We start from the raw sequence: 66698 nt of genomic DNA, 5'->3' as shown, positions 1-66698 counted from the left end.
GTTGGCTGCTAGGAGGGTCTGTAGAGATCTGATACTCTGGGAAGGGTCCCCCAGGGGACTGCCTCCTAAGGGGGTCTTCTGGCCAGTCTCCTAGCTGCTGGATATACCTCAGCAAGCAGTAGCCTATGGCCACAAGTGATCAGCTCTCAGTGATGACCTTTCAGCTCAGTGAGTTCAGCTTCTCTTGTGAGGCTATCACAGGCCAACTCAGGGACAGAGAGACAGAAGCGTCACATGGTGATTCCACAGAGATTCCTTTGTTATCCAAGAGCTCTGTGAAGTGGGCCAGGGATGACAGCTCCCACCTCAAGAACTGGGGGAAAATCTGGGTTTTTTATGGGGGAAAGCAAGGGTGGTACCAAGGGGGAAAGACCAATGGGTTACAAAGGATTAACATGGGTACTAGGGCATGGTGGGATCACTGAAGTCCTTGGGGATAGCTCACCATGATAAGAAAAGATGTGCCAACCTAAGGAGCATCCTTCCAAGAGGGTTGAGAAAAGCTAATCACAGCCCATTAAGGGACATTCCATTGAAGTGACATGCCTGCAAGGCTGCAGGTGGAGCCCTGTCAGGCCCACTGGCCTCCACAACTCCTGATGTAGTGGTCTATGTAGTGGTCAGTTCAGACAGCATTATTCCACATGTGATGCAGGACTGTCTTTTTCCCATGTGCATGGCTTGACGTCTGTCTGTCTTCATGATCATCTGTTGTTTTCCTGCCAGGCACTGAGGGCACACAGTTGCCCATATGTGGGTGTCCAGTGCTATTCCAGATGACAGAGAGCCTGAGTGAGGCTTTAGAAGAGTCTGGGGGTCCCTGTTGAGTCCTGTGACCAAGCAAATGTGTCCCCCATATGGTGGACCATCAGTGAGGGTGTATGAGCCCTGAAGGTCTTTCTGCAATTCTCAGCCACGCTTTTTCTCTCTTTTCATGAATAATGTTATATTGTTGACAATCTTTGTCTTGTCACTCCTCACCTTAGTTGGATTATTTATGAATAAGCACAGAAATGTGAAGGTGCATTAGTGACTTCCTTTCATTGTGAAAATTGACCATATGCTTAATCTTTTAACTGCATTTCAATCCATGCTGGGATCTTCTCTCTTATCCTGTGGTTATTTAGTCTCCTTAAGAACCTTTGGCAAGAAAGTCTTGAAAGTCTTTCAGAAATCTCAGCAAACTATCTTTGCAATCCCTCTTATCCAGCTGCTCACTGATGCATTCAAAAGACTTCAATCTGAGTTTATAAGGTGAGACTTTTCTTGGCGAGAGCAATGTTGACAAAACTCTTGTTGACCTTTCCCTGGTAAATCACGTCTCCCCACATACGCACTAATTATAGTTGTACTAGTCTGTGCAGAATAGGTGTCACTTTTAATGGCCACTACTTGTCCAGCTTTCCCTTAGAAACAATTAAAAAATAATGTAACATTTGATACAATCCATTTCTTAGATTCCAAGAAAGTTTTAAGCAAGGATTTATACCACAGTTAGAATTTCACTGTATAGTAAGAGTTACAGAGTCCTTGAGTTGTGGGTGAACAGTGTCTGTTGAGAATTTGTCACTGTTTGTTTTGTGTCATTAACTTCTTTTTAAGTCAACATCTCCATTTGAAACAGATCAGAGATAAGGCCAATGATGAAGTGTTCCAGTAGAGGAACACAGACTCAGGAGGTTCTCTTGAATTTTCCACTATGGCTTTATCATCTCTCCATACTGGTTTTGCAGCCAGTTTGGTTGGTGGGTTTCGGCTTCTGGCACCTGGTACACTAAGATTATTGAACTAATCTTAGATTTTTTCAGATTCTCTTAAAAATTATTTATTATTGGGTTTTATGCATTTTATGACTCTTTCCTTTGGTGTCATTCATGAAATCTACCATAAGCCTCTGAGTTATAGGTTTGATTATTTTTTTTCCAAATGAAATGTCTTTTTGTGGTTAGCCTTTCTTGTGTGTAATTAATCCATGTTTCTGCTTTCTAGCTTTTGGGTTTGTGGTTTTTTTTGGTTTTTTTATGTAGTACAGTCATTCTGAAGTATACAATAAATAATTGTCCTCTACCCATGTCTTGATTCCAGTGATTTTCAGTAATTTTTGACCTCCATTGAATACAGAGTTGAAGTTTCAGGTAGATAATACTTCACTAGCTGTCTAAGACAGCTTTCTAGATTAATAACAGCTAAAAAAATGCTCATCATTGTGAGTATTTTGTGAAGGTTACACACAGCATTTATAAACATCGTCATTTGCCATTTTATCAGATTTTATTTACTATTGCAGGATTTTTTGCAAGCCTTAGAATCAACTATAGAGGGAATTTTTTCTAATGGCATTGTTTTATCTGTGAACTATTTTTCCCAATTTCCAGAGCACATATTGGACTTCAGAGGTCCTAGTACAGATCCTTTTTTTTTTTTTTAATCAATGGACGGACTACCCTATCTCTCACTCTTTTGTGAGATGTGAAGGAGGATACAGAAAGCCAGGTAAAAATTTCCTTTTTCTCTTATCACTTGAATTTTCCCACTGACTAGGATTTTTTCTTCCATTTATTTCTTATCTCAAAAGGACTTTTTAGCAATAAATGTTGATTGTCTGTAAATATTTTTAGGGTTATGGAAATGTGATTTTGGTTTTGACAAAGACCATCACAATGGAGTTGTTAGATTGGAGTGTTTAGGCTATTGCTGTTTAATAATAGCATAACAGTATATAGTTATTATGAAAATTGTCACTGATTTAGCAATATTGTCTATTCCACATTAATAACAATAATTGATTTGGCATCAGTAGGTTAGTTGAATGGCACGTCTGAGTGTGGCTTTTTTTCACCTTAATTTGTTTATACAAATATATTGTGTTGTGTCCAGTATGAGACCACTTTTGGAGTGTGCTGACACTCAGTATTAATAGAAATGCACTATTTCCTTCCCACAGTAAGGAATTTATTAATATGAGTAGGGATTAAACAAGGATATGCTGAATACATAGGATATGATTAGAAATTAATGGGAAAGCACATAGTGTGTTGGTGAGGATTAGCACAAGTACATCACATTGAATAAAAGAAACAAAGTAATTTAATATACATAGGCAGTGAATGTGTTTCCCTGTGTTAATAATAAAAGCTAGAGATGTGGAGTGACAGCTAGCTGGATTACTGATCCTGTTCACAAGAAGGGCTCCTTTTAGGACAACTGTTTGGTAAAAGAGGCAAACCCACTACCTGAAGTGATTAAAAAATGTACAGTTTAGTAGTTTGTTTGGAAAGGAAGATGGAATCTGTAGCATGCCCTGGAGGAAGATGGTAGGTTACCTTTATTTTGTGAATGTTTGAAGAGTAAATGATCCCTCAAGGAAAAAGTCCTGATCTTAGTTCTGAGCTAGAGATAAGCAGAACTCCTCCCCACCCATGTGGGAGATGTAGGCTTCATAAAGCTGCGTATTTTCCCATGGGAATTATTGAAACCTGTATTACATGTGGCTTTTGAATCTATGTTGGGCAAAGTCCTGGGAAGTGCAGTGATATATGAGAAGTGTTCATACTTTGGGAGAAGGATGGAATGAATAAATTCATAAATCTCTTCCATTTTCATGACCATCTGCAGAAAGAAAGAAAAAAAAAGTATCTGGGAGTTTCTTAAAGTGAAATAATCTCCAAAACACGGAAAAAAACCCCAACTGCAAAGCATCATGCATGTTTATGTTACACAAGGAGGCTTTTGTTTTTGTTTCATACCATGGAACAGGAGACCTAACAGCAAGAACAGGTCTGCAAGAGTTAACAGGCAGAAGACTGGTATATTTTGGCCTGCTTGCTGAGGTTGCCTTCTCCCTCTTACTGATAAATGAGATCTGGACTCCTGTGGCATACCACTTCTGAAATTTCTCTAATTCCTCTCTTCCTTACCTGTTTTTCCTCCTCTCTTCTCTTCCACGTCTGTCTTTCACCAAATCATCTGACTTAATTTCTTTTATCTCTGTAGGTGCTTTTCTTTCCCACACAGCATTTCATTACTTTGCAGGCCTCACCCTTACTTAGTGCTGTTTGGCCTATTGTCACTTTCAAAATATGTAAAATAACACCCCGCATTAATGATCCAGAAGTTTATAGTACATTTCCCAACATTCCCCCTATCTACTCAGCAAGATAGAAATTTGGCTACAATTCTTGAAATATACATATTTCAATATTTTCTGACTTCGACGAACTTCTGTGGTCTCCTGTGGTCTTCCATGACTACACAAATATGCTGCAACTGGACTGACTTACTTGCTATGCTAGTTTTGAAATCTGCTATTACTGCATCACAAAGGAAAGCAGAGACCAATATGAGAGAGCTTTTTAAAGGCAGAAGCAACCTGAATTTGTTCTTCATTATTGTGAGCATATGTTCTCTATAATTATAATATCACATAATGCTGTTCTTCCCTGTAGCATGTCAGAGTTAATCTTCCTAGGGAGGGAATATACTCTTGCAAAGTTACTTGCTGCTACAGCCTTTTTAAAATCCATAAAGAAATTACTTGGCCCTACATTCCGACACAAAGTGGTCCCTATTTCTTTCATCTGCCAGGAGATGGTGCTGCCAGTCTTCCATCTCTTCCTTGCCAGTTTTTAGGAAAGGTGGCACATGTTTATGTATAAATAATGAAGATGCTTCTGCTATCTGACTGGTGTACTTTTGTCCTAATAGGGATCTTAAGAGAAACAGAAATCACCTTTCCATATTTAAAACTTTCTACTATCTTACAACTGGACATAGATATTTATGATTTACGAGATGTCAATGGCAAAGCCCATTCAGGAACTTTCCAGAGTTTTTTAATATTCCATGGCAGGATGATGAATATAAACCACTCAACTTTGTGATTTCCTGGGTAGTTTCACATATGCCTTTCTCACTTTTACACCACATCTGTGGATACACTCTGGCAAGATGGTTCATACTTTCATAGGCATCCCAGCCCTGTTCAGAGAACAAGAGCTGTGACACTGCTTTAAATGTAAGCACAATGCAGTTTTAAAACTTATCCTAAATCACTTTTTGTAATTTAGACAGTTCTGTTAGCACCAATTTTAACAAGTTATGTGGCTTCAGTTTTCACTGAGCACACTTTACAAAATTTGGCCCGAACAGACCTTGCAATATGTAATGGAGAGACACGTTCTCTTCTGTTTGATCACATATATAAATATGTGTGAATGCCACAGAGTAATGTACTTCCTCTTAAGATTAAAAGATCCATTTTTTGGCTTTGTTTATTTGGTATCAGATTTTCTTTTCATCAGTGCAATTGTTTGGTAATACTCATGGCTACAGTTAAAAAAAAAAAAAAACCTGAAAAAAAATAACTGGACCTAATGTCAAATCCCCAGGCTTTGTTATGTTCTGGTTCTGAGATACATCCTGGTGATTTAACATATATCCTGGTAATTTCTCTTACCCACCCAACAGCTGTCACAGACACTGGTAGAAGCTAACATCTCTGGTATCAATTCCTGCTCTTTGGTGGATGTCAGATATTTTTATTGACTCTCTTTTCTCTCCTAGGAAGAAGCTTATTTGATGTGAAATTTAATAGAAGAAAAGAGAATCTAAGTATAAGGTAAAATGTGTTTCTTCTGGGCAGTATTTTTCATCAGACATTAGGCCCAGATATTATTCCAGGAGTACTGTTAATATAAAGGCAGCAAATGTAGACCTTGTGGAAAGTAATGAAATGTGGTCCAGTTTCCAGCTGTACTATTTTAGTGTATGAGATGCAGAGGGAATTGACTGCCAGTATACTTCAGCAGCCTAAGTAAAACCTGGCAGCTGGACAACTGGATACCTACCATAGCAAGAAAACAAAACAAAACCAAACACCCTAAAACATTTAACTAATTGAATTTGCATATGTTTGGGGTTGGAAAAGTCTGCTGGCATTCTACCTTATGCAGACTGCTTTGCTTCTACATTTGTGTGTGTGTTTCTACTATGTCATTAAATACATATGAAGAGTTCCAGTTTAGGCTTAGAATTGTATGAAAGAGACAAATGAAAACCTTTTGGGCAATCTGAAATCAGTATTCAGTGCCTTCACAAATGAGATTTATTCTCATGCATGGGAGTTGAGAGGTGGTATTCCTGGGTTTTTTTTCCTTGCAAGCTATGTTGACAATATGGGATTTAAGTGTAAGTGGAGACTTCAACATGCTATGGAAAATTCATGTATTGAGTCCTGTGCTGTCTGCACTACAGATGCATTACAAAGAATCAGAAAAAGAGTGGGCTAGAAAAAGGCTATGCTGGAATGGATTTGTGCCTTCTAGGGTTTTTTTGGCATTACCTCACATATGGAGAAATTAATGGAATACATGGAATGTAGAGTTAGATTTTGCTTTCTATTTCTAAGGAGAGTTGTAGTAGACCACACTTGTGAATGAGGCACCATCAAGAGTTGCTCAAAGAGAGATAAATGCCTGAGCCTACTAAATAAGACCTTGCATTTTCCTTGGGTTCCACAGTGAGAACTGGAGTCCTAAGCCTCCTGCAGAATCAGATGCTCTTGAAAAAATTGCTGTGCTGAGGTTTTGCAGTAATTCTCCTTCTGTAAAATGAGAAGTTGTGTGCCTGTCCTAATGCTCCTCTGGGCACTATCTTAACATCTCAACAGAGGGGAAAGACCAGGACAAGAGGATCTCATGTAGTGACCTGGTGACTTTGCGGCAGAAGGACAGGGCAGAGTTACCCTAAATTGCACCACTAACTGAACAAACAATTCACTCCAGAACTGGAGGAATGCAAGCAGTCTTTTTGCTTAGGTGCTGCAGTCCTTAGTATCTACAAGTTATCAACCTGTTCAGAGGTTTCATTCTCCTTGCTTATTTTTGACCCTGTCAACTCACTGATATCTGAGCAAGGTAAGTGTGAAGCATTGCTGCTCCAGGCTAGCAAGTACTTCACACTCTGAATAGGTGTATGTGCCTGCACTGAGCAGGAAATCTGGATCCAAGTCCTCACAGCTCTTTCTCAGACAAAATAGTTTTTCTGAGTATGTCAGTGAGACCAAGAGGATTTGTTTTTAAATACTTTCTTTACAAAGAAAAGTTCACCAAATGTCTTGGATCTATGAACACTGAGTCAAAATCTTTATGTGACCAGAATTCACACATACTACCTGCTTCTGAAAAAGAAAAGGAAATCTCTATGAGCAGCCTGCATCTGGGGCAGCAGTTCACCACTGCAAAATATGCCTGCATGTGTGTTGGACTTGTAGACAGCCTGCTGATGTCAGGCTTGGGATCACTACTGGCTCACTTAATCTAACAGTCTGGGTTCAGGTGACACAGACTGGCCATCCTCCTGATGGAGCTTTTGTGAAGGAGCTGCATTTGAACTGCTTAAGACCTGTGTGTGATTCAAGTCACCTGCCCATCAGCTGAGATTTCAACTTTTTTTTTAATATGTCTTCTTATTTATATGCCTTTGATGCCTCATTTTCATGGTGCCTCATTTCTCTCCACTGCAGGGATTTCAGTTCCGTGTGCTTGAAATGTGAGTCACAGAATCGCCACTCCCCAGCCCTGCCCGATTACACTGCTCTGGGTTGTGCTCACAGCCAGATCTGATATAGGACACACAGCAGGAAGACAGAGAGAAGGGCACTTCCAAGGGACACTTCTGCTGCAGGACGGTGCTGCTAGAAGGCAGCACACCTTCTACACCTGTGCAGGCTCTTCATCCTTCTCCTGGCCTACCTGCAGTGGTTTGGTTGGAAGTATATTCTGTGTCGAGGTAGTAACGAGCCTCCAGAGACCTCAGCAAATATGCTGTGTTATTCACTGAGCTGTAGCTTAGATCGTCCCAGTAACACAGCTCTGCCAACATAAGGCAGCTGGGAGCACTTTGGTAATTCCGTAATCACAAATGTCAGACTAGGTCAGGAGTTTCCAAACCGTTTGGACCACTGGAGTGTAGTCAACTCTGAAAACTTATTGTACCCTGTTATTAAAATTCTGCCTAAAACCATGTTTTCATGTGGTTCTGTAGAGTCCCTACCAGTGGCTCATGGGGCACAGTAAGGAAACCACTGGCCAAAATACTTCAATTGTAACTAACTTAAGGTACCATTAAAGAGACTCTGTCTAAGTCTGCTCACCTTTCTGTGTGTGAAGCAGTTTTCCGGTGGTAGAGCATAAACAGTGATATGTATTATATATGCAATTCAAGAGGCAAATATTCATAGTTATTAACACACCTGCTGACTTAAAGCACCAATTTAAAAGGACTGGGAAATAACCTGAAAACAAGCACAGTGCTAGACCCATGTTAAAGTAATTTATGCAGTGACACCAAGGTCGTGTTTCTCACACATGACTGCGAGGTGTTATTGGTGAAGCACTGGTAGGCAGAAGTTTCTAAGGCCCCTTAAAAATAAAAAAAGCACAAGCAGAAAGCACAAGCACTGAGTTTACTGCAAATCTAGGACAGAAACTCATGCTTGCTTATTACTCTTTTAATATTTTTATTCTCAAAAGAGTACTGATTTTTATGTAACCAGGGATGTTAATGTGGCTCTTTGTAAATTATTTTTGCACTTGGGGGAAAAGATAATAAAGGGAGTGTTTGAGAAAATGTCTGTCCTGAGAAAATGCCTGTTAGTTAAGATAGTAGGTAAACAGCACTGTAATTAAAGGACTCAAACACTTTTGAAGTTGCTAAGGAAATGTGTGACAAATATCATCAAGAATGTGGTTCAAAGGATACAGTTCATATCTCTAAGTCACACAGGGAAAGCAAAATTCTGAGCCTCTTGCACTATGCTGGTTGAGTACCTGGCTTCAGCTGAATCAAACTCACTCTGCTGTCAGGTGTCTGCACTGGGTAACTTTTCTTGCTTTATCTGGGATGCTGAGAAAAGATAACCCATGGCATCAGGGCAAAGAAGGAGCCTGAAACAGGTCATAAAAAGGGCCATGAAAGATGAGGAGGTTAATAAGGTGACCAAGAAAAAGTTTAAGAAGAAAAATCCCCCAACTTTGTAGTGCCATCAGAGCTTTTGCCCTTACTCTTGTCTCCTTGGTACCCTCTTCTCCTTTCCTTTTCCCTTTGAGCTTCACAAAAACTGTTCCCATTTAGCCAGTTAAATGATGCTGAATATGGTTTATCATTGTTTGTGTTTGTAGTTAAATCAAACTGAATTCTTAGATACACTCATATTTTTTTTTTTTGTTTTGTTTTTGAGGTTTTTTGTTGGTTGTTGGGTTTTTAAAATTTGTGTTCACAAATACAGGTAAACAAAAGGAGTGGAATGTGTAAATAGTTATGTAGAATCAAGGCCTACAGTGGGATTTCTGGATTGTCTGGAAGACTCCTCCAAGACAGCTGGCTGGGAAGATTGGGACACAGGCAAACACTTGCGGTGGGATCCCATGGGCGTCCACTCACATCTTCCATGTAAGGGGAGCAGTGTCTGCACAAGACCTCTGGGCTCTTGTAACAGTGGTCATCCATCTTAGGTACCCTTGTCAGGATTACAGACTGATCAGATGTCTGTACCAGCATCTTCCAGCTCTACTGGCCTTGCTGAAGGAGTCATTTCCCAGTAGGAATCAGTAAGACCACCAGACTGTCCACTGCAAATGAAACCATCCTTTTTCAAAAGTCAGTTCTTCTGTGTGTTTTGATGAAAATATTGTTGGAGCCAGTGTAAGCAAGGATGCATTGCTGCTGTTTTTGAGGCCATTATACTGAGATTAAAGAAAAATCACATTTCAGGGCCTTTTACAACCCTAAAGTGATTAGAACAAAATTAAACCCCTGTTGAATTTTAGTGTGCTGCTGTTGGACAGGTTTTCTCATTTACCACAGCTGATACAAATCCAGGTTTTTTTCCCTTGAGAGTACAGATTATTGGCTTTCTGAGTATCTAGGAAATAGTCTAAAGCGTAATTCACCAAGCCCCAATCTCCAGAATAAAATGATAGTTCCCCAAGAATAAAAACACCACCACTGACTGTACAAAATATATTTGCACTTAATGACTATGCAATAAGGGGTCTAAAATAAAATTTAAGAAAAGATAGTATAAAATAAAAGAAATTAAGGTCTTGAGAGAAAAAAATCCCAGCAACAGTTCTGTTTATGTAAGATGAAATAAGTATATTGGTTAGTTTTAACACAGAATAACTTTAATGTATTTGTTAGTGGATTAGTCAGAACAACCGACTGCATTAATGCTTTTAATGCTATGTAGAGTATTGGAATGATTTAGCATTAGGTGTGTTTGAAAGACACGGCCCTGAGGAAGCTGTAACTTTGAAGATGGACTTACACTGAGAAGACATATGAACCATGTAATTTCCATAGATCCCTTCCAGCCTTAATGGTTTTATGACTCTAAAGCATTATTGAAACGAAGCTGCTTTTATTAAAGTATTTCCCTTGTTAGTGGCTCACAGCATTGTGTAATGATAAGAGCAATGGAGACATGACGTTAAGCTATTAAAAGTTAATCAGTAAAATATGAAGCCATAAACAGATGTACTTTATAAATGTGTGTGTGCAATTTATGCAATGTAGAAAAAGTTTAAGTACTAGATGTTTTGTAAGATCTTTACATATATATTACTTGTCTTGCTCCTATTAATGCAAAGATACTGCATATATGGTAGTAAGTAAACCTGAGCAGTTATTTTTATTTTATATGAGTTTATTGCTTTTATATTGCTGTTTTACTGTGCAAGCTTCTAGTATTTCCTGTCATAACTTAAACCATGTTCAAATGAGCTATTTGAAAACTTTAATTAATGAGTAAATTGGCTGTTTTTACCTGTATACAAAAACACCCAGAAGAGTAACTTTAAGGATTTAGACTTTTATTTATGCTTTTTTTCAGACAACGTGACCAGTAATTACTGTTAAATGTGGTTTCTAAATGGTCTTCAACCAAGACACCATCATTATTGTATTTAGTACCAAATTTTAACAACATTTTTCTGTCCCCATCTGAGTTCAGAAATCCAAGTTATGCAAAAGTAGGAGTGGCTCACAGGACTGCAAACTTACAGCTAATGATGTGTACTGGCATGGAATCAGCATAGATCCTTAGTAACCAAAAGTTGTTAACATCTGATTATAACTAATTTCCAACATCAAATGAGTGAGTCCTCTGCAAGCAGACACGGTCAGATCTCATAAATAAATACATAGATATATATATACAAATACATGTAAATATTTTTAGCAAAATACTTACAAATAAAACATATACTTCAGTATATACACATTAACGTAACTGAATACTTGGTGTATTACTTACCATTTTCCCACCTTTTACTTCTCATGAATACAGCGGATCTTTTAGGTTATAATTTTAAAGAGAAGATTCCAAATCCACATCTCAGTTGAAAGTAATAGGAGTCTTGCTCTAGATTGTTTCATTTTAATGACTTAAACTTTTTTAGTGAGCTAATTTTCTGTGGTTAATTATAAGCTCATCTTGTTTCTTGCATTAATCCCATATTCTCCTGTTTGCTTGATTACGGGCATCACTACCAGGACATTTCATTCTGGAACAGTACAGAAACAACCTCCCACACAATAAAGCACAGGACGATTGTAAACAAGGTTTGCCTTTTGATGCTTAAATTTGTTTTTACCCTTAAGCCCAACTTGTGAAGGTAGAAAGAAATTGGATCAAGCAGAACACCTGAAATTGTAGTAAAACAGGTTTGCTGACCATGCCTGTGTTCTGCTAGGGTGTCATTTGGATTGATGCTTCTGCTAAGGATCCCAAGCTTCTTTCTTTGGTGAAGATCTTAATTTTTGTCTTTTATTTACAACTCTTCTTTTTGTGCAGTTTAAGACTCGGGAGCTTTCACTGCTGGAAGATATTACTCCTAGAGATCTTGATCATGCAGCCTAATGAGTGAGAATCCAGTGTCACTCAATTTGAGCCAACAATAAGCATTACAAGACCAGACCCTGAACACAGTGCTAAGTAGACAAATAAATCTGCCTTGAGTCTGACAAGTAGGGATGTTAAAGTACTTGTACCTGGGTTTTTGCTATGTTGCCACGTCATCCATCCTAATTTGCATTGCCATATGGAGGAGGAGTGCTCCTGGCCTCTCCTCCCATGTGTTTCTCTTCTTGAGGAACCATGCAGTGTGGGGATCAGCATGTGGGCAGGGGAGGGAGAAGGGAAAGGTGTCCATCCTTGCATGTGGTTTTGCATTCAGGCTGTCTGATGCCAGCCTAAGAGGGGGCACTAGAGACAAGCAGAGATGAGGCAGCAGAAGATTTCAAAGGCAATATGGATTTGTGTTGGACTAAATTAAGTCTGACCTTAGAGGGATCCTCCAGAGCATGTATCCAGTGGAGCAACTGGTTATCAGCAGAAGAGACATGGCCCAGGAGGACAGGCTGCCACTAGAGCTTTGTACCTCGGTACTTCTGATTTAATGAAAATCTTGAGACATCACTGGCAGGGAGTATGAATCAACACAGCCTTTGTATTGCTGTAATTTGTAAGACTCAGACTGATGCATTTTATCCCACGACACTGTTTAGAAGCAGTATGTAGAGTTTTTAAGCTAAGGATCCTTGAATTAACAAAGTAAGTAAACAAATTACTGGTAGCAAACAGGAGTTTTGGGAGTGGGTGGGTGCAAATGGATAGGAAACTTGAAGGACAAGGAAGAAAACCAAACTAAAATACATCAGACTTCATCTACCAGTTACTTTTGTCTCAGTTGAGTAGGTCTCTGAGGCAGTTGCCCTGAACAGCAGCAATCTCTCTATTCCAGCTGGAAAAGGAAAGCGTGGGAAAGCTTCACATGTCAAGGGAACAAACAAGCACGAACAGACAGGAAATATGCTGTTAATTTTAAGATTTTAAATTTTTGGTCATTCCTTCCACAAAGGTCCCTCAGTAGTCAGACACACCTCATTTCTAAATGTTAAACTTTCTTCATTGTCACAGTATTTTTCTTATTAACCAATTATATTTTTTATAATACACATGCATTTATTAATATTTTAAAGAGGTTGAAGATTTTTTTTCTCATCATTTTAGAAATTGGGATGGCTTTGCAAAGGAAAATACTTCAGAAGGAATGCAGTGCATGGAAAAACAATTGACATCCCTATATCTTGTCCATGTCTCCGGCTCCACAGGTGTCAGGGTGGAGAGAGTGCTTCCTTTGGCTACACATGTAGGAAAGAACTGATGACCAAAGGAGCACAGGACTTATCCAATATTGTACATCCAAGAAAGTCTCTAATAGACATCTGGAAGGCCCCATAAAATGTGTTGTCAATAAATCTAAGCTAAAAAACAGATTTTTAACATCCTCTAACCCCAAATACCCAAAGACTGAAAGCTACAACTACTAAAAAACATAAGGTACAAAAAGAGGTCAGGAGAGATTGGGCATTGCAGAGGCCCTTGGCTTCTGCAATAATAGAAAGAGAATATGACTTCACAGTTCGAGCAAGAAGCACTCTACTCCACTTTCTCTTAGTGAGGAGGAAATCAACCCTACCACAGTTCTTCCAAAGTGGATCTGAGAGGCAAACTTCTTGTGGATCTCAGTTGGCTAGATGGAGCATCCATCTAATAATTGCAAATCAGAGCTGCGAAGGATCTCAAGGGTAAACATCCTCTTTCAGACACTACAGTGGTTTTGTGTGAAAACAGCACAGTGTTTTTTTGCTCTGTGTATTCTGCTTCTTAAAATTCTTTCTCAGGTACACCCTCACTTCTCTGCCCAGATACAGGTGTTTCTAAGTGCATTCTTTTAATCCATTATCATTTTAATACTACAGTAAGGACTCTTCAGCCTTCGTGTTTGGTTTTGTTTGTATGTATGATGTGAATAATGTTAATGGAGAATGATTACAGATGGGATGCACCAAGTGAGAATAAGATCCCACATACAAACTCTGCAGCATGAGGTTATGTTAATAAAATGTATTTCAAAGACTTGATAATAATCTAAATGCTGATTCCAAGATTCTTCTTATTGCTGACAAGATCTGACACTACAAGATCTTGGGCTACCACCCACAGGGAGAACAGGTAGCCTATTCAGTCAGCAAAAAGCATCAAGTAATAGGAAAGGAAAGAAACCAAAAACAAACAAGAAAAAAATGTCTCCTTTGGATCACAACAGCCAGGTCATGGCTGATTTATAAACAGCTGCAGAAAAGCCATCTTACGGCCAGTCTAAGCAAGTGCAGACTTTGGCACATCAAGCTCATGTCATATGTGTACAAGGTATGATAATGGAGAAGTAGTCAGCACAGTGCTGCACTTCCAAAATCTTGTAGATGTGTTGTATGGGGTAACATTAAAACTGGGCAATATAGTATATTATTCCTAAGACTGCTTCTTTGAGCTCTTCTTCTCAAGTCTTGCTTCTATTCACACATAACTGCACCAAGCAGATGTCTCATGCAGCTGAGGAAGCAGTGTTGAATTCCAGGCAGAGCAGATGGCAAGTCAGTTTTAAAGGTCTCATCTAAAAGTCCAACATAATGATATAGGACTCTATGGCATTCAATTAATTAGTGCTTGCAAGGTGATGGAATCAAGAATAACAGGATTTATTTGTTACACTGAGAGATGTATTTTCCATATTTTTTTATCCTTGTTGTCAGTCAAGTGACTGCATGACTAGCTGGGGAATCAGAGACAACTCCAGTGGAAAAGAGAAATTAGGTCATCTTGTCCATCCTTGCTGCCAGGACATGACTGTTCCCTGCAGTGGATCACTTCCCACACAGTTATCTTTCCAACCAACTTTCAGAAGATGGTAATGCAATTCAGAGTCCCATTTGGCTATAGCTTCCAGAGCTTTTGAGGACTTCTTTTTTTGGCTAAGAATGCTTAATGAGAGAATCAGATCTAACAATTTTAAATTCATTTCAAAGAGAAAAAAAGCAAATCTCAGAATTTCATTCTCAATAAAAACTTTTTAATAGAAAACCTGTGCAATATTTGGGATAACTGGGGACATTGTTTTCATTAGACAGGAAATAGTTTCGGCAACTCAGTTCTACCAATTAAATAATAGGCTTTCTGCTAAAAAGATCAAGCAACTAATTCAGTAAGTAGTTTAGGAAGCATCCAGTACTTGTGATACTCTGAGCAGACCATCATCAGGAGACCCAGCATCAGTGCTAGCTGACTGTAAGGATTCCAGGTTGCCTTGATAAATTACTCCAAGGGCTTGGATCCCATCCTTCAGCTAACATCTCAATGGGCAAACACTCAGACTGTACAGAGCAGGATTGGTTATTAAGGAAAAAATGGAAAAAACACAAATGGAAAAACAGTGATAGAATTTACACATAGGGAAATAGCACACTACTTCCCGAATGGCAGCTTTAGCATGACTTCCATGATAACTGCAAATGCAAACAACCCCCATCTTTTACCACCACATCACCGTGCTCATTGAGTAAATCCAGTATTTGAGTTAGTAAGTGGCAGCCCAAGTATTTCCCAAAGGACCCATTTGCTTTGTTTTACCCAGAGATGTGACCATGTAGTTTGGTTTAAGGCTTGATTCACTTTCTGGTTAGGCAGGGGTTCTCCAAACTCTACTCAGCTTCACTGGATCACTTCCTCTGGCTACCAAATTCTCATCCTCCTTTGCCTTCTCACACTTATCTACATTATTTCTTGATGTTTTTAGACCATCATTCTTCACTAGAGAATTTTGTTTGAACTTTATCCTGCAGCAACATTCTCACCAGAGAAGATTCAAAACCATTATAGGAACTTCCATAGAAACCCAGAAGTTCAGAAAGAAGCTCATCATGACAAAATGAGTAATGTCTTCTCTAGATCTTCTCTGAAAAGATCACAACCACTGCAACCTTGAGTATAAGTGCATGTGGTTGCTTTTTATGTCTCACCAGAGAAATCCTAAGATTTTCTTGATAAAAGATGCCTTTTTTCTTTCTCCAACAGAGGAAGAGTGCTCTCAGGTGCTCCAGAGTTCAGGAATAAAACAGGTTACTCTCTCCAGCTGCCTTATTAAATCTTTAAATTAATCCATGTAGCTTTTCCTTTTGTCCCCAGCAGAATTACAAAGACACTGCAGGGTTATTCCACCTCTGCTATAAACCCTGAAGTCATTGCAAAGTTCTTACGATGCTTCTTGTCTTTTAAAGTACATGAGAACTCTGTATTTCATTCCTTTACATAAATAATGCTTAACCTTGTCTTAATTTAAATGGACTTTATCCCATGATATTAGGTAGTCATTACAGTTACCAAAGGTTGTCCAAAATTCATCAGTCATTAAAGGGTCAGCATGCCAGGTGGGAGCTCCCAGGGTCTGGATGCTTGTGTACATCATACTGTCCATGGCAAGGTTGTGAAGCTTTGCTCAAGTAACAGTAATAATCAGATCCACGGTGACATGACAATTTTCCCTGGCTTTGTTGCAGTAACAGATTTCTAGATTACGCTTGATGAGGAAAGATGTGGTTACTAACAGAAGAACACACTAAATTACAGATCTTTTGTGGGTGTAGCAATTTCCTACTGTTAAGAGAAAAATAAAACATTGCAGTGTTACAAATCCACTGAACAGTCAACTTGTTTGCTTTCCTGTTTCTTTTCTTACTGCACCATTTAATCCTAGTGATTTATTAATTAGTAGTGAGGCCTGCCTGGTTTTCTCAGCAGGTGAAATTTAGAAAGTCAAGGAATGCAATATGAAGTCCCAGGATGCTGATATAGATCTCATATTTGTAGCTGGATGGAAAAAAAAAGTTACATCTGGAAAGCTTGAGCACTTATTAAAAATTAGGGTGCCTTTCGACAAGAACGATTTGCCCTTTCTCCTCCAGTTCTAATTGGACAAAAATATTTGCAATTGACCCAACAACCAAGCCAGACAAATAAGCAACATTTCCTTTTTATCTTTTAAGGCAGTGAACTAACAAGTGAGCCATTTTTATAAAGAGCAGCCATCTGGAAAAATAAAGTTATGTTTCTTTCAAATGTCAATACCCGTGCTGTTAAAGATCATTCTATTCGGCAACCAAAACAATTCCTTCTTCCTCAGCTGTTTTTTCCCTTTGCAATAGATGCCTTGTAGATGCACTCCAAAACAAATTGCCTCCCTTACCAGCCAAATTATCACTGATAAATTAACTACTGCAGACCATAAATTAACTGAATCCTCACTAAAATCAGTAAAACCTTGAGCAAAAGGATGTGCAGCATTAGGACCCACCTCTGAAAATAAATTACTGTTACAGATGTATTGAAGTTCTGCACAATGTACTATCCCTGCATACCACAAAATGTTCCTGGAACACCGTTAATCTAAGATTCCTCGCCATGCAGAGCTGCTGACAGCAGAATGCTTGCAAGATTTAGCTAGCAGGCAGCACTGACACAAAAATAAGTGGGTAGAAAGTAGCTAAGAGAAAGCTTCTATTTGGATTTCTAGCTATCAGCAGGATGAGAACCTGAACAGGCTTCCAGTCCCAAAAGAGGAAAAGAATCTAATACCAGCCTGATAAACATACTGCATACTGCCTGTGATGGCAGTGAGTGGGATGTGATATCTAGAGGGTCTCCTCCAGACTTATTTTAAGTGCATAAACCACAGTGTAAGTTGTCCAACTTAATTGGTTAGGCTGGCACACTTAAGGCTGTATCCTCCACAGGAACCATTCATATTATTATTTCTCAAAATTTATATTTTTTATTATTTATCAAAGCTATTGGTCTTGAACCATATTCCACAGATTGACTAGAGGAGACCATGTGCTCTTGGTACAGAATAGCATTGCGACCATCTCGTTGCTTGTACAATGGAACAGCACATGCAGAGATATAAACATCTTTCCAGCCTAGACCACACACCAGACCTCCATGTATGACATCCCTCAGTTTTAAGTAACAAAGCATCTAAAGTCCTTTCCACTCTGGAGACAGTAACAAGAGACAGCAGTGTTTGCATTCAGTACTGACAGATGGGCTCTGGTTTTCTTGTTCTCCTGCCTTACAGCAAGATGACCACTACTGAAAATGTTGTATCTTCTCCCCTCTGGGATCCTACACACACCTGGCACCTGGATGCAGACCATCCCCTCAAGTATTTTCAACGTGCAAGAGCTGAGAGCAATTTGTGCCTTTGAGCATCCCTCCATCACCACCCAGTGTGCCCAGCCCTTGCTGCAGAGCCTTAGGAGGACAGGGCAGAAAAGGAAGAGCAAAGCACAGACAGATAAAGTGGAGCAGGACAGTAACCAGAACACTAGAAACACATTTGTAGTGATTTAAGTTTCACAACAAAGTAGCTTTGAACTTGGGTGCTAAATAATTCAAGTGAGCCTAGCAAAAGTCCTAATTTTGTTTCCCATTGAGCACTACTGAAACTGTCCCAGCTGGTATAAAACTTGAGGGGACAAAATGGCATATCAAAAATTGGGTCAGCTATATTGGCTCTAGCTGCAATTCCACTGTACAAAGACTTCTTTGGTGATGTTCTGGTACTCCTTCAGAAATTCCTCTTGTTCCCCCCAGTGATGAAACTATCAATCATCTCTGAAACCACAAACCTTAACAGCAACAAGCTGGCATGAATTTCCACTTGACACAATGCTTACTGAGCACACTACTACTTACTTGAAACATTTTGGCACAGCTACATATTAACAAATATCTATACTTTGAAGTGTTCAAATATGTTTTATGTGAGTGCTTATTCTATGTTTGCATAAAACCCTGCTGAAGCCCTGGTATATGAAAATTAAAAATTATGTTCTCAAGGTCCTGTATTTAAACTGATTAATTCTAACATTAAAGGTGAATTAAGTCACCAGCCACCAAGACCTTTAAAATCATGTAGCAAGATCTTGTTCAGACCATTCAGTCTGATCAAATTATCTCCACAAATGAAGTTTAAGTAACCTGTGCATTGAAACAAATGAAATGATGAACAAAACAAAGGAAGCCTTTTGTGTCAGCCTGGATTTTTCAGAAGGGATGAGAGTGGCAAAACCTTGACTCTGCCATTTTATCATGGCCCAGATATTCTGTTGCCTCCTGCTTCACATTGACATGGTTTGTTCTGTGAACAAAAATAAGTATTTTTTTTAAACTTCACTGGGTTGATTCATGCATCCTGTGCTACAGAAGTTTCAGTATCTCTTAACACATGCACAAAATCTCTTTGGAAGCCTTGAGTTACGTGAAGAATGCTATAAGTAGTGTCGTTATTGCTATTACTGCTGAAACCAAACTATCACTCCCTGGATGCCACACCAGATTTCCCTGGAGAATGCAATTTAAGTAATTAATAGCATAGAAACATCTCTTCTCCCTCTCATTTTCCTCCTTTTAACAGGACTGTAACGACCCTCTTTTACTGTTTCCAACAAATTTACAACCGAACCGAAACACCCAGTATCTGCTCAGCAATAACATCAGCAGCCACATGTGATTTGAAGCCAAGGCCCAAAAAAAGTCCCATTCTTCTCCCTCCAAACAGATTTTACAAACTGCCCTTTTGCTTCCAAAGTAGAGGGATTTTACAATGACAACTATGACAGAAATGGGAATTTAACTAAGCAAAGAGGTTGGACAATGAAGAATTTTAATTTGCAGTAAGAAAGCTTGTAAGCCACTACTACTGGCATTTAGAGGATCTCTGCTCAGGAATTCTTACACTGATGTCAATGCAACTACAAACCACCTTTAAACTAGTTTGCATATACAGAAATACAAGTTTTAAAATATTTGATGTGATAGTTTCAGCCTATCAGGTATACTCATGACCATGTGGCAGAAGACGACAAAGAATTCCTCTAGGAAGCTGGAGTCTTTGCAGTGTAGTAGAAAATATCATGGCAATAATCCAAAACTGGTACTAACATTTCACCCTTCCTACTCAGGCATTTTATACAGCTGAAAGCTGGCCAAGCTGTAATTGCTGCAGATTTCAGCAGTCGTGTCATCTAGCCACACTCACACAAAACAGGGCAGTTCTTGTTACACAAGTCTGGGATTTCAGCTGCACAAAGGGAATCTCAAGCCTGTACTCCTCCAGTAACATCTAGGATAAATTAGACTGCCTTTCTCCTACATATGATGATTTATTGCCCAAGTTTATCTGGAAAGGAAAGACTCAGCAAAAGTCATTTAGGGAATTACAATCCATCCCTCTTCCTTTGTGGTATCATCCCAGTCCCCTACAAATTTCATTTCCTCTCTCCTCCAAAGCAATGCAAATACATGGCCAAATTTGGAAGTAACAATGAGGACAGATGCTGTTGTATTCATTATTATTAAAATTTAAAAGCTGATACTGCAGTTTCAAGACTTTTTTTTTTTTCATGTAAAACATAGATGCAATCAACAAGAGACAGCTAGAATTTGCCCAGCTTGATAAACATCAGAAAGCACATTTAATAAATTAAGCTATAATCTAGATACAAGGCCCAGCTGCTGTTCCCATAAGGAAAACTAACAACTCTCTCAACAAGGTGCAAAAGAAAAGAAACAAGAGAACAGTGTTAGCTAACAATGTAGTGCAAGCTAAGACAGCAGCCAGAAGACAGCAAAGAAAGCAAACCCTTAAAGGAGTAGATAAAGCTGACTGCTACATGTCAGTACCCAAACAGCTTTACTAGAGAATGGCAGCACTTAGGAGCTAAAACCTTTATGAAACAAATAAAGAATCAGTAAGAAATGTGTGGGTGGAGGGAAATTACAAAACCAAAACACTGATTAACAAGCATATGAGTTTATGTTGAGTCCTGCCACACAATACTTTGACAGCAATTCAAAGTGACTGCATGATGAAAATGGAATTGATACAATTTTTTTAGAGTAATGCATGTCTATTGAAGCACAGAAATAGAACAGTTTTATTGTAGGAACACTCATTGTGCACACTCAAAGAATGAATAAAAACATGGAAGGTGGAAGATACACCACCAGAAGCTTTCAAGGACTAGTAATATATATCTCCTTTTTCATAATGTGAGTTCTTACCCAGCCACAACACTAACAAGAGTTAAATATTTTCAAAAACCCACCAACATGGGAAAAGTAAGAGGTAGAGATTTAGGAAAAAAAACTCTTAAGGGATCCAGGGGGAGAAAGAAAAAAGCAGAGCAACATATTGTTACAAAAAAACCTCCAAAAACCAGTGAAAACAGTAACACTAAATGTAGTCCAAGAACAAAACAAAGCAGATTGTGATGTAGCAGCACACAAACTAATGTTCTAGAGCAGGACAAATTCCTCTGCATCACTAAACATGTAGCTGGAACATTGTAATGAGGTCCATCAGGAAAAACACAAGAGAATACAGCAGAGAATTCCAATAGATTACAAAAAATTTGCATTATTAAATGAGAATATTTGCAAGCCATGAAAGAGTATCAAGAAATTTGCTTTTTTAGTTCATTACTAAGGTGAATCCATTTCCTCTAGCCAATTTAGTTATTAAGAAGTCCACATGTCAGATAAACTATGAAAATACTAGGGTATTTTTTCAAACAAGTTCATTCAAAAGCAGACTTTTAAGAAGTATGCAATGAAGTTGAGAAAGACATTTCCAGCACAAGATACTTACTTTTTTAAGTTCAGCCCTTAAGTTATTACATGGAATTGTTACAAGTAAACAGTAGGTGGTTTATAAAATGTAATTTTATTTAATGTTACTTTGCTGTTACAGAGGGCATAACATTTTCACAAGGCTTTTTTGGGACTACAATCAATGATTAGCAACACACAATAGTGGTCCAAACTCTCTAACAATCACTGGACAAACTTGACACCTTCTCACATGTGCACAAACCTGCATGGAAAAGTACTAAATTTTATATTTGGACATGTGAACTTCAATTGGTTTTCCCATTCCAGTGTATTAAGAAATGACATGCACTTTAGTCTGCCAAAAAGCACTGCCTGTACTCCAGCAGTAACATGCTGCTTCTAATACATAGTAAAGTGAATACCAGAACTACAAAGGCAGGAGTGTAAGTGAACTTTTATTGGGAAGGGATATCAAACAGCAGCAACTGAAGATTAAGAGAAGCCCCTGTTTTTGAACACACAAGCTTCTGTATTACATGATACGGGAAGCAACTCAATTTGTGGTTTTCCAAACTTTAAATGCTCAACTTGATCTGGCCCAAAACTTCCATATTCCTACTGAAACGAATACACAGTAGCATGTGAAAGTCAATTATGGAAAGGAAACCCTGCAGAATAAGAAGGGAATGTGGAGAATCAAATGCTATGTGGAACACTCTTTAGTTGCAATTAACTACATTTTCATATCTGAATGTAATACAAAACACAGTCAACTGGCAGGAACTGGTTCAGATTTGTTTTTAAATACCAGGTACACTTTAGTCCGCTACATAAGTGTTTGGAAGTTACTCGTGTTTATATGAAATGAAGCTATTAATACTTTTCTACAGCAGTAACCGCACACCAGGAAGGCCAGGACAAACACAAATCAAGGAATGGAGTTTTCCCAAAGCTGCAGTGTGAAAAGACTATAAATTGATTTCCATACACATGGATGGGTTTTCTTTGCTATAGGAAATCCAAGTGGAGCTATAAGGAATGGAGACGTGTAAAAAGGTTTCTTGAGAAGGAAAGGGAGAATGACACCCCACGTGCAGTTTAGTTTTCTGCACCTTCTGCAGCATCACATTCTTCTCCTGCGCTGTCTGATGTCCATAACTAGAAAGAAAAGAAAAACAGTGTCAGCTTTCACAAGTGCAGCTTCAATTCCAAAAAGGGACAACTACTGACTGTAAGGAAAAGATAATGAATTAGACTTAAGGATGCCCACGAAGTACCAGTGCTCTGGCACTGCACAATTCCGGCTTCCAGTACTTGCTGGGAGAGAATTAACTGGACAGAGCTCCACATGCTCAGGGCACAAAGAGCTTTTCCTCTCAGGCAGAGAGGCAGAACAGACATATTCTCAATGGCTCCAGCTCTTGTGCTTAACAGTGAGCTGCACCATATATTCCAGGCCATTCAACAGCCTCAACAGCAGCTCCACAGGCAACTTCCATTTCAAACACAGCAGTCTGAATCCTGCAAGTGTAGATTGCCACTTTGAAGCTAAACACTTCACAATGCTAACAACAGACACTTCTACTGAAGGACTAGTGCAAAATAATAAATGTTGTTGGAATTTTAAATACAGTAATTATTCAGAGACAATATTCCCTGAAAAACTACCATAGTTGCATATTTTAATACAACTTAATTGTTCCATAAGGCACTTTCCTCAAAAAGTTTATCATTATAATAACATAAACAAACTGATTTTATTCTTAGTACATTGAAATTTCAGAGCTTTTAAATGAAAATCAGGACAACGAATAAAGCAAGCTACACTGGATATACACCAGGAAAAACTTTGCTTTGCAGTAGTCATCAAAAAAGTTTGAGTAAGATTTCCTGACAGATGTTTTAATTCCTGGTCCTATCCTATACGTTAGATTGGGCTGAATGCCCCCTTCTCCCCTCTACCATAAGGCCATCATACCAGGAAGAATGTGAGCTAACCATGTTGTTATTCCAGATTACAACGCATGAAGTTGGACATCGACTTACACAACATTCAAATTAAGTTATGGAAAGGTATCATAGGTAAACAGCCCAAGTCAGTGATGTGCTTTGCACTAGAGCAAAATAAAGGGTTTTTTTATCACAAATTCAATCTAAGCAAACACCTGGAGAACGGAACTATATAATACATAAAAAGGCAACTTACTGTTAGGTTGTCTCTAAGCAACTGCATGATGAGAGTACTGTCTTTGTAAGAGTCTTCGTTCAGTGTATCAAGTTCTGCAATTGCCTCATCAAACGCCTGGAATAATTAAACCATCTTTAGCCTTTCTGTTAACTGATCATTAAGCAAGCAGAAGCTAAACCTATCCGAAAATATAGCTTAAAAAATAAAGCAACATTAGAAATTTATGACCTGCTCTATTTGAAACAAAACCATAAAAAAGACCTAACAAAAGCTTGCCATGTTGCTTGCTGAAAATTGAAAAGTCACATTGTAAATACAGCCTGCTTGTACCCCTTCAATCCCACTAACAATAGGAGCTAGGAAACCAGAAACATTAAACAGGATCATGGCCTTTACAAACTCTAGGAAGTAATAAGTCATACAGTTTTAAGCAGAAACTCTCTTTTACTTTCCCTGTAGGCATACTGGAAAAAAAAAGCGACTTACTGTTTTTGCCAGTGTGCAGGCAAGCTCAGGATTGTTGAGAATCTCATAATAAAATACAGAGAAGTTAAGAGCTAGACCCAAGCGAATTGGATGTGTTGGCTGCATCTCCTTCTTGCTGATATCAAATGCCTCCTGATAAGCTCCCTGTGAGTTTTCTATTGTTTCTGTAAAAGAATGACAAATTGGGGTTTGTTTAGGTTTTTATTGAAGATATTCCTACCTAAATCACTCCATTAGTAGGAGACTCTACAGTGCTGCACGTAAGCCTGTTCTTAGGAAAGCACTGCACTTACTTTAATCGAAATAATGATTTTACACCCATCTTAATTACAGCTGCCACACTGACAAAACACAGGGAGCAAACTAAGCTACTACAGAGCAGAGGTATTCAAGAGATAAACACACAGAACTAGGCAAACACAACCATCCAAGACTACTTCAGTCTTCACTGGCCTTTGATCTATTAGTAGGGGGGAAAGCATTTGTGCATTACTTTTTCTACAGAACTCATACTTCATTCCTGGCACAGGATGGACATATTCATGTGAGTTGTGTGCAGAGTAAAGAAGGCCAAATTTCTGGAGAAAGTTTGGAAGGCATGTACAGCATGTTTCTGATAAACCGAAGGTTTACCTCCAAAAACTGTATATAGACAGGACAAGATAAAAAGCCCCAATGTTGTGCCTAAAATAACTGGGATAAACATCACAGAGAAAAGAGGCTACCAGGTCAGAGAGTACTTCAGGAATGCTACCTATATGGTCTATTCCAGATTCACTTCTGATAAGATAAACAAAGGGCCAAGAGCTGCCCTAAACATGCTGCAGAATAGAAGGGAGACTGCAGGAAAAGAAAGGTCACTGCCAGAGCTTAAAATACAGCTCTGGGAGGGGGCTAGCTAGTACTGGCACTGCTCTAGCAAATGCTGGTAAAAAGAGCTTGGTAAGTAAAATCCAGTAAGTACTGAAAAGAGTCAAGACAGATTTGGATTTTCCAGTATTTGCACAGTAACGAGTGCTAAAGGACTATCCATTTGTTGAGAACAGGTGAAAGAAGACAAAAGGCTAGCAAATCTAGGAGACAAATTAGCTTGTAAGCACATAAAATATATTTGAAGCTGAGAAAATAAACAGATGCTTTGAGGTAGAACATCAGAAAAGCCTGAAATCTTGAAGTTTTTAAGAAGCTATGCAGAAAAGTCTGCATGATGAGATACACATAAGCTGTAATTGCAGAGCCAAACCCAGCAGGATCTGCTAACAAGGTTACATCCATCAATCTCCCTTGCACTGTATCTCCTATCAGCATGTGTGGCATTTAACTGCAATAATTTTAGTCAACAGGAGCTGGTATTTCTGTGCTTGGACAAGACAAGATTTATAGCTGTTGCTTGAGACAAAGTATAAATAAGATGATCTTTGTGAAAGCCAAAGGCACATTTTCTCTGCTACCTTGGACTCACTGTTATTTGAATCAGATTAAGGGTTAAGAATTTCTGAATGCAACATTAATGCAAAGACTTTTACTCTGTTCTGTATGTCTTCATCTTTCAACTTGAATGCTCCTACAACCGAGGGAGACTAACAAAGCCTTTACTGAAGTGACAACCAGCCCCATCCTCCCACTGTGCACTGCAGTCGATTTCAGGGGGCCAGCACTGCCAGATCCTGCCATGCCCAACCCCAGGGGACAGCACTGCAGCATCCACATGCTCCAGCAGTCTCTCCCCTTTGTGTCACAGCATTACCGCACAACTAATTTTAGTTTGCTATGTAGAAATAGATCACCAGCTTATGCCATACCAAGAGTTTTTAACATGACAACACTATCTGGGCACCTTGCAAGACAGTTTTAGTAATTAGTTCAATACATCTGCTCAATACAGAGTTAAAATCTTCCATAGAAGAAGCTCTTGAGGTACTTACAAGTACCTATGCACCTGTTCTAACTCCTGGGAAAGGCCTACAGTCTCAGGATGCCCAGTATGAAGTGGCAGTTTCCAGGCCTTTCCTGATGGATCCAAAAGGGCAAACTAAAATGTCAGGAACAGTATTATTCCCACTAAAATCAACCATTTTAGATTACAGCTCACGCTTTTTGGCCAGAGTATCAACCTAGTAATTTTTTATTTATGTTTCTTTATAAATGCAAGAGACTATAATGAAGTCTGCTTCCCAGTGAAATGGTTAAAATTTAGAGATCAACAGGACTCTACCATGGAGTACAAAATGTTACAGATATTTGTTTACTATCCCCAACAAACTTCATTTTAGTAAAGAATTGCAAATAAGCAACATTAAATATATTACCATGCCTTCACCTACATTGTTTTCCAGAAGGTTTGAATAAGCATTATGGAGCAACTATTCAGGAATTTAGGGTAGATCATAGGAACACCAGCTAAAATTCTCTGCCACACTTAAGGTCTAGTCAGTTTTACTCTCTATCTGTATGGAAACCAGAGATTTCTGACTGAAAAACAGGTAACTCATGTGAATTTGGAGTCCGTGCATTTCATTTCCTGGCCCCTCCCTCACCCATGGACCAGAGCTGTGAAGGATCCAAGGTACTTACGTTTTCTGTCATCACCACAGGCAACCTCAGCAAGGTATCGGAAGTAGTCTCCCTTCATCTTCAGGTAGAATACCTTGCTCTCTGGATTAGTTGCATTAGCTATTAAATATTTGTCCAAGAGCTCCTGAAACAACAACAAAACACACATTGACATATTGCAACCACCACTGTAACCAAGTTCAATCTCCTTCTCTCCCAGAAGTTTGGAAGGACTCAAACGTTTGCTACAAGGCTAAATTGAGTTTTAAGGCATTTTAGACAGATGCACACTTATTTCGAGAAACTGAGTATAGGCACAAAACCAGAGACTACATTAAGGTGAACAGACCAATAGGACTGCAAGTAACAAGGAAAGGTTTACTGGTGCACAGTTTCAGCATCAAGTTTAGTTTCATGCTATGCACTTCTCATTTCAAAAACATTGCAAAAGAGTAAGCTTTTACCAAAAAAAAACCACGATGCAGAAAGTTTCAAAGGTACTTTTTTTACACCAGTTATGTTTATTACACTTGTGATAAGGAATACCCAGCCCACCTACCACAAGCAGTCAAACCCACCAAACTGCACCAGCTCTTCCCAAGGCTCTAAAGAACACCTGACTCCAGCACAGCAGGGAGGCATCCTTCATATCCACCTTGCCATTCCCAGAATGCAAAGAGCCATACAGTGCTCTCCAGCACACCCTGAGCTGCTGCAAACATCACTCCCCTTGTCCACAGCTCTCCTACCCGATAACCAGTAGGACAAGGAAAGGTTTGAAAGCCTCCACCAAGAGAAGCTAAGCCTCTCTTCAAGACTGCAAGTCATCCTAAGACAGGGGTGAAGAAAGGGGAGAAGAGGTACAGGACTTTTCTCCTAGAAAACAAGGTAGTTCAGAGAACTGACAAGCAGCACAGCAGCTTACAGCTCGACCTTGTCCCTGAATTCCGGACATTTTACTGAATTCATTACTACAACCACCCATGTTCTCCAGGGCTGACAAAAGATGCAAATGAGTTCTGATACACTCAAGGAAACCCTGCAATACCCACAGGAACTTCACAGTAGAAACGTAAGTGATAAAGATCTGCATTCACTTATTTGGAAAGTAAACAAGTCATAAAAGGAGCAGAAAAGTTTCCACAAAGTCTTCAGCTGGCTAGTTGAGATTTTTGTTACAGAAACACATATCCAAATTCATGAAGCAGCTACAAAGGAGATATTCAAGAAACTCTTAGGTTTCTACACAAAAATCCTTAGCACTTTAATTGACTACTAGAGCACTATAATCACAACAAGCTAAGTTTAGACACAAACCTACTCCCTATACATACCACCATACCATTATTACTTATTTAATCATCAATGGAAGCAGAGCAGTCCAGTTCAAAGTGCTCACTTATTACAAGTCCATTTGAAGTTTTGGTAACTATTTTAAACTGACACTTGCAGTAGGAAGCATTTTTTGCATCCAAACTGTATGTGTCCCATGGATGTAACACGCAGTGCCCAGACAAGCTCCCTCAAAGATGCCCACCAAAGCAGTAAGGAAAGTACAGAGTTACACCTGCCCTTGATACCACCCTAAAGAAAAGAGCAGGAAGGTAAGATGATACCAAGCCTGTCATACCCTTGCACTTACCAAATCAGTGACAAACATTTTTAGGAGTTTCTATAAGGATATAAAACCACTGCAAAAGCCTAGACACTGGCTATTTGGCAAAGGCTTAAGTAAGGAATCTGTGTAACAGTTTAGCACAGTCAGGTATGCGGGGATTTGAGCAAACAACACACACATCATACTGTACATATAACAGTACAGCTCACTGGTGTTATGGAAAAAGCAGCAAAACCTTAGGTCTGTTTCAAAATAAGAATTAAAAGGTAGTAGGCAGATGAGTAATACAACACCATATCCATATTGTTATTGTGTATGAATCATTCCATATTAGAATAAGTTATTCCCACTCTACAGATTTCTGCAAAGAAAAGAACTTCACAATTTGGCTTGATGTTTTCCTGCTGCTTTTCTCCTGTAACAGCCATAAAAGTGCAACACTACACAAACCAGTTTCAAAGCCCCAGAGACAACAACGTGGTAATCTCAAGTCTAACACTTGACTTTACAAGAAACTGCCCAGAATGATGAAACGTGACACATAATACACCTACAGTTTAGAAAGGTTCCATGAATCTGTAACGCTTGAAGAGTAACAACCAGCCTCTAAAAGCCATCCCATGGCTGGGACTGCATTAAGTAGCAGACATGATTTATCCATGTGCTCAGATTAACTATGCCAGAGTCTAAGGAGCACTGACCAGACAAGCAGTGAGGACACTATATGGCATTTTAAACCAGGTGTTCTGCAAAACCATATCTTTGATTCATATTTCAAATACTGAAATAAAACTTCCAAGATGTTACAACTATATCAACAAGGCATTTTTCTTTCATGCTTTCTAGAACACCGAAATTTACTGTATACTTAGCATGCAAAAAGTATTACCCATTTTATTACAAAATTCTGTATTTGGAGGCAGCTCTAGCACTACTGGAAGCAGCTCTAGCACTACAGCTCATCTGGCTTAGCTATGGCTGAAAAATACTCAACCCCTGGAATCTAGTGCACACTAAAGAATGTTGGCAGGAAAGCTTCTGCATAGTCAATTTAAGCCGAATCTGAAAGCTACATTCCCTAGAGCATCAGTGCCCATTTTTTCTTCCACCCCCCAGATGGGGTAGGCCACACATTTCTTCCAGGGATATGGAATGATTTTGCTGATCCAACCCTCAAGCAAGCAGCACTGTGGCCTGCATGTTGGTGCATCCTTAAAATGCTGCCTCCATTACGCAGATCTGACAAGCAGTGGCTCTGTCCAAACTTCTGAGAAACTTAGAGAAAAAAGTGATGCTGAGAATGAGCTGCAGTTTTTCAGACAGCAAAGAGCGGGTTATTTCCTAGGCACTTCTCAGGTGGAGAATCTGAGTAGCCCAGCAGCTCCCACTCCTAGTTCATTTTGAGGGCCTCCTAATCCTAGTAACACAAGTAAGGAAGAGACCTGTGCCTTTTCCTTCAGCTAGGGTGGAACATCCTCATTCTGGACTTTACATATTCAGTTTTGGTTTTTTAAAAGCCTTAAATGGAACAAGATCTCATTTATGAATCATGTAAGTTAGAACAGAATCCAAACAGACTTTGAGTGAAGCTAATTATTTATCAGGCCAGATGTTAATCTTTCAAATCAATAATGTATTCCGTGTACTTTGTGAGCCATTCATCTCAGGATATCATTTCTTGGAAGGCATCTTACCCTCCATCTCACAGACAAAATGTTGGTGGGGTAGTGAGAGCAGACAGCACCGTAAGCCAAATTATTTGCTTTACGCTGTTGTGAGTCTGTAACAGCCAGGAACTCATGATTTCCTGCATCTGTTCTCTCATTTTTCCTGATGTGGACTTTTTTACCTTTCCAGCAGACAGAAATTAGCCAGGAATCCTTATTTTAAACATCAGCTGATATTAAGTAAAATAACTACAGGCAGGCAAAGCAATGAAGCAGACCACAGAGAGCCTCAAGGTTTTTGTGATTTTGCCTTGGGAGAAACAAGAACTGTGAGAGGTACGATTCTGGGATGAAGCAAGGCAATACAGTAGACTGCCATCCATGCTCACATACAGTGAATGTACCCATCCCTTTTATGTATTAAAATACAGCTGCCACCATCACCTAAGAACTGCAGCTCTTCCCATCACCTTCTAAACCAAGCCTTGAAAAACCAGCAATTATGTGCTCTGCAACACAAAACATGGCTCAGAAGCTGCATGAAAGCCACACGATGCCAGAGCTGCTGATCTGCCCAGACAGAGGGTGACTCTCAGAACCAGGAGCAGTATGAAGGGGCAGGAATCAAAGCTCTATGCTCAGACCAGACCCTCTGTGTCCCACTGCAGTTGCATTACAATAGGTTTGCAGTGCCAGTCTGTGGCTGGTAGCTGCTGCTTGCCCCACACTGACTTACTATGCTCAAGTGGCATGCTGGTCCTCCTAGAGTGTGACAAGACTTCCCACTCCACTTCTTCTAAGTGTTTCTCATCCATCTCAATTTATTTCTACCTTCACACTGTGCTAACACTCTTGTCCATCCTAACAGCATCATAGTCTCATCTATGATATTCTTTTCCCCTCCCCTGGAATAGGTCTGCAGCTGCCTGAAGAAGCCATGGGGAGCAGGTTGGGAGCCTGGCAGCTAGATACTTCTTCCCCGGAAAGCTGATTTTTTTTTTCCTCTCTCCACTGGCAAACATTCCTCTACAAGCCAAATGAAAGTTACATATCAACTGCCTTTTTGGATCTTTCTCCACTCAACTCTTGTTCTTACCCAACTACCTAAGTACCCTCTCAGACCCTTTTCCCCTCTGTAAATTTAAGTAGGCTTAAGGGTTGAACACGTGGTATTCACAGACCACTGCAATTAACCTGAGCCAGAAATACTAAGTCAGTATATCTGCTCTCATCACTTTCCCATTTTTTCAGCTTTATGAAAAGCAAGCCCTGGAGGAGCATCAGCCATACCTTTACCTGAAGGTATGTTTGACACAGACAAAGCAGCTCCCTGACGACAGAGCTCCTTAATAATTATCTGTGGTGTGTGCATCCAGCCAACCTCTCCTTATAATACCCTGGCACACCTCTTCTGCAAATCATGTTTGTCCCACTCCACATATGCTGTTACCTCTTTTCAGGGCAACACCTCCTTGAAAAAGCTGACATCAAAACACAGTCCTACCACTCTCTCCCCATCTAAGCCTATTTTAAAAGGCAAGACTGACTGAGACATTAAGTTCAACCACAGTCTACACTAAATACTTTCTACACAGTTTAACTACAGGGTAGGTTCACGTGGCAGAAAAATACCACTGCTATCTGATCTATGCTGTTTTCTCTTCCCACATATCCAGCTATAAAAAATTCCCAACAGCAAAGATGAATTTAGAAAAAAACAGAACATCTTGAATACCAAACTGACCTTTTTGCTTCCTTCAGCAGTTGTGCCATTCAGAATTGGACTTCAGTAAGAGTAGCAAATATGTAAGTCTCCTCATATATTCCAATACCACTAGCTAGTGAATATATTCTTCACGCTTAACCATTCGATACCAGAGGATAAACATGAACCAGGTCAGCTCCAGAGATTATCTACTCATCACAAATAGTCTGAGGTCAATTTTCAAAGCATGCTAGAGAAACCATGTGCCTAGGTATCCACAGAAGTTCTCAATGTGGTAAACTCAAGTAAAACACATGCAAAACAATGTCACCATCACTCATACATCAACACCTATGACACGTTTGGGTCACATCACCAGCACCAAGTTATTTAATGTTATGCTATTAAAAGACTGATCTACATTATCATTTGCATTTCTCACTAAGTACAGTTAAAAAAGTCAAAGAAATCATCAGAAACAGCAATGCTCTCCAGAAGTTTGTCCTGTAAGTTAAGCTGCTACACTGTATTTAGCATGGAGGAGTGTGTCAACATTCTAAACCACACAGAATTTTCTGAATGAAGTCTATGTTAGATAAAGTTTGATTTTTTAAGTCAGACCGTTTCAGCAACATCCTTGAGCCTTAAGCCCATATATCTTACTTCAAGTTATTTAAAATAACTTACTTCAGCACCATCTCCATCTTCTGAGAATGTTATTTTAAAGGCCATTTTTAAATGTGAACATCCTAGCAGTTCGTGTGAAGTAATTGGTATTTGCAGGTTTTAGTAATTTAAAAAAACGTCCTTCACCTGGCTTAAACTCATATGACACAAAAAGCATCCAGAGAAAAAACAAAATCCTACAGTAGTAATTTTTTGACAGAAGAGCAAACTAATAAATATCAATGCTTATAATATAAAAAATATATATTCCTCCACACTGCATAATGGAAAAAGTTCAATGATATAGAAAAAAAAGACAGAAGAAACCAAGTTGAACTTCTGCTCAGCAGCTCTTAGCTGTCCAAGGGTTCTTGCATCTGCTGTCATTCCACAGAGTACAAATTTTTCACAGGTTTTACAGGAACTAGACTGAGTTTTATTGTTGTTTCCTAGATGTTTGTATTCTGAACTGACACTGAATGTTCTGTATTTTGAGCTTTAAGTGCCTTTGGGTTTTTGTTTTGTTTACTAAGGAATGCAGAAGCTCACCAGGAGCAATGTTACCTGGGTAACAGCAAGTAACTGATTACTTAATGTTGTACCACACACTAATTGGACAAATCCCACAGACCCTAAAAGTCACTTGCAAGTGAAGAAACTGTTTCAAAATAAATCTATTTTTAGACAAGGCTCCTCAAAAATAATGGACAAGCACAAAGTGCACCTCAACACTTACTTTAGCAAGTTAACTCACCACCCTGAAGCATGGATTCAACATCAGAGTCCCATCTAGATGAGCAGCTTGCATCTCACAGGAACACCATGAAGTGTGTGAGGCTACGTAAATTCAGCCAGGATTGCAGTATGTAAAATATTTGGAAAAATTATTCAGTCTCAGGTATTGTTGACAGTCCATCCAGACCCAATATGGGAAAAAAAGATTCAGAAGTAGCATAGAGAGAAATGGTTTCCACCCTAACTGCAGTCTAAAAGCAAAGCTAAAGTTGGTGAGGCAGCTCAGACCAACATAATCACCTACTATAACTTAAATGTGAATTCAAACATATCAAATATTCCAAAGTCTTTGACAGCACAGATGATTGGTGTGTGCTCAGACCTTTCAATAAGGTTCTACTCACAAATGACTGCCTGTTTTAATAGTCTAGCAGAGTGGCATTCAAGACTTCTCGACTATTTCAAGTACAATCAGTCATTCCAAAGTCCACAATATGACTCACTGAAACCTAGGTGTTTTTTAACGCTCAGCAGTTGTTTTCTTGACAGGAAAGGGAGAGTCCCCTGCTGCAACGTTAAGATCACTTTACTTTCAACAGTGTTAATTCAGCAGAACTGAGTTCTTCATCCTTCAGGATTCAAGCTCTATGCATCACCTCCTTTTGGGAGAACATTAAGTGATTTTCATACAGACCTCTCCAAACTAACAGTGTTTCAGTTATTCAGTTTATGTAGTGGGGAAAATATGTGTGCACCTTTCCAGTAATGGCATGGCCTTAAGACGACCTAACAAAGCACAGTCAAAGTAGAGACAAATGTACCTGACATGAAAATGGAGAGGGTGACCTAATTCATCTTTTCCATTAGGTTCCATGTCTTTGTCTACACAGTTTTAAAAACTGGCAGCCAATACTTGGGATTGGCCCTGAATGAATTATCTGGAATCCCACTTAAGAAATGCAGTGGAAGCCTGAGATGCAGCACGTCTGCCCACACTATTCCCACCTGGGGTAGGAATCTAGAATTTACACTCACTGCTTATACTCCTCCTCAGGTTAGAAAGCTCTGTGGTCCCCAGAGAACGATGTAAGCCAGGAACTAGAAGTACACAGAAATACAAGTTCTCCTTTCTATAGATTTTCAGACAAAATGAACAATCCAGTGAAAGTCAGAGAATTATTTAAGTTTTTATGGAAAAGCCTGAAGTTTTCCCAGTTTCTCCCCATCAAATGTAGAAATGAGTACATAAAAATAAAAAGTAATTCCTCTTTTCAAAAATGATAATTTTTTTATTAATTAATGGCTACATAACACAGCCAAAAGCTTTCAGGAAAAATTCCTTGGTATATGACATATTTATCTCAAATTGATTCTAACATTCTTCCATGACTGTGTTTTACATATTTCTAATTCCTCAAAGTACTTCCAAGTGCTCTTCTCCTCTTAGAAACACAAATTTTTGACACCACATCCTTCTCTTCAGAATCCTGGCCATCTAAAAGCTTCTTTCAGCATCCATTCGTGACATTGCATAATTTGACAGAATCAAACAAACAAACAAAAAAAACCTGAGTTTTTATTTAAAAATACTTCTATGCTCTGCAGCTACAGAAGCCCAAAGGTAAGATTAAATGACTAATTGAGGTACATCTAAACTAAAAGTGCTCAAGAGGAACAACAGCACACAGGAGTTATGTGATCTTAAGGTACATTGCCCTTAACCCAAAAAAACTTAACTTGCTTTAGTTCTTTTCTCTCTTTGGGAGCCCTTGATCAGAGGTTTGTGATCACTGAAACTCAAAATGGTAACACAACAGATGCACTTTCTTCTCATTGCATAGTGTAGCCTGGAAGAGCCTTTTGGATCATCCAACTTTACCTCAAAGGAAACCCAGCAATATATTATTTCATTCAGTCTCTTACGAGTGTGCCAGTAATTTGTTATTCCCCAAATGAGACAATCGACAACGAAGTCTAACCCTAGGTCAGAAAAACCAAAGTCAACATTTCAGATAACCTGGTTACAACATCTCACAGAAAGTGAGCCGTGACTCTTTGCTAAGGTCCTGCTACCTACTTTTATTAAAAACAACTTCTGCTTACAGGAATTTTGCAAAATTTATTCAACTTCAGAACTAAACTTCCTGAAGAAGTTTTAACTGGGACTGATGTGGCTGTCAGCCAGGTAAGAGTGTACATAGCTTATTTAGAGAAGTTATTATTAAAGCAAATGCAAATTCATCTGTTTCCAGAGCTGAACACAATTCCTACATCTGGCTAGTTCAGTGAATGGATCATATAAATTAAAGGAGAGACTCAAGAGTAATAAAGTAACAAACCTTTATCAATATTAGAAACAGGTAAATAAAACCCTTGATTACTTTAACAAATTCAGAGAAAGGTACAAGCAAAATTATAGCTAATTCAGGACTTCCAGCCCTTAGATCTTGACATCTGATGTTTTGATGGGTGCACAGACCACAAGATGTGAACCTCAACACTCATTTGCTGCCTCTTCTAAGTGCCCAGCTCATACAAACCAGGCACTGTTAGATATTCAGATATACAGGATGGAGTAGCAAATGGCAAGCTTACAAATCAGCAGTATGCACAGATGAAGTGTTTCAATGTTGGTTCTAGCTTCCTGGGATGCAGAAAGGACAAGGAGGAACTTGTGAACACCCCTCCCATAAACTTGGTGGAGCTACACTGAGTAAGTGCCATAAATGCAGTGCACTTTTAAGAATAGTTATTACTTACCTGTTAGTGACAAAATTGGCTTCAGGTTTATTGGCAGTAAGAAAGCACAACCACAAGTAACATTGAGGGACACCTGGACCCTCATTCTCAAAGCCCAAGAGCAAAAAGCTAAATATGAAAAAATAGATTAATCAAGTGTCTATTTTCACCTACCAAATTTACAAAGTCTATCCATGCACTTGTACCAGCCCTTCCTCTGCTGTTTTCTTCACCCCTTCCTCCAAAAATCAAGCATCACCCATAACTCAAACCAGAATACCAAGCTGCAGTGCCTGAACAGAAACTGGTACAATCTACTCTTACTGTGCTAAACAACCCCAACTTGTGCCATGATAAAGAAATCTAGTGTAATAACCTTCAAACTCAAGTGTGTTCTTTCCTCATAAAGCTGTCTCTCACATACAGTCCTCCGTGTTTTACTTCAAGAAGGCACCTATCACATTAGTATCCAAGGTAGTAGAAGTGCCCGTGAGACAACTGTCTAGCAGGTAAGCATGACAGTGATTTACAAACTCTGAAAAAAGCTTCACTGCATTAGCAGAACAACAGAATTTGTAGTTTTGTTGTCCAGTTCAGCCTAGTGAGCACATCCTACTTTCTCACAGCCACCAAAGCAGTAAACGTCCTCCAAGAAATTTAACAGTTCCAAACAGCATTCAGCTGTAGGGGGAGGAGGCAGCAAGCAATGACTGCATGGGATGGAAGATTCAGCTATCATCAGAATTCCCTGAACTATTTTTAGCTGGACTTGTTAACAATTCACAGTCAGTTCAAGAACCTGGGTGCATTCTAGGCTTTGTTTCCGCAAGGATCAGTCCCTTCCCAGAAATGATTAAGTTTTCTTTGCACAAGAGCGAGGATTCCACCAGCAGATTCTACTGAAGTATGACACAGAAGGTAATAAAAGGTTTATGAATAAGTCAAGTTCAGATCTAACTTTCAAGCATACTAAACTAAAAAAAATTAAACCATTAAGTTCCACAATTCTTACCACAAACATGTTGATAGTTGCTAGAAGTTGTGCTAAGAACACAATGGAAAAATTCTCTCTCTCTCCACAAATTACTTTCCACAAAAAAAGATTATTTATACCAAACTATTTATTCAATTCACATTCACTCCACGATTCTGGACTTGCCAAGAAGTAACATTCTCAACCTGACTTTCATGAAGTAGCCTTCCCTTTTAGTCAGTCACTTAAGAACAGCAGAAGATTTAACTTATAAAAGGTAATCCTTGAAACACTGTCCCAACACTGGGACAACTAACTCAAGTCCATAAGTAATATTAAATGATTAGTGTGCCTGACCTTCAAAATAAAACTGCATCCTACACAGTTCCGTCTACCAAAAGACTGCATGTAATACCCTTTTTCTGAGTTTCACCTCTACACTACACATATTTCTGTACAAACTCTGTCTGTTCCCTGACAATAGGAACACAGAGACATAGAATTCACAAGACGTGAAACTTTGGTAAATTGTCTGCGTAGCAGCATGAAGCTGATACCTACTGGATCTGACAAATTTCTTCATGTGCAATAAAAACCCCAATGATTTCACTCTCTGTAGGCCAAAGGTAGTAGTAGAGAAGAAACAAGGCTATGGTCAAAGTTACCCATCATCAGACATCAGATATTTTAGCTGACATCAGGACTCTACTTGCTACTGCCAAAAGAAAGCCAACTTCATTTCCAATGGACCTCTGAACTTGTGTTGTTGAAACAAACTGCTCTGAACATTACTTTCTAGCATGTGGGTTTTTGTTCTACTCTTTTTAAATGACTAACTTTAGAACTAGATCTACAAAATGGATCAGACAGTAAAAATACAGACAATACACACCTTGTAGCTCAAAACTATTTCACTGTAGGCACTACCAAAGGGTGGCAAAAAGAATCAACAGCCTAAGTAATGTGACTGTCCCTTCATTTCTAGAAGTTCACAATGCCCTCGGTCACTTCCAGAGAAACACACCAACATGGGCCCGACACAATGCAATGTAAAAATGTTTACAGAAGACACTGTGAAAACAGATGCTGGGAAACAACAGAAAAGCCTCAGGTATGTAACTTTTCTACACAAAATTTTAAAATAATATTTAAAAAACACTATAACATTTCATCTAGAGACACAAGAAAACCATCAAGACACAGTTGTTGCAAGTCCTAATGATTTTGCATCTTCATCAAGATTGAAACTGTGGGCAAATAGCTATGAAATCTCATCTCTCTTACTCCAAGAAGAGCTCCAACACATCAGGACCTAGAAACTGAACACATGCAAACACGTGCAAAAACCCTCAAGCTGCAAGTGGAGAGCACTTCCAGGCAAGGGCTGCTGTTTCCCCTTCCTTTACATTACTGCTCACTAAAGAACAAAGGAGCCTGAATGCAACACAAGTTATAGCTATGCAAAAGGACCAAGGCTCTCAGAAAACCCAGCAGTTTAATCCACTTCCCCAGAAAAGTTCCAACTCAAAAGTTAACTTTTTGAAAAAACTATTGTCACTGAACAGTGGAGTGTGCATATAATTAAGCCGACCTCATACTGTGCATGTACGTTCCATCTTTGTAGTTTCCCACATCATTCCACTAGTTGTATGAAAGTTGCTGCTGCATCCAACCCTTCTATATTGCCTTGTACCAGTCTTGAAATCACTCAAGAGAAAGCAACATGAAACAACATAGTGTAACTTTATCTTGAAAAAAATTAAGTTGCCAACCTGTTTCTTTATTCAAGGAGAGGAGAGTTACAAGAACGGTTTTAACTATGAGTCATAAGGGATGATTCAACATTAATTGTCTACATTACCAAAGAATTAGTCAATCAATACAAGAAGTTGAGCAAAACTTCCTAGTGTACCTTTCAAATAAAACATTTGTACAAGTTGTTTGACAGCCATACTGCTTCTCCATTAAAGAGCTACTCATCTGAAAGACCAGTCACAAAATTAACAGTTAAAAAGCATTCAGATCATGCCTACTTGCAAGATAGGCAGTTAAAGAATGACAATCACTAAAAGATTTATTTTTATGTATATATCTATATACAGATATCTCGATGTAATTTTGAATGCTTATATTCTAGTGGTGATTAAATTTAAGTTCTTTATCAAATCATGACCTGAAAAAATGCCTTACTTAACTGGCTTGGGGCATTTTTTGCAGGAAAAGTAATTACAGATTCCATGTCCCTGACATTTTAATAAGAAAATAACAGTATTTTTAATGCTAGCATAAGTATTTCTAAACGAAGATTTAGAAATATGCCATACCAGCAGTTAAAAAAAACCTTTTGAAAAAACTGTTAGTAGTATGACTAACAGCAGTCACACTCCACCCAACACACCCACCCTTGCTAAATCCAAATACTCCAGATGACAAGCAACCTTTCCATACTACTTGCCAGCAGTTGTTACAGTTTAGCTGCCTTCCTAGAATTAAAAAAGCATCTCTGAGATTCAGCTGAAGAGATCTGAAAAAGCTACAAGCCGTTACCATAGTACTAGTACAGAGAAATTATCATTCAAAGGAGGAGCCAAAACCATTTCATGGCTCAGCTTTAGGAAACCCGTCCTTTGTAATGCCTGCTCCTTGTGAATTCCAACCCCTCACACGCTGACTCATGGATCATAGGAGTGGTAGATGTTGGAGGAAAGGGAGGGAATCAGAAGAGAACTGCACATGGCCCTCAAAGGAAGATTAAAAAAGGGAAACCTTGCAGTAGTAGACAGCAAACATCTCTTTCTACCAAAGGAAGGCACATCTTTGCAGCAGGTCAGGACAGGACAGGAAAAGCATGCTCAGCTGCAGGTTTTGGTCTTCACTACTTCCTGCAGCCTTTCATGCCGGAAGGGGAGAGCTGCCAACAGGCCATTGCTGAGAACAGAGGAAGACTAGAGTGCATTAAAAGAAGTCATCTAGCACAGGAAGAGCTTGTTTTCCCTACACCAGAGGTCTGCAGTAGCACAGCTACCAGAACACCTGCTGGCCACCATCAGATGGGGTGGAGTAACTTCTACAGAGACACTGTGTGAAGTGGCTCACTGACTCTCCCTATGGAAACACAAGTTCCTTGTCAAAATGGTACAACCAGTATGAGATTTTATGCATCACCTTCTCCAAGGCACTAGATTTGGTAAAAGGACAGAGGGAGATGAAGAAGTCTGAAGAGTGAGCTTTATATGGAGGTCCCAAGAAGTTAGTTCTGAAGTGGGACACTGGGTAGAGGAGAGAAAAGTGACACAAATGCTGGCACTTCACACAGGGTTCTAGTCAAACTCTTGTCACAGGAAGTAGGAATCCTACACAAGACCCAAGATTTTCACAAAGGTGAAAGTTTCACAGTTTTAATACACCTGTAACTAGAGAAACAATTCTGCTCTTGTGGAAGGCATGGACTCTTAAATGTGCTCAGGAATTAACTGATTCATAAAGCTCATTTGAAAATAATTTTCAAGAAAAGGTAACTCACTTTGATTTAGAAAGAAAGAACAAGCCTAGGTGGCAGCATACAAGGAAGCATACAGGTATTTTCAGTACAATCCAAAGAAGCAATCCCTTGTACCTGAGCCAGAACACCTAAGAAGAAAAATCAGTAACTTCCAAACCTTTAAATTCATGTCTCCTAAACCAATCTAGGATAAATTTACCTCAAAATTGCTTATTTCTTTATAGACTTGCTTCCTCCTGTTCTCAGATTAGCAATACTAAACACCAAAAAATAAGGTAACTAAGAGTAGCAATCAACCGCTGAAGATTATCTGCAACAGAATTACTACTGCATTATGGACACACAGTGTCTTGCATGTACAATACCCTGATCATGTAGAACAGGGGCCAGCAGCCTCCACACTGCTGACACACATCTCTTGAGCTCCCACTACAGTGCACTACAGCTTTCCCATCAAAAGCATCTGAAATTCTGCTGCTTCCACAGAAATGTACTTCTGAGCTTTGACGTGTGCTTAGGGTGTCACTCCAGTCTTTACACCTTAGCTTTACATTGCTCCATAATTACTGCAAATTCATCTCAAAAACACCCTGAAAAGTCAACTTGCATCTAACAAAGCCAATCTCTACATGTCTCTTTCCCACCTTCAATACAGATGTCTAAGTTTGTAAAGTCAAATTTATGTTAAAACATTCCTCAAAATGTCGCTTGAAGTCACCTCAAGAGTATTTTTCTTCATGAGGAAGTAAACAAAACGCACATATAGTTTCAATGTTTTTAGCTGATCTAAAAAAAGGGGTTTTCATATTTTCAGCTTATCTTATGAATAGGTAAGTTTACTAACCACAGCACAGAAGCTAAATTCCCTGTATCTCTGCTACCTGGTAAAATGGTGCATATGGACCCACCCAGAAATGTACCTCACAGACACTCAAAATTGAGTATCTCAAATACCTCTACACATATAGGGCAAATACTATCGAGCAGTTGATCCTCCTCATCACAGTGACCCAAGTAAGGGTTACAGAAGTTTCTGTACTGACTTCACCTACCCCAGCACAACACTGCATGATATGCCCCATCCAAGTTCCCAGTGCTTCCCCCAGTACAGCAGCACACTTTAATACTGCATTTCTTTATCCCAAACAAAATACAAGGGAAAAAAAAAGTTCCCACTTACCAGCACCGTGGTGCAGATGGACCTGAGCTCAGACTCCACCTTCTCCCGATAGTCCTTGATAAGCTGCATCTTCTTGTCACTGGTGTCTGTCTTCTGCTCGATGCTGGAGATGACCCTCCAGGCCGAGCGTCGCCCCCCCACCACGTTCTTGTAAGCCACGGAGAGGAGATTGCGCTCCTCGTTGGACAGCTCGGCACCTTGCTCCGTTACTGCCTTCATGCAGGTGGCCATGTCATCGTAGCGCTCGGCTTGCTCAGCCAGCTTGGCTTTCTGGATCAACTCGGTCTTATCCATGGTGGCTGGCAGTGGGACAAGAGCAGTGTATAGCAGAAGCAGAAGAGGGTGGAGATGTCAGACTATCAACACGAGAATGCACCTCAAAACCTGACAGAAAGAAGACAGTAACCATGATGCCTGAACAAACACCACCCAACACGATCCTAGGGCACCCACTGCAACCTAGCTGAAAACGAGAGTTACTGTGAGCCTTGCCTTCCCTTCCATATCTCCAGTGCTTCTCCTGGAGAGACGGACTGCAACATCCCACCCTTCCATGCAAGGCTAAAGGGACTCATCCCAAGGGTCCACCCGTCGGGAAACCACGACCTAGAAACCCAGCCGGAGAAGTCACAGCGCTATCCAAGGGACGGCAGCCTGCCGCCCAAGCAGTGGAAATAAGCTCTTTTTCCATCAGAAAAAACTCATCATCCCTCTTTTCCTTCGCGCCCTACGTGAGCATATTAATATGCCCCCTAACAGAGACGCGTGGAAGTATTCCTGGTTACCACCCAGCCTGGGGCCCTCGCCCAAATCCCTGCCTTCCATGCGTTACGATCCCTGTGGGCAAGCGCCAGAGGCAGGCGGGCATGAATGCCGGGACCGGCGGGAATGCATACGTAATAAAAGCAGCAAGAACAGCTCGGCCCCGGAGAACGCGACAAGGGTTAAACCCCTCCAGGACCCGCCTCCCTGGGGGCGAGCGAGGCCGGGGCCGCGAGGCCGGGGCGGGGGCCCTGCGCGCTTCATCTCCCCGCGGCGGGGCGCGGCGGACCCGAGCTTCCCGCCTGCCCCGGCGGCCGCCGACCCGGCCCTCGGCGAGGCGGGGGGCCCCGCGCTGCCGGCCGGGAGCGTGGCGGTTCCCGGTGCACAGCAGCAGGTGCGGTCTCGGGCTCAGCGGCCGCGTCTCCTGGGAGAGCGGGGGGCGCCCGGCGGAGTCCCCGTGGCAACGGGGCGGGAAGAGGAAGCGGCGGCGGGTGCGAAATGGCGGCGCTGGCTGCACCTCCCGCTCCCCGGGGCCGCCGAACTCTCCACGCCGCGATCACAAAATGGAGGACGCGGCGGGAGGAGGCAGCGGAGCGGAGCACATCCTGCCGCCGGCCGCGGCCCCGCGCTCACCTGGGTCCGCCGGGCTGTGGGGCCGGGCCGCACCCGGTCGGTGCCGCGCTCAGGGCTGTGGCGGAGAGAAAGAGCCGCTCCCGTCTCGGCCGAGCCAGCGCTGAAGGGCGTTGGCGCGCGCACCGACCCGCTGCGCGGCCCGCGCCCACGCGGCCAATCGCGGCTCGGCCTGCGCGCCCGGCCCCGCCCCCCCGCGCACTGCCGGCCAATCGGAGAGGAGCGCGCCGCCGCGGGGGCGAGCGCGGGCAGGGCGCGAGCTCGGCTGGACCCGTGGGCTGCGGCTGGGGCCACGGGGTTTCCTCCAATGAGATCCAGGGTGGGGTGACGTCACTGTCGCTATGGGGACGCCGCTACACCCCCCCCCCCACCCGCTTCCCCCCCGCCCTCTCCCTCGCCGCTCCCCCCTCCCCGCACTCGGGACCGGGATGGGGACCGGGCACCGGGGATGGGGCATGGGGGAGGCGGCGGGAGGGGTCCGGTGCTCCCTGTGGGCGGGCCGGGCCGAGGCGGTGCCCGTGCCGGCGGCCGGGTGGGAGCGGGGGGGAGGCGAGGCGGTGCCCGCGTCCACACCACGGCGGCTGCTGTTCCGCCCGCGGGCGGCCGCGCCCTCGTGCCGCTGCTCCCCGCAGCGCCGGCGGGCGGGAGCTCCCGCTGGAGCGGGCGGCGGGCACGGCCCGCCCCTGCTCGGTTGCGGCCCTGCCCGGCTGGCCCCGCGGCGGCTCGGGCGGGGCAGGGCCGGGAGCGGCCGTGCGGCCCTTCGGAGCGGGCCGGACGAAGTCCGAGTGCTGCTGCCGCCGGGTGCCGGAGGGCGGCGGGGTCTAATGCAGGCGCTACGGTGCTTCCTATTCCCGAGTAGGTGTTCCGGAGCCCCACGCGGGGGGAGGCAGCATGTCCCATAAGCAACTATCAATGTATCTGTTCGTCGTCATCCTCTTGATCTCAATTCTCTAGAGATGTGTGTCATGCTATGACATACAATGGTAGCGTGTTACCCACCCGTGGTTGGATAAAGGTGAGGGATCTATGGCCATATTTAGGTCCAAAAAGTTGGCTGAGTGGATGCATGAATTGTGTGAACTCACGCTGCCTGAGCCTCAGAGGATGTGGTAAGAGCAAGGTGGGTTTGTGTTACTGGTCTTGCCTTACAAAATCAGGTCAAATGCATTTCGTGTATTGGCTCAGGCGAGGTCAGGTTCTCCAGTGTCTGTGCCGTACCAGGTCTGTGCCTGAAGTGATGAGATTTCTCACCTTTGCTTTCAGCATCACCATATATAGTCACTCTGAGCAACTTCAGCATCCAGATGGGATGATGAATTCTCTGAATCAACCTCAGGATGTTACTGTCTCAACTCATAAAGCTCTTGATCTGTGTTTGGACTAGGAGTTTGTACATGGAAATTTTAGCTATGCTGTGAACAAGACACTCTTTGTCATTTGAGTTTGGGAAACACTGCTTTATTAAAAAAAAAGTAGACTTACCGATAACCTTTTCAAATTTATTGAAACTCAGAAACTGCTTTGGCTCTCCCCCAGAAGTTACCTTTTGGTAACTTGCTACAGTTTTAGAATGCCTGTTTATTCTTCCTCATTTGTAAGATGTGTTCTAATTTTCATTAGTCTCCAATAATTATCTTCATTTATGTGAAGTAAAGACCAAAATCACCAATTGTGTAACAAAACCTTTTTTACTAACACCATGTTTCCATCAACTAACCATTCCACCTATAGGGCATGGGTGAGTATGTTTTGTTTGAGGAAAGACAGCTGATCTAAATGAAGTTACTTCCTTCACTGATTCACCTCAGAAAAGGGGAAGATGTTAAGAATTACCCTCATACCAGCTAGTTCCTGTCTCTCTCCCACCTATTGAGAGGCTGCTTTAAGAAATACAGAACCAAGTAAAGAGTTGGGAAGTGCTGAGCAGGGCAGTTTGTGTGCACAGACCAGTGTGATGGATGCAGGCTGAGCGCCACACGTGATGCAGAGTCTGATGTATGTGTGCAGAGCAGCTGTCTGGCAGGTGTGTCTGCCTTCAAATCCTCTCTGGGCTCCTTGCTTTCCAGGCTTGGGTCTTGTGGGCTTACATGCCATCAGACTGCCCAGCAATACCAATTTTAATCACATGGCCATAAGCTTATTTTCCCAGAAGAACCCTATTGCTGAGTAAGACTGTCATCCTTTAGGGAGCTTTTCTGAGGGGACTTGAAGAATTTGTTGTGTTTAGATTAGAAAGATGAATGCTAAGAGGAGATTTGATGTTGTCTCAAAAGAAAAATAAATGGCATAGATGTAGAATTGTTGTTTAAACGGAAGACAAGTATGTGTAAAATGGACATTAATAAATTTATACTGTGAATTAGAAGATTTGGAATTTTCAGAGCAATGAGGCCATGAGACAGTTTCCTTGTGCTGAGGGCAGGAAGCCCTTCTGCTTAGAAAGCAGAGCCTGATGAGTTTATATAAGTGTTTATGTGATGTAGTTGCCTGGGATAGCAGGAAGATAAGCTCCAGAAACTTTTGAATTCTGTGTTTCTTTTATTGATCATTCCATATTCTTATACATGCCCAGTCCATGTATACTTCAATGTACAGTTTACTGCATAGCATTATCCTTTATTGAATAAAAAAACCCCTAATTTCCTGTAGAGCATTTCAGGACTGCTGTAATCTTACTGACCATTAATGACTTTACTCTTGTCACCAGTATGAAATGGTTGGCATATTTTTTGTCTCGTGTGCAGGAAATTAAAAATATCAACAGTTCTGGTTACCTGTATGAAGAAATTTAAGACCTTCAGTTCCCGAGTGGTAAATACCGTATCAAAGACCTTCATTTCCAGGGTGGTAAAACCTTTATGCTACTTTGCATGTACCTCCCACTGACTTGATGCACTTACTCAGATTCAGCATCCTAGCAGTTCACACCACAAATTACTCAATTGGGGTGTGGGAGAAAAATGAGAAATATATATAATGCAAATTCCTCAGACTTATATGTGAATCTTTGCAACAGAGTTAGAAGACAGTTTTCTAGAGCCTCTGTTATTTGCTATAAGACTCTTCTTGCTTTTTCCCAGCAGAACCAGCCCCCTCCATCATATGTTTCCATCTCCACATCAAGGGGGGTTGAGATGGCAAAGGCAGGAGCTTCCTTCCTACTGTCTGTACAAGTACACAGCAGGTCAAAGTGGCATCTCACAAAGCAAACATATAGCACTGTGAATGAAGGTAAACACACAAACAAAGAACCTCCAAAAGCAGACTTTTGTCATGGGATTCACCCAGACCACCACTGAACAACAGTATGAATGAGCTCTTTGGATATGCAGCATGCTCCTGAACTATCCGAAGTAGTCTTGTCATGAGTAGCAGTAGAAAAACTTTCATTCATTTTGTGTCCTGCCTTGAGTGGGATGGAGCTTCTTTACAACTAGTCTCTTGTCTGTTTACTTAATGACAAGAGAACATATTTTATGCTTATTAAGGCTCTGTGTTTTGGTGGTTAAGGACTTTTCTCTTTTGCTTCCATACTTTTCCTGTAATCCTTTCCTTATTATCAGCCCCCTAATTTACAGTGCTATCCCATCTCACCCCCTTCAGATTCCTACCTTCTGCTCAGCTCCTGGCTGTACACTTGCTCTCCTGTTGTCATTCTTTCTGTATCTATACCCTTTGCCCTTCTTTTGTTGTTCTGACTTCCACTAAAACTTCTGGGCAGAGACTTGCTAGGAGGCCTAGACATTTAGCATTCTTATATGAGTGCTGGAGTCTTAAGGAAATTTTGCTGGCAAATGTTAAGATGTCAGCTGAGGGTACTAAAATCGAGTTTTCTCTTTATGTTTTCCATGTTTTGTTGGTTTTCTTTGAAACCAGCATAAGACTTCCATCTGGCCAACTCCTTGAAGAGTTTAAAGGCACCACTCTGATGGTTGCAGGGGTTGGAATTCTTTGGTAATCAAATTGTGACAAAAATGTCCTGGACAAAACTGGAATTCCCTTTGATTTTCTCTGTGAGAAACAGCTAAACCATTCTAGCTGAAACATGAAAAACTTTCTAGGTGTGTTCATATAGACTGATCTGTATTTAAGCCTTTGCAGAGGAACTAAAGCAGTGGTCATGACTCTTCTAGATAAAACTTAAATTTACTTAACTTTGTTTATCTTGTACTTGGTTGGGGGACTTATGAATGAAAGGATAAGATCTCTTGTTACCTTTATATTTTTTGCTCATATCTTAAAGGTGCTAGAGGGTAGCAACAGTGCTCTTACATTAAAAATAGGAAGTCACACATGTAAGAGGCTAAAGCATCATCAGAGTCTAGTCAAGTGACAAATAAATGTGAATCAGAGGGATCAAGCTTTTTAAACATTAGCCTGATTCCATATTGTGTCTGTACTGTGCTGTCAGGAGGCCACAGGACTTCTTAAATTTTTGGAAATACTTGCATGGCTTGCTCATTACTAGTATGAACTAATTACACCAGAGGACAAGCCTCTGAAGATGCTCATGAATGTGTAGCTAATGGTGAGTGCTGTTTTATGCAAATAGTTTTCTTCTGCTGGGAGAAGAAGGATCAAGGAATACTTGGGTTAGGAGGGCAGCTGTCACGGTGGAAGGGTGGTACTGAGCCTTAGTTTTGCTGCTGAGTGCCATTTGTCTGGTTTAAGTAGCTTCAGGATAAGTGTATGTCCATGCTGGGAGTAGTTTGGTCGTTGCTTGTGAAGGATGGTATTAATATTGATATCTGCTGCAAGGTAAATGCTGCTGTAGTCTGATGTGCTGATTGTGGTTGATAAGAGTGTCTCAGCCTTTGTCTGACACTCTTTCTTCCCTCCTACCATTTCAGTAATTGATATTAGATTCCACTCCTCTTTTTGGAAGGTGCAGTATATATAACCTTATTGAACATGACAGGATTTCTCTGTATCTTTTCCTTCTGTGGCATGTGGTACTGGAGAGTGCAGTAGGCTCTGGGGAGCAGAGTCAAGCCTGTGTTATCTGGGTGAGCCATCTTCCTACCTCAGAGAGCTTTCCTTTCCTCCTCATGGCCTGTGAGCAAGGGAGGCAGGGAGGATGCTGGCTAAACAGAACCTTTTTTTATAATTATTAATTTTTTTGTGCTGTTGACATTAAAATGCAGGTTTGTCTATTTTGGTCCTAAGCAGGTCCAGTGAATCTCTTGTGAAGTAGATCCAAAGCCCTGGGGCCTCACTGTGCTGCGACTGCCAAGAAACACATGGTGGAGTCCCATATGGGATTCCTCTCCAGGAATAGTCTTCACTGGTCTAGCTGAACATAAAGCTTTTGCAGATTTCCCTTGGGCTTCTCTTTTATTTTCACTGGCTCTGTTTTACACGTGTGACTTATGAGTGGCAGGACAGGAGCCAGCTGGAGTTCATGGTAACCCTCAAAGTTGAGGTGTGTCCTTTTTTTTATGGAAATGAAGCAAATAGCCTTTTAATGGCTTTTGTTCAGTTACATGCAACTTGCTCTGCTAAAGGTTGATAAAAGGTTCCCTTTTGCATGAACAAACACGACTGGAAAAAGTCACTCTGATTATCAAGTAAATTTTATCCTTCTATCTGGAGGCAACAGGAGGGCCCCCTAGAATTAAGACAAATGTAGCTAATGTCCTTTTAATGGTGATTTGATTATTCTTTCATTACAAGTAACTAGTTCCCTTTTCTAATTATATGTCTTGCTTTTAGCTAAGAAAAATTACCCAGTTGATGGGAGTGGACCATTAAAATTGCTCATCTGCTAACAGTTTATTGTAGTGCTATGGGATTGCTGGTTACACAAAAGGTCTATATTGCAATAGATTTGTATAGATTTTTGGTTCTTCTGCCATTTTGCCAATGGTCATGACAAATGAGAAAGCAGGTAGTGAGGATGGATGTATAAGGCAAAAACTGGATAGGTCAGAGAGCACAAACACTGCATACATTTAGTGTGCCTTTTAGAGAGTGGGAAGTATTGGAAGGGAAAGGAGCACTAGGGAATAAGACCAAAATACATAAAGATGCACTCCTACCTGGAAAGGCTTCTGGTTTAGAAAAGATTTAGCAAATTCAGGGAGAGCTCTCAATTCTGTGTTTGACCTCTGCACTTCTTGGTTTTTCTCTCTTCTCTTTCCCCTGCAACTACTGGTATGAGCAAGTTATTCAAATGGGAGAAGGGGCATCAGTCAACGAAGTAACACAGCGGGGACAGGAGAGGGGGCATTGGAGGTGTAGCTAGGAGCATGATTTGGGAAAGCCTTTGGTCCTGCAGGCAGGTCACTGCAAGCCACTCTTGTTAATTTTGTGATAGGCTAGGGATGCCAGCATGTAAAGCTGGTGCAGAGAGGTAGTATCTTTTATGTATCAGTTAACAGTTTGAAAAATAGACAAACATCTGATCTGAAAGTACTTGTGTAGTTTCTCTGTATAATTTAAATGTACTTTTTTGTTCTGTGTCATATAATACTAGACTGGTGGATATCTGAAGGTCAAGTATTCATCTATACAGGTAAACTGACTGGTAAAGGGAATTGTGAATAGTTACTCCTGTAAACTAGAAGTAAACTGTGGTAATTCCTCACATGGAAACTCCATTCTATAAAGAAAGCCATTTTTATTTGAAATACATTGCATACTAAGGGAGCAATAACAACAAACTATGATTATCAGACTATTCCCAGTGTAGAGCAGCCATAAGAATAAAGTAAGGAAAGGGAGAGGACAAAAAACGTAGAGACGGAAAGAAGGCAGTCAGGTGGTCAAGTAGAGATACCTGTGGGAAAATGTAATATAACTATCCTTTCTCATCTGAATTTTACAGACTGAAATTAATTGTGCAGTAGCCCTCAGTAATGTGTTCAAAGGTGAGATATTTTGGTTTTGAAGAGTTCATGCTCTTCCCTCAGCTCAATGTGACAATAGGATGTGTGTGTATTGATTTTTTCCATACCATTTTAATGAAAAGGCTCTTGGTTATGAGTTTAATTAGGACTCAGCACTGTCTTTCATGTACAAAGATCAGAAGTCTTAGGCCTATGAAAAACTCATGTTAAATGTCTTGCTACTTATGATTATATATCTGGTATACTATTAATAGTGATTTATATGTAGAATAAAATAATTCGTCAGTGGAATAAGGATATAGCATATGCATATATATAGATATTTTAGGCTGAAATGTCCTTTGACAAACCAAGAACCAGGGCACTATTCATACATCTTTAGTCAATGAATTAATTTTGGCAGTTAACATACTGCATCTTTGCTTTACTGAAATATCACTGCTGTACTTGTCTGCCATCATTACAGGCAAGCTGCTTAATGATGGCCTGTGGTAATGCAAATCATATCACTTAATTACTTGCATTAATGTTGTAGGAAGTTTCAGGCACGTGGGGTGAGTGTCCATGGAGCTACAAGCAATGAAGAAAGCTTCAGACTAGGGATAGAAGTGTCTAAGTGTGGAGTTGCCTCCTGCATTGGTGGGTATATCTTACCAGCGGGATAGTTTGCCTCCTGGAGAAACCAAATGAGAGATGCAACCTCCCTTTCCCTATTTTCATGTTCTACTGCGAATGAGAGAGCTGAGCTTTCTGTTAAGGTGAAGAGCTATACTTATATAGCTCCAAAAAGAGCACAGTGACATGCTGATGTTGGCTGTGTTGGCAGATAAAGCCATTTTCTGCAGCAGGAGTTATACTTCTGATCCATGGATAAGTACATGAGGAGTTTAGTTTGAAGGTGCTAGATGTTCACGGTGTTAAACATTGGTGTTGGGAGGAGTTTTCAGATCAAATTTCAATGTGTTTGAACAGTGGGGACTTCTAGATAGAACACACAGAACAGCTGTAAGTCCCAGTATTTATTTAATTCTGCTTCTTTATGAGGTTCCTCTAATTATTCTTGTTTGTGTAACCTTCAGTAAAGTATGTTTGAATGTTTAGATATTATGTAGTTAGCATTGCTCCCCTTCTTGAGAACAGGCAGTTCTATGAATTTGCCTTATTTCTGTAAATTTAAATGCAATATCTCTATACATCTTTACCTGAGCTTAAAAGCTATGCATGGACCATTAAAATAATAACATAATTAAGGGGAAAATTTTGACATAAAATGTTATATTAAATGTATTAAATATTTAATAGATTTTTTTTTTTAATTGTCACAGATTACCACCTTTGTTAGCTGTTTCATTCAAATGTTTTCCTGGAGGGTTGGTATCTTACTTTCCTGGGTGTGATATTGGAGGAGTACTGGTTGACCAGCTTGCTTTATTGTACCCATGCTACTGTCATCACAGCTAGGTAGGAAATGAGTGTTCTGCTCTGACAAACCTTTCAGGAATTCTTACCCTGAAGAAGAAGTTGCAAAACATTTTTCATGGAAAAATCCCCCCACACTTCTACAGTATGAATGAAAGCACCTCCATGCCATGGGCAGGGATATCTTTCTCTAGACCTGGTTGTTTGAAACCCCATCCAACTTGGCCTTGAACACTTCCATGGACAACTTCTCTGGACAATGCATACCAATGCTTCAATACCCTCATCATAAAAAATGTCTGCCTTATATCTGATCTAAACTCTCAGTTTAATACCATTGTCGGGTTGCTCTGGCCCTGGTAAAAAGTCCTTCTCCATCTTTCTTATAAGTCCCCTGTATATATTGAAAGGTCTCTCTTACAGATAAAGAGAAGTGTGTATCCTCGAAATGTCAGATCTATTTTCCAATACTTTCTTAGGATGCTCCACAGAAAGACAGAATTGGATTTCTCTCCGGTAGATGTAGTTCCAAGTTACTGGATTTTTGAGCATAGTATCCCCAGCATCTCTCTGTAGCCTGTGGAAAACATTTCCAGGGAATGATTCTTCCTATCTCACTGAGATTCTGCAAGTGTCTGTTTCTAGATCCTTAAGCAACTAAATAAAATTAAATAGGCTGAACATAAGCCAAAGTCTACAAATATGAGCACAATTTGATCAATATTCATAATGGCTGAAGATTATCCTTAATGGATCAATACAAACATCATTGCATTATTAATTATGTGCAGGTTGTGTTCACTCAGAAAGCACATAAATGGTCATCAGGCCTGTATGAAGTACTCGATTTCATACTGTTTAAAGTGGCATTTTTTAGGGGACTGAATTTTATACATTTCCCCTTTTGTGTCATGTTTTTATACTTCCATTTGAAGTAATACTTTTTTTTTTTCAGGTGGAGAGGAATATTCCATATTTCTGATGCAATTGTTTTGTTGGTACTCTTGGCACACAGCCATTTAATTTGTTTGAAGGAACAGTAGTTGCAGGGTGTGATAAGTAGGGTGATTGTCATCAAGAATCATTTAGCATTTGCTTTCACAGAGCACAAGCTCCTTTTGATTCACTTTAAAAGGATAAGGCTTGATTTTTGTCTGGTGTAAATCGGAAGAAAATGCTGCCTGTTTAGATTGCATGTCTTCTGTATTTAATTAATTCCTTGAAGATTTTTATTGTAAGCCTATTGTAGGATTTGTACTATCTCATTTAGTCTGTCCTTACTTTTAAAATTCTTCAGTTATACCTCTGTGGGCTCTTTATGTTTCTCATATATCTCTGTGATGGGAGACTTGGTACTGGACACACTTGCAAGCTGAGACTATTGATTTAGACAGTGGTTTAATGATTTCAGGACTTTTCTCAGTAGAATTCTTCCTGATATTCTGTCAGCTTTATAAAATGACACTGAACATTGTGTAAGTGTTCTTACTTTGCTGAGCACATCAATACTTAAATAATTTTGTCCTAGACTATACTTGATAGCATGGCATTTCCTCTGTTTTGTGCTATCCATTCAACCAGCATTTGTTAGGTCTGTATGAAGGTTTTTCACAACCTTGTCTCAGAGTTCTGTTTTGACTGTCAGATAACATCGTGTCACTAGTAAACTTGCTCTGTTCACAGATCTTTTCCAGATCATTAGTCAAGTCATTGAGCAGTAGCCTACATCTTTAGGATCCGTGTGCAGTTTATCTTTAGCCTGAGTGAAAAGTAAAACCTTTATCTCCACCTTTTTGCTTGCATCAGTGACAATAGCAGAACATGATGCATCTGAGAAGGTGGCCAAACAAATCTTGTCCCTGTAGACTTTAGCACTGTTTGAAGTCTGAAGTTTGAACCAGTTTGGGTAAAAAAAATGTGCTGTGAGCAGCTGTGGTGGCATCAGAGTCTCAGAGTGTTTCCATGATACCTGTAGCAGTTGAAGGAGTGGAGCTGTCAGATGAGTGTTTCCTACAGCCTCAGAGCCAAGCACTTGCTGTCCCGGGTCAAACCACCCTAGACTGCCCCTGGCTGGCATCTGACCCTGTGGGTGCAGGGAAGAGTGGGCAGAGGAAATGGTTGTGTGTTGGGCCCTCTGCCAAGTGGCTAAGCCTGTGCACTGCAGACTCCACTGCGCTGGGATCGATGTAGCCACTATGTTTTTTCCTCTTCCTTCCATCAGTCATTCTAGTCATTACTGGAGAGATGTATTTCTGTACATAGCTTGTCAGTCAACATGCTGGAGGTAGTGTGGAAGTCTCCCTGGGAGTTCTGCTTTCTTTGCTATGTTATATTCCCAAATCTTCAACATAGGAATATTTAGTCCGGGTATCTTTTACATTCCCAAATGATTGCCTGACTCCAACTCAGCCATGGGCTTTGCACTCTTGTCATGTTGCTGAATTATTGATGCTGCTTTGTTGTAAAAGAGCTCCTTAATGCCCATGTTGCAGTGCAAGAGCCTGATGTGAGACATTCCCTTCTGAAGTTTGTCTCATCCCTCAGACACACATAGGCAATTTGCAGAGGGAATGGGTTGGGGTGGGGGAGGAAAGAATAATATGAGCAGATGGGGAAAAATGGGATCAAATATCAAAACACCAGGATAGGAGCCCCAGCTGAGAAATCGGAACTAAAAGACGTGTTTCATTAGTTGGAAGGAGATGTTATGTCTAGTCCAATTTGGCAAGGAAGATCCACATTCGTTTTCCACATTTTGCTAAGGCAGCTTCTGAGGGAGTTGTTCCTGCAGTCCTGTCTCCCCTCTCAGGTTTGTCTTTAACTATGAACAGCAGAAGTATGCTGGGGAAGGCAGTACAGGGGATTTTGGAAGGCTCTGTGCTTGTTCACTGAAGCATGAGAACAAATTCTGTACACATTTCAAGGCAGGAGCATGCCTGGTTGCCTACATCTACCTCAAATCCTGCAGTCCTACCTTACAATTCATTCATGCTGCCTGTGCAAGTGCAGCCTAAACCTAAATGCTAGTCCCTTTGTATCTACCTCCTTCCCTCCACCAAAACAGCCTCAGTACCTCTTTAGCCTGAATTTTTCTTTGTTCAACAACAAAAAAAACCCCAGTTCCTTAGAATGTCCCAGCAAGATCCCAATCAGACTTTTGGTATTAGCACATTAACTTTTTTATTGGTGAAAATACCTCTTGGCATTAAACTTTGGTTTTTCAGCCCTGCATAACATTAGCAAGGGATGATTGTGCTTAGCTAGAAATATGAGGTACTCCTAGTTGGCTGCTAAATTACGGGCTTCTAAGTTTTTAGCAGAAATTCTGGTGTTAGTCGTTAAATACATGAGTTTATACTCCATGATCTTCAGTTTTAGTCTGTCTGTTTTATTCTTAGCCTACCTGTGCAATACTCTGATCTTTCCCTGCACTGACACAGCCTTTGAATTTTGTGATATGCTCTTGTTTCATTAGCATGTTTTCATTTTCTTGTGCCAAGGTTGTTAATGAAAGTATTAAATAAGATCAGTTCCAAGGTCCCAAGCTTGAAGAAGATTTAATTGGATGTGCAGGGTACATTTTGTAGATAAACAAAGGACACAGCACAGATCCTCATGGGAGCAAATCAGCCTAATCCTGATGTCTTCTGTGGAGTTATTCTGCTTATTCAGAGGACGCCACTTCATTTCAGTCTTTTGTCCTGCACTCAGATAGCAAAGCAGTCCCTTATCCTATGGCCTGGGTAACTTTATAAGGACTATGAAATATGATTTGGATGAATCATGATTGAATGGACAGCACTGATGTTGAGGTGGAAGGCATCAGTAGGACAGAAATACTCTTGCAGCAACTTTGTAAAGAAAAAACAAACAAGACGGTATTGTGTAGATGTGGGAAAATGTAGAGGATACACAAGCCAAAAGCCCTGAGTAGACAGATGAGGAGCCTCAAAGAAATGCTGTACGTTCTTGGGGCCATCAAATCTGAAATGCACTGTGCTCCTGGCATGGCTCAAATGGCCACTTGTGAACTGCAGATAAGTCTTTATATAAACCACCAGTCAAGCATATTGCATATCTTCTTGTGTAGGGAATACTATTGTTATGATTCATGGGTACCTTTTGCCTTATTTTATGTGCAGAATTAATTGCACTTTCTGTGGAAAGGAAATATATTTTCAGTGGTTTTTTTTAAAATTAAATAGCAGGGAGCACATAAACTACACACTAAGCAATACCACATTACTAAGCATCTGAAAAGCAGTTAGAAGTATTAAAACCATGGGCTTCAGAAAAGTTATCTGCTCCTCCAGGATCCCCCAAAGCTGTTATGCTATAGGGTATCAACCCTTTTCCCACACTCTTCTGTCTCCTTTTTATCACATTGATGATCTGGGGACAGACAAAGAAGAAAACCAAGAAATTACTTTCCAATTTATGGGCATTGACCCAGTACAGTTGTCCTTTAGCCTTTTCCTCATATTTAGGTCTTTCTCACAGACTCTGTCCAGACCTAAACAAATCTGAAGTTACAAGGATTTAATCTTTTCAAAATTTTCCTTGTCCCCTAAGCCTAAAGGCAGTTGTCTAAAGGTAGGGCTTTTCTGGTAACTCAAGGAGAAATTTATTAAACATGGCATGGATTCCTAGATATCCAGGGAAGGAGCAGAGGGTAGAAGGCTATTAACTGAGAGAAGCTTCAGGGTTGTGTGTGTATCCATTAGGAGGGTTGATGGCTGCTTTTGGTATGGGGTAGCGAAGTGCATGAGAGGCAAATTAGTAAGTGGGCATGTTTGGGACTGCCCTCAGTTTGAAGGATCTCGTTGTCAAACTTGTTGCAAGCAGGCAAAACTTTTTTTTTTTTTTTTTTTAAATGAGGATAAGAACAGAGAAGGAAAAATATGTCCTATTCCTCCAGAACATTGGGCCCAGACTAGGCACAAGCACACTCCCAATTTGAGCACCACCAGAGAGCTGTGTCAATGAACAGTCTTCATGCTAAGGGACAGCACTACTTTTGGTATAAGCTAATTCTAGCAGGTCAGTGTAAAGTACACTGCAAAGCCATAGAAAAGCTGCAGAGAATTCCCTGTCGGAACTCTAAGAATTGCTTTCCTTTAGCAAGTGTCTGAATAGCCTGACCTCAGCGATTTCCCTCGTAATAATGATTTATGCTGGCTCAAAACAGAGGGCACCAATTAAACTGTAAGCCAGCAACACATCTCTAAAAGTTTTCTTCCTCTATTTACAGTAAGCACTTTTAGAATAAAAAACCATTACCTTCCAACTGTTGTGATTTTCCTTTAGCTGTGAATTTTTTTGGACTGATATAATAATGCCCTATCACCTGGGCAGTCAGCTCAGTGGAGGACGATGCAACAAGTTTTGTCAACAATCTGGACAAGGGGATTGAGTGCACCCTCAGACAGTTCAAAGATGGCACCTGGTTGGGTGAGAGTGTGGAACTGCTGGAGGGCAGGAATGATCTGCAGAGGGATCTAGACAGGCTGGATCATGGCCTGAGGCCAGTGGCATGAGGGTTAACAAGATGAAGTGCTGGTTCCTGCACTTGGGTCCAAACAACTCTATGGAGTGCTACAGTCTGGAGGCAGAGTGGCTGGAAAGCTTCTCTAGTGAAAAGGACCTGGAGGGTGTTGGTGTGGAGCAGCTGAACACGGGCCAGAGTGTGCCCAGGTGGCCAAGAAGACCAATGACATCCTGGCCTGTATCAGGAATGGTGCTATGGGACACTTTCCACAAGACTAGATTAATCAAAGCCCTTTCCAGCCTGGCCTTGAACACTTTCAGGGGTGAGGCATCCACAGCTTCTCTGAAGCACCTGGTACCTTCCCCAGTCTAAATGTAGACAGATGCTTCAGTTGGGACTGGAACCAGAATGCAGTCAAGTCTTGGTAACAGTGTACTGTAGTGGGCCCTGGTACCATCCACGAAGTCTTGCTCTATTTATTTATTTTTGTCCCAGTCAGGATTCTGACTATCCCTCTCTTATCACTTATCTGCTTTTTTTTCTGCACTAAGCAGTTGCTAGGGATTAGGCCAAGAGGCAGGCTTCTCAGGTCATCAGTTCCAGACTTCAGTATGGGATTGTGGTAGTAAATCAGCTTGCCACCAGCTAGATCACTGAGGACCAGCACATTGCTCTTTGGCAAAATGCAAGAAAGGAGGTAAAGGCTGCAGCCAAAAACAGGTATCTGGCAAAATATCTTGGCATATCAGTAGAAGAATGTGGGGTATCTTCAGAGGAAGGATCCACTTCCTGTTATCCTGAAAGGGTTAGGCTCCTACAACAGGTTGCTGAATCTGCCTGCAAAATGGGTTTAAATCTTTACCAGTTTGCAGTAAAAAACATGAATTGCAGGAGCATACCTAGTTAACACTATTTTACAAGCTCTCCTACAAGGATCCGTGGAGAAGGCAAGGATGACATTCTTCCTTCAGTGGCATTGGTCTCTCTCTTATTTCAGAAGGCCAAAAGGGAGGTGGAAAAAGTCATGACGCCTTGACTTGAGATACACGTGACTGTGCAGTGTTGCTCTTTCTGTTTCTGTATTAGTGTTTTAGCTGTAATTCCACTGTTGTACCAGTCCTTAGGCTGAAGCAGATCTCTGAGTGCACTGGAGTAGGAATTGTCATTCCCAGCTGGACATGTCTAGCATTGTTTATTGTGGACTGAGTTTATTGTGTACTGTTCATCTCAGTTTTGTTAAACTCACAGCAAGTTTGTGAAATGCACTATACATAACTCCTGCCACTCTGACATCCATCTAGCTGGAGTCAGGCATGGGAAGGAAAAGACAAAAATCACTCTCCTGGGTCATTCATTACAGCAGAAGATCACTCTTTTTCCATTTCAACAGATTCTTTACATTCTTTCACAGTCAGGGTTGGGTCTGGAGGAGAACCAGCCAGATCAAGAGCCTACTGCAAAGCCACCAGCTTGAGGCACAGGGATAAATGTTAGTGAATGTTAACCTGCAGGAGAACAGGGTGTGTGCCTCGTGGAGCATCTTGCTCTTTCCACTGAAGGATTAGGATCAGTTTCCACAAGGAAAGGGAACAAATACCCACTGTTCAACTCTATTTACTTTCAGGGATGGGGAGAGAAAAGATTCCCTTCCCCTGGTGAAAAAGTCAGGATCAGCAGTAGATTTGGTCCTTGAATTGAGGACATCATATTGTCTACCTTCCTGTGTTAATTTTACCATTCATGTTTCCCCAAATCTGGACAGACAATTCCTAGCACACTTCCAGAAGGATGTGACACATGCTAAGGTACACTAAAGACAGTGTGCCTTGTTTGTGCAGTAATTAGCTCATCCCCATTTTGATTGCAAGCTTTTACTGCCAAATATCTGGGAGAAGCTTAATTCTTGTGATATTGCAGGTATACATCTGTCAGGATGGATCTGCTCTGAATGATGTTTGCTTTCTTCAAGCATTTGTCCTTTGAAGCATTGTCCAAAGCAGACACTTCCTTTGTAATGCCTGGCAAAAGTTGGCTTGAGAAACCACCCCAACCTGCTTCAAGCCAGCTTCTGACCTGAAAGGAGGAATGTGGCCACAACAGTGCATCCCATCATTATAGAAAATAAAGATGGAAGTGTTGCTTTTTTTCTTGCTCAGAGAAAGTGAAGTGGAACAGGCACCTCACAGCTTTTGATATCAACCTAATTGAATAGAAAAATTAGGGCCATAAAGTAATCAGCTGAAGTCTGATCTCTGTCAAAGCATTTCAAGGATGTGCATCATGCCTGTAAAAGGTATTATGATTATGGCAACAGAACTTGCACTCTTAATTTGTGCTGCCCTTGCCATGAAGTATCCTGATAATTCTCCTTCTGTTGTCATTCTGCATCCTGAGAGATGCTGAGCCCCCATTAAAGCTTGAAGTCTGGTGGTGGAAGTGTCCCTGCCTCACCCAGGTGTGTCAGTAAGATGTTAAGAGGATGTAAACAATTTAAAGGCAATAACCTGGAGCCCTTGTCTACAGTACCTTTGTGAAGCTCCTATCACTTTGTCATCATGCGTGTACTTGGTGTATCAGGGGCAGTACCCCTGTAGGTATGATGAGGTTACTGCTGTGTTGAGTTCTTCGTGTGCCTCCATCTCAGCCTTTTCCAGAGGTACAGAAGCTAGGGAGGACATCGGGATCTTTCTAAGGAAGAAGCATTTGGAGTGTAATGCAGCACTTCACTTGTGCAGCCAGGAAAGCTTTGCTTATCCTTAGTAGCTGCAGATAGAGGAGGGAGGCTGTTGGACCCAGCCCCTGCTCCCATCATCTTCCACTGCCTGTATGTCACTTATGTTACTGCTAAAACCTTCTGCCCACATTTCTCTCCTAGAGTTTTTCAGGCTTTGTCTGATTCATGAATTAAATCTAATCCCCACTAATCCCTAATCTAACCTAATCTAATCAAGCAGTTCTTAAGAGCTTGTTAAAACTGAACATTGACATCTAAGTATTATTCCAGCACTCCATATAATTTCATTCCTTTTGCACTCAATGCAACATATTGTTTTTGTTTAATGCCACTTCCTCACCTGTTTGGGTTTTTTTGTATATGCCTACACAATATTTAAATTTATAACTCATCATCTGAAATCATTAAGAAACCTGAAGCACTCTTTGAGCCTTAGGACTGAAACACTGCTCAGCTCAGTTTAGAACTTCAGCTTTCACCCACAGATCTAAGGTTCCTAAATGTTACAACCACCTCAGTTATGAAAAAAAGAAAAAAAAAAAAACCAAGAGAGATTGGATTGTATTAACAGACTTTGCAATTTAGAGTATTAATTCTCCTCAGTTAACTCAAATGCTTCATTAAAGGCTGTGGGAGGTGGACACTTAGGTGCACTGGCTGATGCCTGGTGGCAAAGCCAAGCCAAGCCAAGCCAAGCCTACCTATGCTATAAGAAAAGCACATTTCACCCTCCAGATCGTTTTAGCAGGTCCTTTCCTAGGGCATAACTTGTTGTTTACAACAAAGGAAATACTACAGCTAAAACACGGTCCCCAGGGGGCACTTCCCTGTCTCGTTAACCGGAGGAAACAAGACACACCTTCCATGTGACCTGAGAAACTGCTTTCTGTCGTGCCATGTGGACCTGAGGTAGGCAGGGATGCCAAAACCATCCCTAGGCTGCTGTCTTACAAAACACTGCAGCAGTTAATGCATGTCAGTTCTGGGAGACAGAAGTGTAAAATGCATTGCAATGCTTTTGAAGATTCCACCAGAACCCTTGCCTAATTGAAAGGTCACGTATTGCTGTGATGTGTCTTGAAATAAGAAAAGTAATCCTTCTTAATGAATTGAGAGCAGCACTGCATGCTGATAGGGATACACTTCCCAGTTTATATTGTGGGTTGTTTCCCACCACTTACAATCTAGAGCTCTGCTTCATGGAAATGCTGCATGAGCACTTAAAAAAAAAAAAATATCTTGCTGGCAGCTGGGGTTGATATCATCTTGTGAGGGGTTCTCAGAAGTCTGCAGAAGCTATTTTCAATGGGACAGCAGGTCTGTCTGTTCCTCTGCCTTATAAATTGTGTCTTTATATTGATCTTTATATTCAGAGTTGTGTTGCTGAAAAAGTCAGTATTTTATTAGGTAGCTGTCTGCATCTCAGTTTTGAGGACAGCTAATGTCCTCAGAAGTACTGAGCACCCATGATTCTTAGGCTTCTGGCAGTTCAGTTCTGAGTTTCAGTTTATATATTTAACTATAATATCCTGCATTTGTTATGCAAGCCGTGAAATATTTTTAAAGACAGGTCTTTTGTTAACAATAGGTCAAGTTAAGTTGCAGTGCTTTTTACAACATATATTTTATTAAGAAATTTTCATAAATGCTAAACAATGGGAAGGAAGGGAATATCTTCCATCCCTTCCATGATTGTCACCACACTATCAGGCTTGTGAGTATACCACAGGGGAATTCTACCTTGACTTCAGGAGGCTGCAGGATCTCACTGCTTGCAGCAAGGCTCTGAGCAAGATCCTCAGGCCAGGCCAGGCCACAGAACTCTCACCTAAAGAAAACATTAAAAATGTACCAATTAAAATACTCCTGCAGAATGATGCCCAGCTCTATCAGCAGAGGAGAGCAAAACAAGAAAAACTGGGAAGAGCCTGAGAAAGACTCTCCAAAAGTGGTGGTTTAAAATTGCCCTTATATAACTTGTTGAAGTCACCAAATATGAACCTGGGCCAGCAAACTCATTCAATTTTTTATTCTATAAATAGTTTCCTCTTTCCAGTGCCATGAGTCTAAGGTTTAATAGTGGCTTGTTTGCAGAGCAAAAACCTGAGCAGTGTGCCAGTTTGCTGGGAGGGAGGAGCAGGGGGATGGTAAAACACCCTTCGACTCATTTCCACAGCACCCAAGTGACTTAAGGCTTGGACTTAACCCGTTTGTGGGATTCAACCTTCGATATGTCCGATTATTTGGAAAATCCAGGAAAGCCCAGACCTCGGGGGAGGGACTTCCCCAGCACCCCGCCTGCCTGCTGCAGCGCTGGAGCCTTTGCTGCTCTCCCTGCTGTGCTCCAGCATCCCGACAGGAGATTCCTGTGTTTTAATACAGATCCATTTTCTGCATAGTTTTTAACGTGGGGGAAAAGCACCCAAAATGTTTGGGTTTGTTTGGTTTTTTTTTGGTTTTTTTTTTTGGTTTTTTTTTTTTTTTTTTTTTTTTTTTGGGTAATGATTATCCCCTACAATTTGCTTTCCCAGCCTGCTTCTGTGTTGCTCACTGGAAATGCAGACTTAAAGGAGGTAGTACTGGAACTAAAGAAACAGGGCAGGAAAGACAAAACAATAGGTTGGATAAAAATCATTCGCCTGGATAGAAATGGATAACCAGACTGAGAGGGATGGAGAGGGATTCCTGAACTCCAGCCCGTCTTTGGGAGGCTGCTTTGGGAAGGTGGGAAGGCTGGGGAGGGGGGGGGGGGGCAAGCTGAGCGGTGAGCATAGGAGCCCGGTGGGAAGGGAGGGAGCTGGGGCTGCAGGGGTGCGTCAGCGGGAAGCTGGACTCTGATGGAGCTGGCTGCGAGCTCCTGCACCCCTGAGGATGAGCAAATGCAACTTGCTTGGCCTGGGAACAGAGAGGATGCATGTAGGTAAGGGAATATGCTGGGAGACCTGTGTGTGCCTGAGGCATTTTACCTTGGCCACGTGTCACTTCAGTTTTCTTGGGGATGAATAAAAGGGGTTTCTAGGGGGAAAGTTGCAGATTCATGGCATTCAACTGGTGGAAAGCAAACCTTTCTCTGAGAGAGCCAAAGTAGGTGTAGCTGGTCACAGCTTAGTGTGAGTCTTGGCAACTCAGTCCCTAGGAGAGGGACACAAGTCCCTTTGCTCACTGAGCATCCCTACTGAGATCCCAGGAAGGACAGTGTCTGTGGCACAGTAGTCATGACAGGACAAAACTCTCATTTGTTGTTCACTACTGTTAATCTTCAGTTCAAAAATAATACAAACACATCAGAGTCATCCCTGCCTCTGCTGTGGATCCTCCACTTGGAGAATGCTTCAGAGGGAGGTCCCTGGAGGACAACTCAAGCTGCAGACCTGCTCTGTGTCACTGACACAATTGTGTGTGCAAAACAAGTACACCCAGAGGTCTGTGACCCAGCCTGACCCCAAAGCTCCTCTGTGCACACTGTGCGTTACCCTGTGCAAGAGAGAGCTGTTTGCAGAGTTGATGTTCCTTCCCACCACCACCCCAGGTGCAGCTAGCCCTTTCCTTTCAGGAATGAACCCCTTCTAACAAGAAAGGGAGGAATAACCTATCCAGGAGATACCTAAGAGGATCAATTTAGGAGAAAGGAACCTCTCAAGATTCTCCTGTGCTTTTGACCTACTATGTCACCTCTCCTTAATAGTGGCTTCTACTTTAGGGAAGGGCTTGGTAATGGTCATTTGGTGCTCAGGTCTCCATCTATGTTGTGGGCAACCTGTACAATGCCTGTGGAAGTAGGATTCATTGGCATCTCAGCTGGTTTTGTCCTGCTGCCCCTTGCCTGCCAAGGATGTTCTGTGTGCCCCAAATAATGTATGAGGCTGGACAGGGAGAAAAGATCTCCAAAGACAGCCTCTTGAAATGCCAGGCTGCAGTTCTTGGCCAGGCATTACCACCTTACACAGAAAGTGGGAATTCTGTTCTTAAATACCCTGAATGAGGTGGTTTTAATTAATAAAACTTTTTGAGATTCTTCACCATTTGCCTTTTCATGTTTTTGTTCATTGTGCAGAAAAGAACATTTAATTTTTAAGGCAAAGAGTGTGTATGTTGTTAAGTAACAAATGTATAAAATGTTTCATTAAGGGAAGTGTTTTAATAGGCACTTCAGGTTTCATATGCTGTTTACTTTTGATAGCTTAGGTGAAAACTGTTTCTTGAGGGAAAATGTGATCTTCTTTTGCCAAGACATAATGTCTCTCAGCCCAAGTCATTACATTTACTTGTCCATGACCCTGATCAGAAGAGTAGTGATACTAGTTCATAAATTGATGTTTATATCAGCAGCCTGATGAAAGACTAGAGCCCACAGGCTTTAAATATTGAGCATGACGCTATTTTTCAGAAGTTGTGCTATTAATATTATGATCATTTTTGTATGCAACTAATTAAAAGTTGTCATATGGTCTGTCTCCTGCATATGAAATGACACCTGGTCCAAACAAGGGCAGTTCTGAACTTCACAAGCATTTGGGGTTAGATCCTCATTTGGAGTAATCTGTGTTTCATACCTTCACCTCATTATGCCTGTATTTGATAGATTTCTATGGCAGTTAATGGTGGGCTGTGTTTAGACATTTGCATATGACTTAATGTTATGCTATTTACATACAGAGCATGGTACATAGGAATACAGTCTGCTCTTTGGAGTCTGATAAAATGCCAGTGAGCTTGTAGGTGTGATGCAATGTACCTGTGATGAGGGATGGCTGAATCATGGATTGAAGATGAGCTGTCGGGGAAGATGTCATGAAAACAGGCTCAGCCTACAGTGCCAGCTCATCTAACCTTTGGCTGCAGGGGGAAAAGGAACACATTCTTTCTTCTCCCGTGTCTTAGCACCTGCAAAAATGAGAAATAAAAACCAGTCTATTTATGGTATTCCTTTTCCTCCATAAATCAAATGGTATTTTGGGAGGATTACAGTTCTGTAGACTAAGCGGTTTGACATAAAATAATTTTGTTGCAAGTTGTGAAGTGAGAAGTGCAGAAAGGAAATTTCTGTTCTTCTTTACCAAAAATTCCTTCTTGGCTCCTTCTTGGACAGAGAGAATAATTCAGACACAATGGGCTTGTTTCACTCCTAAAGGAAGCAGCACAAATCAATAATTTTACCAGGGTCAGGATTCATCTGCATGGGAAGTCAGACTGTTGTAATTATAGCTGTATTGCTGCAGTTATGCCATATAATCTCTTGAGTATCCTCTTATTACAGGATAAAGAGTGGCTTCTTTTCAGCTTAGTTTTAACTACCTCTTCTGATGTTAAGAAACATCAACTGTGTTGAAAATGACCATGGTTCCTATTGGAAGAGAAATACTCACATGGGGAATTGAGTTGCCAGCATGATTAATTAAATTCACACCTTCCTTTATAGTGGTGTATTTCCCCTTTTCTGCAGTTAATGTCAGGTTCAAGGCAGTGTTAGTACTTCTTGCAGCCTTTTTAAACTTCTGCTTAGAGCCTGTTGCTAATGAGCTGCCCAAGCAGAAAACCTGATTTCTGACATTTTTACAGGAAGGTGCTTTCTGCTGCTGCAACCAGGGCTGGGCAAGGCCAGAGGTCAGTGGTGTAATCCTGTCTGTGAGACCTCAAAGCAGTGGAGAGTATCCCAAAAACATTGTTGTTCCCACTTTTACATCCTTGTTTATTTGTGCTTGGTTAAAAAAATGATGCTAATGGCAGAAATTGGAGAGGGTTGGAGTGAGACAGGTTTTTGCCCAGAGAACACAGAGCATTTCTCCAGGAGTTTTCTTTGTCTGGTTCCTGGCCCTGTGTTCACTGCATCCAGAAATGTTTTTTGTCTAAAAGAATGAGTGAATTCTGTAACTCTTCTCTCATGGGACTGGTTAGTTTTATCATCTCCAACAGGATGCAACCATATGCACAGAAACTTGCTCAAGTCTCTGCATGAAGGTTGAGCTTGGACTGGTAATAAGGACTGACTTTTAGCCCCGGGGACATTTCTCCTGGTTGTTTGTCATGACCTGCTACACCTCAGAAACCAGAATGATCCCCCTTCCATTTCTCAATCAGACTGGAAAAAAGATGCAATATTGTCAAATATCATAGTCAGCAGTTTCAGTGCCAGAAGGGCTGTTCTTAAGCAAATTCTCCTTGGCTGGCAGTGCGCTGTGCACTGTGCCATTGGTGGTGACCTGGCCTGGGGACAGAGTCCACTGTTGGCTGTTAGCAGTGCTTGGGTATCAGGTAAGTTGATGCCTTTTTATTCTGTTTAAAGGCAAGCTGAAATAAAATGGGTACTCCTTATGTGGTTATTAAATATATGTGTTCCTGGTTTTACTCCATTAAGAAAATTAAATCCTGTGGTTTTGCTTTAGTGTATGCAAACCTATGAAAACCTAGATCACAAAAAAAGTGCAAAATATCTCTTAGAGCCACAGAAAACATTGTGAATAAAGTTGGACCAACAAATTGTTTCTGCCTCACAGCTTGGTTATATGAAGATTCCACAGCTAAAATCTGAGGTCAGAAATCTGCCTCCTGCATCCTAGGGTTCTGGTATGTTTGAATCATTGATACAATGTTGCCCATCATTGGCCAGAAGAGCAGATTTTTTTACCTGTAATTATTTTTAAGGAAAAGTGTGTTAAATTATCCTGTCACTAAGCCCATTTTGACCAGTGACTTACTATGTGTTAACAAAGTATTAAAACCTGAATCCTGCTTTCTCCACAAGAAAGTGCAACAAAATCCCCTTCTGCTTGTTTTGGTACCTGTGGAGGGATGATCCCAGCTTAGAAACAGTGAATCTCAGCTCAGTGGGGTGCTGACATATGCAGTCAGGGTAGGATAAGGCTTGGGTTTTGTCTCTCTCCTGAAACAGCTTCTTTCACCTGAAGCTGTAGAAGGTGATGCAAGCTGAAGCGTATTCCTTGCATCACTACCAAAGAGCAGCTCCACATTTCTATGTGATGGCTACAGAGTCATTTCCCATACAAGAAGACACTATTCCAGCTTGCATCTAATGGTTACAGTGATCAGACTTACTCCTCTTTCTCAGCCTCCAGCAAGCTTAGTACTTCATTACTCTGCAAAGGGAGCCCAAAGGTCTTGCTGTGTGAGCTCATCTGTAAACTCGATGATGAGTGTTTTTGGTGCAATATGGGCTCTTTCTTTAGCTGCCATTTTTTCAGGGACTAGCTCAACATTGTACAACCAGCTCTAC

The 66698-nt window shown here is 41.0% G+C and overlaps 1 protein-coding gene across 2 annotated transcripts; it reads right to left on the bottom strand.

The window, feature by feature from the left end:
• Positions 1-21468: 21468 nt before the first annotated feature.
• Positions 21469-43112, bottom strand: YWHAQ (tyrosine 3-monooxygenase/tryptophan 5-monooxygenase activation protein theta). 2 transcript variants are annotated; one of them, XM_062488489.1, is made up of 6 exons: positions 42982-43112; positions 41587-41970; positions 26823-26946; positions 24249-24412; positions 23781-23876; positions 21469-22732 (listed from the first exon to the last, which is right to left on the bottom strand). In XM_062488489.1, the coding sequence occupies exons 2-6, from the start codon at positions 41878-41880 to the stop codon at positions 22673-22675; spliced, it is 738 nt and encodes a 245-aa protein (XP_062344473.1). In that variant the 5' UTR covers positions 41881-41970; positions 42982-43112; the 3' UTR covers positions 21469-22672. The 2 variants fall into 2 exon arrangements, with proteins under 2 accessions (XP_062344473.1, XP_062344474.1); XM_062488490.1 differs by having other exon boundaries at positions 41587-41885; positions 42982-43066.
• Between the last annotated feature and the right edge of the window lie 23586 nt (positions 43113-66698).

The sequence above is a fragment of the Cinclus cinclus genome, chromosome 3 (genome assembly GCF_963662255.1).
Source record: "Cinclus cinclus chromosome 3, bCinCin1.1, whole genome shotgun sequence".
NCBI classification, from domain to species: Eukaryota; Metazoa; Chordata; class Aves; order Passeriformes; family Cinclidae; genus Cinclus; species Cinclus cinclus.
Note: the sequence above shows the minus strand (reverse complement) of the source record. Positions and strands in the feature narration are given on the sequence as shown.

Bases quoted from the DNA above. Each gene is read 5' to 3' on its own strand.
- YWHAQ (XM_062488489.1), bottom strand. From the start codon at position 41,880: ATGGATAAGACCGAGTTGATCCAGAAAGCCAAGCTGGCTGAGCAAGCC. The intron at 24,413-26,822 runs GTAAGTACCTTG...ATTCTTTTACAG, and splicing joins CTGTGGTGATGACAGAAAAC to AAACAATAGAAAACTCACAG. The intron at 22,733-23,780 runs GTAAGTTGCCTT...TTTTCTTTCTAG, and splicing joins TGCTTAGAGACAACCTAACA to TTATGGACATCAGACAGCGC.